At 38.0% G+C, this 70,354-nt stretch overlaps 7 protein-coding genes, 1 long non-coding RNA gene and 1 other non-coding gene across 14 annotated transcripts in view; 6 read left to right on the plus strand and 3 right to left on the minus strand.

Moving 5' to 3' along the window:
• The first annotated feature begins 205 nt into the window (after nt 1–205).
• LOC145485661 (transforming growth factor beta-2 proprotein-like) lies at nt 206–3,030 on the plus strand. Its single transcript, XM_081464298.1, has 2 exons — nt 206–524; nt 1,284–3,030. The coding sequence occupies exons 1-2, from the start codon at nt 206–208 to the stop codon at nt 2,117–2,119; spliced, it is 1,155 nt and encodes a 384-aa protein (XP_081320424.1). The 3' UTR covers nt 2,120–3,030.
• An 8,036-nt stretch (nt 3,031–11,066) lies between these two features.
• On the plus strand, nt 11,067–29,910 carry LOC145485123 (phospholipase B1, membrane-associated-like). Of its 3 annotated transcripts, none has more exons than XM_081463804.1 (17): nt 11,067–11,194; nt 13,369–13,740; nt 16,637–16,764; nt 17,055–17,115; nt 18,353–18,411; nt 18,560–18,627; nt 18,891–18,934; nt 19,667–19,778; nt 20,294–20,345; nt 20,605–20,685; nt 21,104–21,169; nt 21,747–21,838; nt 22,552–22,624; nt 23,734–23,832; nt 24,171–24,269; nt 27,132–27,197; nt 27,492–29,910. In XM_081463804.1, the coding sequence occupies exons 1-17, from the start codon at nt 11,134–11,136 to the stop codon at nt 27,735–27,737; spliced, it is 1,779 nt and encodes a 592-aa protein (XP_081319930.1). In that variant the 5' UTR covers nt 11,067–11,133; the 3' UTR covers nt 27,738–29,910. The 3 variants fall into 3 exon arrangements, 2 of the variants coding, with proteins under 2 accessions (XP_081319930.1, XP_081319931.1); XM_081463805.1 differs by having other exon boundaries at nt 11,068–11,194; nt 24,174–24,269; XR_014049147.1 differs by having other exon boundaries at nt 11,069–11,194; nt 24,171–26,647; nt 26,681–27,197; nt 27,492–27,524.
• Nucleotides 29,911–29,998: 88 nt separating this feature from the next.
• Nucleotides 29,999–35,454, minus strand: LOC145485244 (enhancer of rudimentary homolog). The gene is made up of 4 exons (XM_081463950.1): nt 35,346–35,454; nt 31,369–31,456; nt 30,996–31,116; nt 29,999–30,392 (listed from the first exon to the last, which is right to left on the minus strand). Exons 1-4 carry the CDS (start codon nt 35,346–35,348, stop codon nt 30,299–30,301), a joined length of 306 nt encoding a protein of 101 aa, XP_081320076.1. The 5' UTR covers nt 35,349–35,454; the 3' UTR covers nt 29,999–30,298.
• Nucleotides 35,455–35,475: 21 nt separating this feature from the next.
• Nucleotides 35,476–40,816, plus strand: LOC145485214 (cyclin-dependent kinase inhibitor 3-like). Its single transcript, XM_081463916.1, has 9 exons — nt 35,476–35,582; nt 35,674–35,762; nt 36,717–36,775; nt 37,013–37,057; nt 37,269–37,332; nt 38,303–38,461; nt 39,132–39,163; nt 39,536–39,639; nt 40,329–40,816. The coding sequence occupies exons 1-9, from the start codon at nt 35,571–35,573 to the stop codon at nt 40,425–40,427; spliced, it is 663 nt and encodes a 220-aa protein (XP_081320042.1). The 5' UTR covers nt 35,476–35,570; the 3' UTR covers nt 40,428–40,816.
• Nucleotides 40,817–49,892: 9,076 nt separating this feature from the next.
• LOC145485246 (uncharacterized) lies at nt 49,893–56,850 on the minus strand. 4 transcript variants are annotated; one of them, XR_014049160.1, is made up of 5 exons: nt 56,820–56,850; nt 55,422–55,583; nt 53,624–55,278; nt 51,915–51,999; nt 49,893–50,713 (listed from the first exon to the last, which is right to left on the minus strand). It is a non-coding gene; the product is annotated as an uncharacterized LOC145485246 (long non-coding RNA). The 4 variants fall into 4 exon arrangements; XR_014049161.1 differs by having other exon boundaries at nt 53,624–53,700; nt 54,969–55,583; XR_014049158.1 differs by adding an exon at nt 52,787–52,879 and having other exon boundaries at nt 53,624–55,583.
• LOC145485226 (heat shock protein beta-1-like) lies at nt 56,842–58,645 on the plus strand. Its single transcript, XM_081463928.1, has 2 exons — nt 56,842–57,546; nt 57,855–58,645. Exons 1-2 carry the CDS (start codon nt 57,494–57,496, stop codon nt 58,351–58,353), a joined length of 552 nt encoding a protein of 183 aa, XP_081320054.1. The 5' UTR covers nt 56,842–57,493; the 3' UTR covers nt 58,354–58,645.
• An 11-nt stretch (nt 58,646–58,656) lies between these two features.
• LOC145485193 (uncharacterized) lies at nt 58,657–64,654 on the minus strand. The gene is made up of 4 exons (XM_081463895.1): nt 63,825–64,654; nt 62,613–62,828; nt 61,580–61,786; nt 58,657–60,906 (listed from the first exon to the last, which is right to left on the minus strand). Exons 1-4 carry the CDS (start codon nt 64,071–64,073, stop codon nt 60,712–60,714), a joined length of 867 nt encoding a protein of 288 aa, XP_081320021.1. The 5' UTR covers nt 64,074–64,654; the 3' UTR covers nt 58,657–60,711.
• Trnaa-cgc (transfer RNA alanine (anticodon CGC)) lies at nt 64,562–64,648 on the plus strand. The gene is given in 2 exon segments: nt 64,562–64,597; nt 64,613–64,648. It is a non-coding gene; the product is annotated as a tRNA-Ala (tRNA).
• Nucleotides 64,655–64,738: 84 nt separating the features above from the next.
• The window catches only part of LOC145485257 (uncharacterized), an 8,919-nt gene continuing 3,303 nt past the window's right edge, over nt 64,739–70,354 (plus strand). The window contains exon 1 of the mRNA XM_081463960.1: nt 64,739–65,115. The gene's annotated coding sequence lies outside the window, so the exon portion shown is untranslated. The remainder of the gene's footprint in view (nt 65,116–70,354) is intronic.

A 70,354-nucleotide genomic window follows, 5' to 3' on the forward strand; every position in this document is an offset into this window, starting at 1 on the left:
GTAAACGAAGGATTTAATTGTCACTGGAGGCGTTAACAAAGGCCTGTCGATTCAAAGGATGTTAATTGTCTTTACACGTCCATGCACTTATCATCTCGTCCATCATTTCTTTCTATATGCCAGACTGAACAAAGTTGAAAAAATGTCGTTGTTGTCATCTCAAATGCTTGTAACCTTTCCGCTGTATGTTTGGTTTTTGATATGGATGAATGTTGTTGGCGTGGCTTTCATAACTGGATGCAAGACTTGCAACAGTAGACAAGCTCGCGAGAAGAGGTTGATCGCAGTTCAGGGACAGATTCTGGCCAAGCTTGGCTTAACGAAGCCTCCGAACGGAGAAGAGATTTTTATGAATGTTAGCCGTGAAGTGATGCAGACGTACAAAAGCGCGGTGCAGGAAAAAGACAAGTTATTACTGGAATCGAAGTTGTGTCGTTCTCAAGTGGACGCAGACGAAGAATACTTTGCTAAGAGAGTCGAACGACTGCTACTGGAAAAAGAGGTTGCTAGAACGGTCGTACCAAGTAAGTATGCAAAGCTTAGACTGTAAGGCTTTGCTTGATCATGTTCTTTGACATTTTTCTGGAATTTTCGTAAGTTTTTAAAAGTCTTCAGGTCTTAGGTGTTTGTTCCCGATCTATTATCGCTTAGACTTACAGTGGTACATGGTGTAACTCAAACGATTCGGAAGGATCGAGGCAATTTTATTACCAGAGCCACTTTGTTACGTTGAACAAGGCGCGCTTAATTTTCATGGGGCTTCTCTTCGCACGGGTTGTGTAAATGGTTGCAGAGGATTTGAAATGCTGGCGGCTCTGGGGGTTGAGCTGAGATCGATTAGCATCCCAGTCAGGGGAGAGAGGTAATGATACTCGTCTCTACATGCTATTGAAACCGGAGTCAAGCGCTGGCTTGACCATCAAGGCTTAAAAGAGGGCCGAATTGAGGTTAGGCTAGAAACTCAGTTGTAAGTTAAAATGTTAGCTCCATTCTCAGCAATCAGTATAAATTTGTAGTTCTCGTATCTCAGTTATCAGATAAAAAGCCCTTCATTTCTCAGCTGACCAATACTTAAATCCCATCCAGACTCGTCTCTACTGAGTGGAAAGACCACTTTTTTATTGGTATTACTATATGATTTGATTTCAATGATAGGTCGACGTGTAAGTTACATATAGAGTAGCATGCTGTTTTTTATTGCCATACCAGGAATTGAGATTATATAAAGCGTCAATTCAAAACATAAACAACAATTATATAACACGAATAATTAACTCTTGTAGGCCCCAAAGGAAAGAATGACAAGGATGTGTACTCACTGAGATTCAACCTCAGCAAGCTTGTAACAGAGAGCGCACTGGTGTCGCTAGCAGAGCTGCGGCTTTATCAGATGCCAAACCAGCGACAGCCTCTAAGCAATGTACGCATCGATGTTTGTGAAAACACTGGGGAACACGACGACAATGCTAAGAATGGCTGCATTACTGCGCTTGATTCTGCCTGGAGTTTATCTAGCGAAGAGAAGTGGATATCTTTTGATATCACTTCAGTGGTTCAGAAGTGGCTTGAGGATTCTAACACAAACTACGGTCTCACGGTTACCGTAACAAGCTCGGTACCTGCAGACAAAGATGAACGCGTTTCTCCGATTTATCTCGGTGGGCCAGCACCAAAACAGATGCACGACGAAGACGAAGAACCGTGGCCAAATATTCTTGTATGGTTCATCCCTCGTGAACGGGTCCACTCGACGAGACGAAGGAACAAGCGATCCTTGGATTCAAATTATTGCAAGAAACGGTCTACGGAAACACGATGCTGTCTTCGTTCGCTCTACATCGACTTCAAGAAAGATTTGCGTTGGAAGTGGCTGCACGCGCCGAAAGGCTTCTACGCAAACTACTGCGCCGGTCACTGTCCTTTGATGTGGGGAGTTGAGAAACAGAACCACCACACTACCATTATGTCTCTGTACAACAAAATCAACCCAGATGCCCCAGGGGACCCCTGCTGCGTGCCTAAGACTTACGAGCCACTGGTCGTGCTCTACTTCAAGGATGGTGAACCAAAAATTGATGAACTGTCAAACATGGCGGTCAGCGAGTGTACATGTCTGTGAACCAGCATTGCGGCCCTTAACATATTACTGGGCATCTTTGGTCAAAAGGCTTTATCGAATCCTCGATCTTTGATATCAAGTGCTCAATCCTTTTTTGACTTTCTCTGGAAATCTACAGTCCTCGATTTTGAATTCAATCCTCAAATATGATCGCCGAAATCTTTTTAACAGTATCAGCTCAGGTACCTATGTGCACTCAGTAGATTACAAGCAACGCGCGAAACATAACAAAGTACAAATGTCCCATGATATTTTTGCTCCAGGAAACCGGTTTAACAAGTTAGTCTGTTGTGGCTCGTGAACCAAAGCCAAAACACAAAACACAATAGCTGGTTTTCACATGACGTCACTAAAATTCGAACTACAAATCTATTGATCTTCCTGAGATTTTACTTAAATGATGTATGAGAGCAGCTGAAAACTAATATTCATACAAATTTTCGCTCCGAATGGGTTCTTGGTTTTGTGATAAACTACGCTTGAATTTCTAAGCTTTTGCGTAACACGGTATTTACATGACGGCCTAGAGAGCTGTCATGATGGTTAAAAGAGTGACTTATTTCAGAGAACTTGGCTATCTGAACAGTTCATGTCTTAGAAAAAGTATTATTTTAATGTTTTAGAGTTCTCGAGGGATAAATTCACGCTTTTGTAGCGAAACTCAGTGACAGATGTTTCTGTTAGTTTCCGGCCGCCATGTTGGTGCCCATACGGATGGGCACCAGCATGGCGTCTCCATACAAATCTCTATAAATTTGGGTAAAAAATTCCTCCGCATATCTCGCATAAGAAAAATTGCCGTGACCAGAATTTTGGCAAAAGTCTTTGCATATTTACCTTCTTTCATTTCCCAGATTCTGGACTTTATCTATTGACCAGTTTTGATTTTTATTTTGATCTATTTTGAATTGCGTGACGCTGAAAAAGGAAAACGTTGAATAAGACATTTATAATTAATTGATATTTATTTGATAATTAATTCATACACATTTTAGTTTGTACTAGCCCTGTACGTTTCTATCCGTCATTCGTATTTTTTCCCCGGTGCCTTACGGGCTCACCAAAGTACTGCAAGATTCGTAAACTGAGCTATACAGCGATACTACAAAATCATATGTCTGATAAGAGATATTCATGGAGTCTACAAACTGAAACTGTATTTCATGCTTTTGCTCTTTTTCAAAATGGTGTTCTTTTATCTTAACTTGAAAAAGTTAAAGTGCTAGAAACAGGATGCAAATCGTATAAAAAGTTAATCTTGTAAGCACGTAGAACTGTAAAATTTGTGGGATTAATTAACAGAATGAATTTTGCAGTATTTCGAGAGAGTACAGTGTGGGACCCAGTTCTCGGCCGGGCCCAGTTCTCGGCCACTTTTTGTTCAGCGTTTATTTTTCGCGTCACAAATGAATCTGAATAAAAAGCAATTGTTTCCAAAGGTAGCTTGATTCCTTGTCTTCCGTTCTGCCGAGTTTTGTTTCATCCTGCCGAGTTTTTCTGTGAGCACATCGAGGTGACGCGAAGGTAGGTGAATTTGGTTTCCCCGAAAACGTGTTTGTTTACGGCTACGCGAATTACATGGTTTAATTCAAGTTTATATTTTGTCCGTCTAGAAAGCCCAAATGAGCCAATTCTTGGCATAAAGAACGTAGAGTGATAAAGCTATCTGTTAAATATAAACTTTTCCTGGCGTGTTTAGTTCTTTGACCTAAATTCACTCCTCAATATTTCCTTAGTACTTTTGCGTATTTGCCTATTCTCGGCCACCCTGCTCGCCTTCAACACTAAAAGCGCTCATAGTTTTGTGTGGAGTATTCGTGTCAAGTCAGTTGCAAAAATAAAGCTGTAATGGGGTGGCATGCTGAAAACTATGAGCTCTGACTTAACCCCGTTTTAAATATCCAACTCTTTTTAGCTTCGCTTGACTGCACTTAAGAGAAAAACTAGGTGTGCAAAAAACTTCCTTTTCTAAAATGAAACAAAGCTCTTTAAGGATAATTTGTGATCGAAATATCAAAACACAAGCCTTATAATTGATTTAACAACAAAAAATGGCAATAAAGCGTTGTTCATTCTGAGGAATCGCATGTACTCTTTTGTGGCCGAGAACTGGGCCCGCTGGCCGATAACTGGGCCCAGGAACGAAGCCTCCATTTTCGTTATTACTCGGGAGAAAACAGCGTTGAGCAGTCGATAGCTCTACATGTGTAAACTGAATGCTGAAGCTAGTTATGCGTGAAATTTTAACTCCTTACGGCTATTCCAAGGTGAGAAATACAAGTTTACGTTTTTTGTGGCTGAGAACTGGGCCCCATACTGTATACCTAAAGTTAATTGTTGGGAAAGTTGTAGTTGTAGCAGCGACAAGCGACGTCATGTTTTAGCTATGTGTTTCGAAATTATTCTAAGGCTTAGAAAGTAGCAAAACATGTCCAGATATATGTCCATTCTTCAGCTGAAATTAGGAGTCTATAGACTTCTGTGGTGTTTCTGAAAATGTGTATACAATAAATAAAGTGTAAACTTACCTTGAATTAGATTTTCCTGCATCAACTCCTTTTATTTATTGTCGACAACTGCACTGAGCGAAGCTAAAACATGCTGCTATGGCTTGGAATATAATAATAACCTTTCTGAATCTTTCGGGCGAGCGCGTCATTCGTTTTCCCACGCTTTTTAATTTGAAGAGTGACACCCTCCCGAATGATGTGAGTCGGCTGCTTTACGTCAACAAAAATGGCGGGAACGGGATGCTTCGAACAACTATTGCCGCTTTTCATCTGACGTCATCATTTTCCAAAATAAGAAATTACCAATCCATCTGAAGTTTTAGTTTCATCGGATGTAAGACCCTTTAATAACTTGATGCTTTGCTGCGTTTAAGCTAGACAGGGTTCCTCATTTTGAAATAGGGCACGTTTGAATTTCCAAGTTTATGCGTCATGTGACATTAAAATGGCGGCCCGATAAGGCTCTCGAATGGTCAAAAAGATAAGTTTTTGCTCAAGTTTTTGCTAACTAAACAGTTGTTGCTCTAGAAAAAGTATTAATTTCAATGTGTCGGAGCTCTAGAGTAATAACTTTCCGTTTCAATGGCAAAACTCAATGACAGATGTTTCTGTTACTTTACGGCCGCCATGTTTGTGTCCCTCCGAGGGCACAAACATGGCGACTCCATACAGAACTCTATAAATTTGTTTGAAACACTTCTCCGAATAACGGGAATATGAAAAACTGCACAGCCCTAAATCTTGGCGAAGTTGTTTATATATCAATCATCTTTCATATCCCAGCTTCTTGACTTAATTTATTGAGTGGTTATGATTTTTATTTTGATTGCGTGACACTGCAAACCAGCCATTCAGTAAAGCACAAGCATTGCAGAAGAGGCAGTAAGGTGCTGTAACGCTTTTCAGTCAATGTTCCTTTCAAAGGGCGCTAACGCATCATCTTCAGTTCATCTTTACTGCATCGTGTCTGTGTACGTTGTTTATACCTGAATGCTTTTACTGATGTGCCAGTCATTTTGTGAGCCCGCGTTCCTTGCCTCGTTGGGAGGAGGATAAACAACCGGACTTCCAAAACGGCTGGAAATCGAGCCTAGTGAAAACTAGTCTCAGCCGTTACTAGGGTCGTCACGCAACGCTTCTCCGCTAGTGTGGGAGAAGCGTTGCGTGACGTCCCTAATAACGGCTGCGAAGGAGACTAAGTGAACTAGCGTTAATATAAATTGTAGCGCTTCGTAAAACTCTTCCTAAAGTATTAGATTGATGTTTTATTTAGCTAATAACGTCTGACTAATACGAACTTTAGCTGAGATGCTTTTATTGCAGGTGTAATTGGGTTTAATGGCAATAATATATCTGGCGCAAGTGCCTGGAAAATAAAATTCGACAACAAGAAATTTCCTTTTATTAAAACAATGTACGACTGCAAAGTTTGAAAAATTGCGCCTCGATTCGGAATTGTAATGTGAAGAATGACATCCTCTTGTATTTTTTCTTGATCTTACTTTACAAGTGATCAATTATGGAATATTTCGCCGCCACAATTTAGTTCTTAGTTTGAATCTGATGGATCGTGTTTGAATAAGAAATTATGGCGTTATGAAATTAGGAGAACTTCATAACGTCACCGAGGTCGGTTCTCAGTCCGATCCAGTCCTTTTCTGTATTCAGTAAATTAAAATAAACAGACAAGCGAACAGTCATCCAAAAAATAAACGAGCAAATGAATAGATAAATGACAAAAAATTAAAGGGACATCGCTATTGACTCCTTAATGAGAGGCTAGCTTGAGGTTTTGGCAAGTCAAACGTTAAAGTTCGGATAAGATCAACCCAGAGGGAGCCATCTAATCGTTTAAGTATACCCCACTGACCGATCTATCAAACAACAAAAACTATTTTTATTCCAGAAACTTCAGCAAAACAAGAAGTTGAAATGGTTTCGTCAAAGATTGAGCAGCTCCCGCTGTGATCTATCGATCAATAGACGGCCCCTTTGTAGCCAATCAGATCACAGATAGCTCGTTTACTGTATGGTTGGTCAGTAGGTTATGTTTAAGTGTAATTCTTGGACTAAATATTAGTTTCATCAGTTATACGTTAGAAACATTTACAACGTTTTATGACGTTGACGGTCTTTGGGGCTCCATTGTTGGCATACAAAACTTTCTTCTCAATGGACACGGGGCGACATTTACCTCCAGTCTCTCTGGGTGGAGATGACAGCATACACACTTTTGGCGGGACGTTAGAGCCTGGACGCCATAGAGGATTATCCACCCTGTAAAGAATAATAAGCTCACGATGAAAGTCACGTGACCTTGAGTGCATCATTCTTATAAAATCACATGTTTCTTTGTGTTGAGTATATTTTACGAGTCATTCGAATTGACAAATCTACCGTCATTTGCTTAATTTTTACCACATAGCAGGCATACGTTGTTAAGTTTTGAACCGGTATAGGAATGATCCCTTGTTTACATAGTATGGAAAAGATTCTCACCAATGAATACAACGTCCCTTCTTTCTTCCGGAACATTCTCCGACACAGCGCCCGACATCAATGACCTGCAGAAACGAGAACAGTGTTAATCTTCGAACCCTAGCTTCCCCTCTAGCCTCCAAATATGTTTGTATAACATAACCTGACGTATTGTTCTCATGACGTCGAACAAACCTGTTCCAGTGTTTCATTTCTACTAGTATTCTCGTCAAACACAGTGGCACTGTACAACTGATGGAATGACACACGGTGACAGCTTCGCGTACAGCTACACCTGAACACTTTCTCAACACAATGAGCGCCTGTGGAATCAGCCAGAAATAAAATAAAGTGACAGTTGAAAAAATCGAAAGAAAATCGAGTTACGTTAAACTGAAAAGAATGCCATATTCATGAAATAATTTATACGTTCCTTAGTCAAGGCGCAAACGCGCAGAGCTATTAAACTATCAGTGCGTCCGATTCCAAATTCAGAAAGCCCCGATCACTCCTTTCACATGGTCTTTCCTCCAAAAACACTTTTATTTCATGTTGGCTCTCTTTTCCAGAAAATCGGGGAAACATCGAATGCATTTTATTTCAACTCGAATTAACAGAGTGGCTCTATTGAGCTAATATCTTCGAGAAAGAAAAATTCATAAAACAATTTAAGTATAAAATACTTCATTTTCTTTTCTTCAGTTCTGAACCGCATCGAGACGGAGTTTTGATAATCATCTTGACACAGTGGTCCTTGGACTCATACGCCTGAGAGGCCTCACTTAACAATCATAAATGACTTGGCTTAATACAGAGAGCGCAAAAATGGTTACTAGAAACAAACTTACCGTTTGGACCCTTAACACTAACAATTTTACTGGCAATGAGATGACAAGTCTTCTTTCCTGTCACAAGAAAAATGATATTGCTTCTACTTAATGTCAATCATATTTTAAAATCCCCATGGCCACCCAGCCTTTAGTAAAAGCACTTATATTCCGGTAGTAAGTAGGAAAAAATAATATCGGTAACTCCCGGCGACATTTTATGATATCCTTGGCGATATTTTCTTCTGTGAAACATACACCACCAGATGCATAATTGATAGGTGACTACTGAAAGACCACGTTCGGGCGCAGTCCATGTAAAATACCTTTACTGCAGGAGCCAACGCACTGGCCAGTGTCTACGCTTCTCTCGTACGTTGTTCCCCAGTGGAATACCCGAATGTTGTTCTTTCTGAGGCAAGGAGGGCGTGGATCAAGGCAACTGCAGTTTAGAGCGCTCGTGACCTCCTTTAGACCGTCCGACAGAGCAAGTTGCTCAACTAAACTTTCATTGGCCACGCACATTCGAGGGGCTGTGCAAGGCTGAGGATGAAAGTTAATATCAGTTTTATGTTGAATAAACGCGAAATAAGACTGTCATTTAATGCAGGTGCCAATCCAAGCGTACTAAATTCTTCCTTTGCGAGATATTGACGAAATTTGATGTCCTTTCTTTCAAAACACGATCGAGCGTTCCTGCATGAAAATGTAACTGTTTTATCCGTGTGCTAAAAATCTAAAGCTGGCATACGGGGCTTTAAGCACTAACCGAGAAGAAGAGAATTTAAAAGCACTAGTGTTCTGAGACAATTGAGAAAACAAAGAACTTTTCAGTGTCCAATTTTAATGTATCGGCATATGATCATTTCTTTTTTGTTCGTGTAGACTCAATTGTTACCCTCAGCTAATCGATACCAGATGATGGCAAAGGAAACATAGAAGATTGCCACACAGAATAAATCATTTAATTTTTACCATTCTGTGGCTTGGTTCAGCCTTTTCTGCCGTTTGGGCTGAAGTGATACGGCAAAGATTGACATTTCTGTAAATGGGCTGCAAATCTATACCTAAAAAAAAAAAATAATAAGGATACGGCCAGTCAGTATACGTTAGACAATCGAAGTGCTATAAAATGGAAATGAAAAGGCTAAGTTAAACTTAGAAAAGATAGATAGGCTGCGATGGATTAAGTATGCAGAGTTTATAAACGCCAAACTAGCTCTTAGCAGCATAAATATCTTCACTAATCGGATAAGTTAATGCGATGTATCTTTCACCTGTTTCAAAGCTCATCCGCCGGTTCAGCAAGTGAGTTAGCTAGATTCGCCAAAAACGGACGAAGGATACTGATTTTAAGTCATGTGTGCAAAGTTTCAACGTCGATCAGGGTCGTAGCTAGTGAGAGGCAAACCGAGGCACTGGCCTCAGTCATTTTCATCGTTTCGTTGTTTATAGTTATCATAAGCAAGCAATCTGGGAAGCGAATTTAACAATGCACATTGCCTCACTCATAATGTTTTCTAGTTACCGCTCGTCAGTTTACTAGCAGTTATTTTTTTTTTTTTACATTTGGTCTCTGTTTTTGTTGCCGAATAATCCTGTTCAATTTATTCTTTCCCATACTTTCGGCCGGAGCGTAATTGGATATGTCACATTAACGGGAGGTCAATTGCTCCGTGTTAATAGTTAACGTAAGAAAATGTTCCTTTTTTCGAGAACTGACATTTGGCTGGTCTTGTTCAAGCGTACTTAGTTAAAATGAAAAACTCTTAAGCTAATTTATGGCAAATTATTTTGATACGATCAAGAGAAGAATAATAAAACAAACTGAAAGATAAATAAGAACCATGTACCTGTCTCCTTGCCTTTTCCCCTGGATTCTTCCTTCTGTTCGCTCATAGGAAAGTGTGACTTTAAACGTCCTTCAACTACTATAAGGAACAGACTTATAAGTATTAGCAGCGAGGTCTCACATGTCACAGTCATCTTATTTTCCATCTCTCAGGTCACAACTTGAAATTTATTTTTCCAGTTGGCGTTTATCAACCCCTCCTCACGGCCTCTCTCCTTCTGCCAAAGACGTCACTGTGGCCTATTTGCCAAGCTTAAGGACAAAGTAATGACGCAGTATTAGAATACAAAAGACTTTCTATTGCTGAAAACCTACTGGATTACAGGTGCGGGCCTTTGTTCTTTGATACCTCTTGTTCTGTATACATTACGGCACGTGCACTATTTTAGGTTTGATTAGCTTGCACTACAAGTACATTGCTTACTGCTTGCAACTACAGTATAATTTTTCGTGATTAGAAAACAGTTCCAAGAAGATACGCGCGCTGATTGGTTAAAAATCGTGTTTCTATTTAAGGTGGCCGAACACAAAAAACGAAAAAAGTCTAACGACTGGATTTTTTTTAAATAAACAAAAACCATTTTTTCAACCTTGTTTTTAAACAGCCCCGTTGCCATGGCAACAGCACACACCTTAGCCAAACTGCGAGAATAAACTTTTCTGTGGTTAACCTTGACTCTTGCAAAAAGCGGGCGCCAAAGCATAAATACTTAAAAGTAATGGTGAATTAGGCATAAGCTCTTGAAAACTGTATTTGGCCACCTTAACAATTAGATTATGAGCTCGAGATTTCTATGAGGTGATAGTTCATGAGGCCTTCGGCCTCATCAACTGTCGCCTCATAAAAATCGAGAGCGAATAATCTAATTGTTTGACATCTACAGCTAAGTGTGCGCGTTTATCAGTTTCTTTAAAAAATTTCGAGCTTTTTAATTCCAGAAACCGTTAACGCTCTCCTTTTAGTCTTCTTAGGAATTTTGTTTCAGTTGTTACTAAATGTTCTTTCGAAACTTCGGAGAAACGAGGAAACGTTGTAATTTTTTCAACCACACCAAGCCACTGCACACTAATGGCTGATAGTGTGCAATGGCTCAGCCAATCAGATTACAGCATTTGCATTAGTATACTAGTAGAATTCTACTAAAACTCGATAAAAACACGGTATATGTTTTCTATTTCTTAAATATCGCGCAAGTAATTTCAAAAGACGGGCGAGCGCCCCAAACGGAGAGCAGGAGACTGGGATTGAATATAAAAATTTCCGCTGGGATACGAGGGCTACAAAGAAGGCCATCGTCGCGGGCGCAGATTCCAGAAAAGTATCTGTAAACGACTGAAGACAAGACAATGGCGTTGTTAAAAAGTGTTTGGAAACTTGGAATTTTTTATGCATTTCTCGCCAGTAACGGTAAGTAATAAGCTTTTTGCCACTAATCAAACTTTTCTAACCCTTTTATGAACGCGCATATAGTCAATAAAGGCAAAGGTTTATGACACCTAGCTTGTTTTGGAGTAAACGTCTGCAGGCTCTTTGCGGCCGTATAGTGAAAACAATGACGCGACCTTTTATAGCTTTTTATATTGCCATTGTTGTTTCATAAAAACGAATAACTTGAACTAGAGAACCAATATTTCTTCATTTTACCTTTATCTGTAAATAAGTTACTGGAACGCAATGTCATTTATCTGTCTCTAACTGTAGCAAAACAAAAAAACATTAAAAACAACGGTAAACAAAAACATTTAAATCGAACAATGCAATTTTTTCTCTCGTTCGATCGAATGTTTTTATCGCATTGAATTCTTATCGAAGGTTGATCATTGTAGTTAAAGTGGTCTAAAGAGAGCGTCACTATTTGTTGATACCATGCGAGTTTACATTTTATATTAGTACATCTGAAGATAGAGATAACGAAGTTAAGGCCTGGTTCATACGTCGCTTTTCTGCCTTGTCGCATTCAATTCAATTAAGAGCGGCAGAAATGCGACTGTCGATTCATACGTCGCACTTGTGTTGAACTTAATTCAGAATTAATGCTGTCGGGTATGTCGGTCAACGGAAAATGTCTGAAACGTAGAGTATTCAATATGACCGTCCGAGATACTGAGGGACGAAGGACTTTAATTTTGCGAAAATTATCCACCAATGGAATGAGAAGGAGAAGGCTGACAATGCAGCAGTTTGTTTTGCAATAAGCTCAGACTGCATTGGGACGAGAATAGCCAAATTTCTTCCTTCTCTTTGGCGGGACCAAATTTATGCATACTCAATACATTAACATGATGTATGAATTAGATTCAACACGGCAGAAATTTGATGTTTGAATTGGTGTTACATTTCTAGATCTGTCGGATAGTGCGACAAGACCAGTCGAACATGTGGCAGAAATGCAGTGGCCGATTCAGACGTTGAATTTCTGTCGCATTTAATTCGTTGAATTGAATTCGACGTGGCAGAAATGCGACGTATGAACCGGGCCTAAGGTTGGGAGGTTACTCAGATCTTGAGGACATATGGAGTTTAATACAGCTCTGTTCCAGCTAACATAAAGTTAGCCCACTCATCATTTAGTTTTCAACTGAAGCCTACTAAAATACACATAGCTATATATATTTTGATTTCTAGCTAGTACTCGGCATTTTTAAAATTGAAAATGGTTATGGATTTTCCAGACAGTTTCAATTAATACGTACAATATTTTCATATAAGTAAGTAGGTTAAATGAAAATATTGTAAGTAATGGATAGAAATTGAATTTTAGTTTGTAGTAGTTCACATTGTAAGTAGTTTCAGCAGTATTTTGTTGTGTGTTAATTAAAATAAAATAATAGTAATAACAAGAAAACAGTTTCAATATGTAGTGCAAAAGTTAATTTCAGACGTAAAGTAGGTGCTTTTCAACTGAACTAAGATAGAGTGTCGTACAGTACCCAATAAATGTACCGTATTTTCTTGGAAAGAAAGGAGATTTTTCTCCTTATGTTAACTTGAGACCACAGTCTTATAAAGACTATTATGTCTGCATGGACAGTAAGGCTACCTTGTACACAAATGTGACCACATGTGTTGAAAACTTTATCAATTATTGGTTAAAAACATCTGGTTTGGTAGGAAAATATGCAAAATACCTCTGTATAGTCTGTTCCACTTTTCTTGTGTAATTTTAAGGGGTCTCCAAACTTACTTTCAATGAGCAAAGAAAGTACTGTCTCATAGCCCATTGGCTTGTGGATTTTGCAGTTGGGCTACTTGCCTGACAGGCATGTGAGGTTGTTTGGGAACTTTTTGAGTAAATTCAAATTATGGAAGTATTGCAAGAGGATAAATTTTCTATGGCTAGTGAGAATGACTTCAGGCCAGTATGTAATGTTATAGTTACAGCAGAGCTGGCTGTCAAAAGAACATTCATTTAGTTCCTTGAATGATGTTTCAGGCAGTGACCCAACCTTCATTAGTGCAAGGCAATTGTTAATAAATAAATGAATAATGTTGATAAGTATGATATTTTGAGCCATCCTTGTTGTTGAAAGCCGCATATTAACCGTTACTGCTAATGATTTAACTCTTATTTTTCTGAACAGGCTTGGTTTATGGTTTATCATCTCTGATAATAAATGCTACGTCTGTGAAAGTTGGCTATTTATGGGATAATCCAAGACAGGAAAATGTAGACACTTCAGAGGTAGTAATAGACAGTAAACACTCATCAAGCATACTTAGATTGATTTGTGATGTTTTACCACCATTACCAAATGATGGAGAACTTTGGGAGAAAAAAGATGAACTTGTGAAGTGGTATAAAGTGGGTCCCAAGACAGAGGAAGTGAAGAGAATGCGTTATTGGTCCAGTGATATGACAAAGACTGCCATTTCATTCTCAAATGTAACACTTGCTATTCTTGGAACTTATTCATGTAGCTATGGTGATATTTCAGCCACCATTGATGTTTTAGGTGAGAAAAGTATATTAACAGTATAAGTATATGTATAAACTAACATGTAAATAACGTACATCACAACCGTACTATTGCAGAACTAAAATTATAGGTAGGGGTGTTAGTTTGAAATACTCTCTGTTTTCAATGTTAGTGAGTTTATGCAGGTTAACATTTACATTCACTTAATCAAGAAATGTATGTACATGTACAGAATCTTTTTCAAGAATCCACCTTTCAAATATTTGGATTTCCTTCCAAAAACTTTTCCCCAAAATTTGAGTTGCCAGACTCTGGGTGCAGCTTCTCCGTGAGTGCGGCTTATGTGCTGGTGTTTACAGTACAATTTGTTCAAAGAGTTCATAGAGGTAAAGTCTAGATCAAAGATGTTTGGAGGGAGATATCAATTGTGTTGGCATGAGAATCTTACACTGTCTACTCTTGCAATGATATCAATTCCACCCTGAGATGTCTTAGAATTCAATGGTCAAATTAAAATGAACCCATCCCATCAGAAAGTTGCTGAGCACTGTGAAGAATAATTATTATGTACGTGTACATAGCAATTTTTTGGTGCCATCAATGAAAATGTTTGTTCCATTTTTCTGTAACATGCAAAAAGTCTTTAACCTCTGTCCAAACAGTAAATGTTTGGCAATCAAACACCTTCAAACATTGTTTGGTGAACAAACATTGTTTTGGACTGAACATTTTCCCATTTGAACACCACGTTTGAACGTGTTGAATTGTGTTCGATAAAATTTGAATGAAGTCAGGCATTTGATCAAACACAGTGAAACATTTTCCCATTTGGATGGCTTTGTCAAACATGTTTTGTGTGTGCATGCATTCTGAGCTCACTCATGAGCTTATTGTGTGCCTATAGCTTGTTGTTTACCTTCAATTAGGTACAGTGTAGCTGTATAAATAATCATTAGAGAATTTAAGCAAATCACTACGGCTGGTACTACTATGGCTGCCATGACTGAAAAGGTCTGGGGAGAGTACGTCTCGGTGGTCTGCCAAATTTTAAGTTTAGCAAAGCAAAATTCAAAGATGAGAGAAATATCGGCTCAGGAGTTTAAAATCTCTTTTTTTTAGTTTCTCACAGCGAAATTAAATAGCTTCGCTCAAAGGATGCTGGCCGTTATTTGCCTTCCTAGGACGAAGAGATTATTTCTGAGTGAAAGTGAATGCCATACAGTTTGTACCATAACAATTTGATGGATGAAAATTAATATATAGTTTCAGAGACAATATCTCAAAGAATATTGAGTGAAGAACAGAAATATATCGATACTCAAAGAAGCAAAATAGCATCGTAAGACTTATAGTTATCCAGATATAAAACATCTTCACTAAACCCTCAAAGCAAACTTATCCAAAGAAAGACAACCTCATGCTCAACACGAATATTTCAGTTTAAAACTCACTTCACCTTTCCAACACCTTTGCCAAAACTTATCGTGAATTCAGGATACGGATTTGCAAGCTTATGAGAGGCAACCTTGACACAATCTTTGACTTAAATTGACTTTAAAGGAAATAGTATCCAATGGAATTCTTAAAATGCCAAGATGTACATTGAAAAGGGCCAGAGAAGTGAAATAAACCTGACATGAATGAATGAATGAATGCTTTATTTAACGAGGATATACGCTTAGCTTGAGAGCTAGTTTACAGGTATTCCACCTAATAACTAACAAGAACCTAACAACTAAACAACGCTAATATCACAATTCATGAGGTAAAAGTCACAAATTAAATACTGATTAAAACTATTCAAAACTATTATTACAATATTACCGCCGCAGTCAAAATACTATTAAAACTAAGTTAATAAAGATGATGAATTTTAAGCTCGGTAATGAAATGTGAAGGTGAATTAATCAACATGACATGAGCATGGGACAAAGAAAAATTCTGAGTCCCCGACAGGAATCGAAACCCATGACCTCCCAAACACTGGGCTTAAAATTCACCATCTTTATTAACTTATCACTACTCATGATGACTTCGATAGCATTGATCCTAGCAGTATGCAGGACACCTGTCATATATGAACTCAGTTAAATGACCTCGCTCTCCATGAGTTCTTGTAGCTCAGTGGATAGAGCGTCCGCGCGGTGTTCAGGAGGTCATGGGTTCGATTCCAGTCGGGGACTCAGAATTTTTCTTTGTCCCAGACTCGTGTCATGTTGATTAATTCACCTTCACATATTGAAACTAATGTCACAAATTTACTAATCCCCGAAATTTAGTGATCTAATTCTGTTTACTATTTCATTGGTGCCTACTTTTATTCCAATGTCATTTGATAGTTCATTCCATTTCTTGGCTGCAAAATATCTCCATGACTTGAGTCCATATTTGGTAGTGTTAACTTTGGGTAAAGATAAAACATATTCTTGGCACCTGAGATTGTACTTATTTTAAATGAGCATAAATTAATAAGATTCCTAATTGCCCATGGTGCTTTGTTCGATATGCTGTTATGTATAGTAGTAATGACATGGTAGCCACTATGGCAAAACAATCCGACTCACCTAGTCAGATTTCACACTGCAGTTGGATGCAGCCGATGTACATGCGCAGTGTCTCATTTTGGGGGAAATTTACTTCCGGCAGCCATATCAGCGCCAGCTGTAGCAATTTGCTTTAAGTCCCTATTGTCTTGTTGTGGCACAATACTCTTAAAACTAACACAGGAAGAAGTGTATATTAAAAAAAAAAAAAACACTTGACTATGTATGACATTTGCATGCACTGCAACAATGTGCACAAAATAAATTTCATTCAGGAAAATAAAATGTACTGCGTATGCCTGTATGGTCAGCCTCTAAGAAACCAGAACACACAAGCAAACAAACTAATGAATATTGGTTAATTTGGGTTAAAAATTTTTATCTTCCAGTGGCTGATGTGAAGGCAGCTAAAGCCCTTAAGGCACCAGGTAATTTGACGGAACTTCACACTTATGTCTCTTATATGAAAGATAAATCAGGGATACATGGATGGACAGAGCAACAACATCTCTTACAGGTGAGACTTTTCATTTGCCTTTCTCTTGTTACCACAAATGCATCATACAATAATTTATCTTTTTGCAGTATTGCTGTAATTATTGCAATTTAAGTAGAACTTCATCATTCTTGATACATGTAGTATTATTGCTGCAACAAAAACTTTACTAACAACGGTAGACATGTAACAGTGCCCTTAGGAATTTCAGTCTGTTCTAACTTTTAATAAATGAATAAATATATTCTATTTGCTTAATATGTTTTCCCCCATACAATACCTTTTTTAAGTGTTAAATTGTTTTTATACAGTCCATTGGAACAAAAGACTATTGTCCTGTAGTACAGAGTCCTCGTCAACCTGCAAGAACAGGTTAGTTGCTTTTTTGGATAAAATATTAAAGAATAGGTATTAGCGTATTTCTAAGCCTTGTTATGTATAAATAAACAATTGCCTACATTTGGCATGCAAATATGGATGGATATTAATTTTGTCCATGGACATTACTTGTTCCGAGAAGTGAACAGTTTTCCAAGAATGAAAAAGTGTGAGCTTTGAGAAACAGATAATGTTGGCGATCAAATATCTGAACATATTTTCGCGACAAATGGAGACTATTGTGTTTATTATCCTTCAAGTATTTTTCACAGCATGTGCAGTTTCCAAAATTAGGGAATATCATTTGGATATTCCCCAGTTTGAGCTGGGGAATATTTAGTCCTGTGATTCGTTTAGACCAGTTGTGCACAAGTGAAAATATTTGATAGATTAGAGCACTAGACATTGTTTGGTCTTTGCTTGAAATTGAAAAGTTGTGGTTCACTGTAAGTGAATAACTTTTATGATAATTTGTTTTTGGTTCAATTATTCTCAAAACAGACAAATCTTTACTTTCCTTTATTTCAAAAAATGATCAAATTGGATTTGAAACAAGGGAAAATAAAATCAAACTGGTTTTAGTCAGAAATTTAAAGCTTCAAAAACCGAATTTAGATCATAACACAAGAAGTGAGGGAATATCAACGATCAGAATGCCGGCTGTAACAGAGTGAACTGTGTGATCAGACAAGATTTCTGTGTTATGTGCAGAGCTGCCTGTTGAGCAAGGGTCATCCATGGTTATAATACTAATGCCTAAGAAATCTACTTAGCGAGATCTTTTGCTCATATAAATCCAGATTACGGCTGTCAGTAAGGGCTATAACCAGTAACACCTGTTATGGCTGAGTATGTTTGATGGGCTCTTGATGTTATGGGTGAATTGCCTGTATTTTGTACAATTCACCCAAAAAGTAACAAGTTTTTTTTGGGGTATAAAGATCAGGGCTACAGGTGACTCAAAACCTTGTAACAACCCTGCAAGTGTTAAATTTCCTGACAAGATCAGACCAAAACCAAACAACTTATTACCATTGTTTGCATGGACAATGTATCTTGACCACCAATCAACAGGTACTTTTGATAGTAAAATTTTGCCATGTTCTGATATGCAATATGATCTGTATGACTTGTCGGCCAAGTTTTACTGTCTGGACCTAAACTGTGATAAAAAGGACTAGTGAATTGAATTGGTGAGGTATAAATTATATGATGATGTTTTATCCCACAGTTCATCAATTGCACCCATCTGACATCAAAATTGTTGCTGCCATGGGCGATGCATTTACAGTAAGTTATACAAGATTTGCTATAATTTTAATGATAGTGAAGTAAAACAGGTTGCTGAAGTGTATTTTTTCCTTCACAGTCCATCACAGCTCTGCTAATTATTATTATTATTATTATTTACATTTGAGTTTTACCTTTTTATTTTGAGGTGGGACTTGGAGCAAGAGCCTCGTCAGTAAATGGATATTTCACTGAATACAAAGACATCTCATGGAGGTACATACTGTTATTTTATGTCAATGACCAGTTTATATAATTTTTTAATGTCTTATGTTCATTGTCACAGTCTGAAAATCAAAATGGTTTGAAAAATTTGTTAATCCAAAATAAACTTAAACAACAATACAAAGCAAATTATGAATTTGGCAGTAGGCACTGGAAGGTCCAACATTCCTGCTCAGGTTATATTATCAATACAGTGTACTTAGGATTAATAATGATGTTCAAAAAATCAAAATGACAGTTTGGTTTCATTATAGCATTGGAGGAGGAAACTGTTTGAACCAAACAACAACTATACCAAGTGAGTGATATTTTAAGTATTGATACTGAACGGTGAATAAATGCTAGGAAAGTACAGTACTTGCAGAGTTGTGGTAATCCAGGATTTGAAATGAGGCTTATCCAGAGTCCAAAGAAAATCAGTTTTCCAGTCATTTTCACTAACCTGACAAAAGATTCCCACTACTACTAATAATAATTAAATCAAAATTTAAAATTATAGCGAAAACAATAATTTGAACTTTTACAGCACTTCTGTAAAATCTTGAATTTTTTTTCACATTTTACCTAAAACATTAGTCTGCCAGCCAGCCCTGTCAAATGGTGGATAACATTATCCACCAGGTAAATTACTATCCACTGGATAAGCGTATTGTGATTTGTCTGGTGGATAGTGCTACCCATTCTTTGAACAACTGCATGTACAGTAGGGCAAGAGATGCGTTTCAGTCAGGTTTAGTGAACTCTATTGTGAAGTAGGCGGCAAAATTGCTTCCTTCCAGGGCTTGGCTCACCTGTCATTATTTTAAAGACCTGCTCAGACTAGTGTCCAAGATCTGTGAATTCTTAAATAAATGAAATCACTTAAGCTTGTCAATTCAAGTATGACTGGTAAAATGTAGCAAGTAATATATGTTCCCATTGCAAGTTATTACATCATTCAGTTACAGCTTTTAACATAGCTTACAGACAAAACTACAAAATGAAATCCTCTTTTGACAACTAATGTACATGTGAATTTTGCAATTTACAGATATTATTAGACAATTTAGTCCGTCATTAAAGGGTGCATCAACTAAGACCTCAGAGAGGGAAGATAGCTTTGATGCTGATCTTAATGTTGCCTTCCTTGGTGCCTCTGCAAGGTTTGTGATTAAAAATAAGTAACATTATATATTTTAAATTTAAATTCACCTCAACTTGTTTTCATTCAAGTAGTTTTTTGTACTATGCCTTGAGAGAATTTGATGTTTAATCAACAAATTTTTCTGAACTGAAGATGATGAGTGATGTCATTCTCATAACCTGTATGCTTGAATTTGGTATGAAACAGTGATGAGAAATTAGTAGTTAACCAGTGTTGGGCAATTAAAGTAGGATGAGCAAGAGTAAAACTGCATAATCAAGCCTCAGGTGACCCATCAGGCCCATATCCATTTAATTTACTCGTGAATGGACAGATGCATTCATGGATGAGTGCTTGGTATAAAGGAGATGTCTTAAGTTATCGTCACTTACTAAAGGACAAAAAATTGTTGCTGCAGTGAATTGTTTATTACAAGTATTGCATATTGTATTCAGTTGAAATGTTACATGTATTTAATTCATTGCCCTACACGAAAAAATGTTCTAATTTGAAGCTTTGTATTTGTTCTAAAAGGGATCTTGAAGGTCAAGCGAAAGACCTGGTTTTAAAACTGAAAGCTATGAAGGTAACTATAAGTCCATATCTTGTAGCCGAACATTAAAATTATTAGATTTATTACATTTGATAATTAAGAGACAAGCCTGTTTTTGTGATTTTGTTTGTTTGTTTATAAAATTATGGTTTATTAACAGTTGGTTTTGCATCTTAATCTCATTTGGCCAGGCTTGTAGACACACATGCCAAAAATGGTGATACCAGTCAAAATTAATATTTGTTTAATTATTAATTAAATTAATTAATTGTGATCTGTATCGTTATAACAGGATATTGACTTTGAGAGTGATTGGAAGCTTCTAACCATTTGGATTGGAACAGAAGATCTTTGTCAAGTGTGTAACAGTGAGGTAGGCAATGGTAACTACAGTATATATGATTGTATAGTACAGTGACAGACATAGCTAAGTGTAAGCTGCATAGTCTTCTGAGGTGAAGCTCTTGGCTAGATCTTGCCTCATGAAACCCTTGAGGAAGAGTGTTGTGAGCTGTGAGACATTACTCTTAACTAAGCAAAGAGTTTCATCTCATCTCCAAAGGAAGAATAATGTTGTTAATGACTCTTGAATCTTCTCTGGAGTTAAGACTTAACCAGTAATTGTATCTCTCTCAACTTCAATTAATTATAAGAGGTTATTAGATTAATACAGATTGTTTACCCTTAATACCAAGATTTCTCTTTACATATTGAAATTAATAGTGAAGAAAATACACTTAGAGTTGAGTATTTATTGATTATTGTTAAAAAGTTTTATTGTTCATTTTTAGGACGAATATGGTGCTGGCTCTTTCATAAAAAATGTGATGCACACACTAAAGTATCTTCAAAATGAGGTAAAAACTTCTTTGTGTCATAAAGAAACATCACATGCAAGACAGTACAGTGGCACGGCTGATCAGTCATCATGAACTGATCAAATTCTGATGTGTTGCATGTGAAGGTGAATTATCACTACTAACCATGGTGAATTTTTTTAGAATGTTATGCTTGCTTTGCATGTTCAATTTGCAGTTCCAGAAAATTCATGTATCCATAACCACCCCACCCCCCCCCCCTAACAGAAGGGATTGGAATTTCCTGGTGGTGGGAGGGGGGTACGGGCCAGTTGTGTAAGACCAAAGCATTTGAAGAAATGTATGAAGCTTTATTGGAATTTCCATAGGGGTGAAAAGGGGGTGGGGGGGGGGGGGGGGTGTCATAGAAAAAATCTCTTGTGTGGGGGAAGTATGGATATTTTCTGGAACTGCACAATGTGTCCCTGCATGTGTCACTTTCAAACTCCCTAAATTGAAATTAGGTACATTGTGAATGAAGTGCTGCTGTAGTTTGCTTAATAGTACAATGAAATCTACTCACAGAATCATTGCCTTTAATTTATGTTTATTAATATGTTGTTGTTATCACTTGTAGGTTCCCATGATGTTTGTGAATATTGTTCCACCCATGGATGTCTCTTCTCTCTACCAGTTACATGAACAAGAGTCATGCCAAATTCTGGGATGGTACGTTTTTAAAACTGTTGACCACTGTACTAAATTGACCCACATCGACCCAAACAAAACAAAGCAAACAAACAAACAAACATTATTGAAAGCACCTGAATGTGATTGTCTATAGTGTGCCTCAGTAACACGATTAGTTAAGTCTCCTTTTTAAACATCTAGTACATAGTAAATAATAATGTCTCACATTGGTTTAACATTAGAGACAGACTATTACTGTAACATTAGGGATTGGGGTTGGGTAATTCTCAAGCTATACCCAATTATTTTTTTCTGGTCGTTTTCCATTCAAGAATTTTTTTGTGGTTAGATCTCATGAATGAATCATTTTTTCATCTTGAGGGTTAAAAAGAAAATGTTATTGTGCCACTTAAATGAAGCATTTCTTTGGGGGAGTTGCTTGCTATAGATGAATTTTTTTTCATGCAATTTTTCTACATTTTTTGGGGGAATTTTTCCCAAGCCCATAGCTTCACATCATTTTTGTTTTTTCTTCAATCCTCCTCCATAACTTTGCTAATGGTGCATTCCATAGTAAGAATGATATGACAACCAATCAGAGATGCCAGGCAGTTCTGACTGGAGGGGATTGTCACTAGGATGGATTTATTTCAGACATCTGTCCTTGGAGCAAGTGATTCAAAGTTTCTGAAGAATACATGTATGTAGGCCAGTTGGTGTGTTGTACTGAGTGATGCTCTGTTTTTGTGCAGGGATTCTTGTGAGTGTTTGAAGAAAGGTGATGCTGAGAGGTTGAAAGTAGCCAAAGAAGCTAAACAATGCAAGGTACCTGCATGACATTTCTTTACCCTGCAAATGTTATGTCTGCGGTAACTACTGTAGTTAGATCACATCCTTTCACATTGAAAATGACTGAAGCCTTCTGCTTAAAAAAATGATGGTAATTATAATAATTACATTAGATGTATAATTGTATTTCAAGAGTTGTGTCTGACTCAGTAATAAATTTTTAAATGCAGTCAAACATTCTCTAATGGCCAGCAGTCTACATGGGCTTTACTGAAAGCCTCATGCAGTCTTGCTCACAGTAGTTCAACCCAAGGGACAAGGGTGGCGACTGTAGAGAATTTGAACAGAACTGTAAATATTTGAAAAATAATTATGATCATCTCTTATGCATAGTTGTTAACATAAACCTACTCTATTAAAAGTGTATTCTAGGCAATTTGTCTCGCTGCTTCTCGCACAATGACATTTTAATTTTTGTGCTACTGTGAGACAAATTACATGACAAATTAGGGAGTCTGAAAAACTACAATGCGACATCAAGGACAACATAGATTAAAAAATGAATTTACATTATACCTACAAATCTTGCGATACCATAAAGTCATTTAGTTTGTTTCTCTTTGTCAAAACTATCTTGAAACTGAATATGGAACACAGCATAAAATTTGAAGTATCAATTATAAAAATTATCTGTCTTGATGCAAGTTCTCCAGACAATGCAGAATTTGGTCGTTTCATGTTGTTGTTTTGCAGAGAACAGTAGAGAAGTGTACCAAGAATTATAATACACCATCACAGCCATTGTTCTGCTCATTATTAAAACCTTTTGTTTAGTGGCCTTCCCCTTGCCATTGTTGTTGTGGTTTTCTTAAACTCCCTATTGCCTAGTAGAACACCCTCGGATATAAACATGTCTAGGAAAGTTTTTATTGCAGTAACTGGTGTGAAAAGTCAGGTGTGTTTCTACTTTGTGCAATGCTTGTTGCAACAAAAGCATTGCAATTGAGCAATCATTTCAGGGGATGTTGCACAAGGCAATTTTTCATGGAGCATTTGAGGTAGTAAAATCGCAAGACATGTTGCAAGAAAAGTTGCCCCGTGTTAAAATGCCTCAATAATGCTTATGAATTGTCTTTCAACAAAAGTATCTTCTAGAAGAACTTGTGAACAGTGGTTTGTATGGAACAAAGGATAGCTTTGCTGTGGTTATTCAACCCGCCCTTCAAGTGCCACCGAAAGCTAAGGTAAGGCTGTATGTACTGCGTGTGTACAGTGTTTTCATTAGTTTTATCTTCCCTGCAAAATGTGCTACCTGTGTTTCGTAACTGTACAGTACTTTGCATTTAACATACAGTACTGTTGTTTCAGTAGTGTTACAAAAGGAAGCAGACTTTTTCAACATTTATAACATTCATTTTCAGGAGGCAATGCATTAAATTGGGTTTAATCGAGTGTTTGTTATGTGATGTGTCTGTTCAGAAATGGAATGTGTAGGTTTTTTACCCAAGTATTATATTTTAATGACAAAACATTTCAGTTGACACAAATTGGGGGCATTTCCATGTTGGTTCTTTTTTCCCAGCAGAGTGGTGATTTAGAGAAATCCTATTTTGGTGTGGACTGCCTTCATTTCTCAGTACATGGCCATGCAGCAGCCGCTTTGGCTTTGTGGAAGAATATGGTTTGATTAAACAATGAAAACATATCAATCCTAAAACCTCATGATAAGTAATAGTAATTGGACCAAGTGGAGTACAATTCAGGGAGTAATCGCGTGAGCAATCTCAAAATTAGACGAACGTGAAGTGCAAGGCTGATTTGAAATTGTGAGCATGATTACCCCCTGAATTGAATGACACGAGGTCCAATTACTAATTAATTGTATCTGTAACAAATTTTGGAATTAAAAATGTCTTTTGAGAACTTCTTTTGAGCGAAAACATCTGTAACTCTTTTCATAAGTTTTGAAAACTGTAGGAAACAGTGCGAAAGTAGCCATTAAAATGCGCGTAATTGACATGTGAATCACGTGGGTATCCAATTACAGGTAATTAATTAAGGTAACAATTACACAGGTCTGTAATTGGACACCCATGTGATCACACGCCGATTACGTGAGAAATAGGCATGTAGAGAACCAATCATGATCGAGAATTTTGTTATAGATACGATTAAAGTCTTAATCTTATCTGTAACAAAATTCTTGATCGTGATTGGTTCTCTGGGTGCCTATTTGCCATGTAATCAGTGCCCGATCATGTGGGTGTCCAATTACGGGTATCCCATTTCAACTTTTTGTAACTGCGTATATAACTGCGTACCTACACCATGCGCACATCAGATACATGAACTTTAATGTGGTCCTTCCTAATGGTCCCTACAGTTTTTAGTGCAGAGTGCACTATTGGGATGGTTTAGGGGGCTGCTATTCGCTAAGACACTAACGTCCTAACGCCATAAGGTGTAAACTTTAATGTTTGTTTAATTGATTAATTTCAATTAAGCAATTAGCCTTGCGGGAAGGGGGGCTGGGTGCAGCAGGTACCCGCGTGCACTATGCAAAACGTGTTATATTTACGTTGCCTTCTTTGATAACATGGCAAAAATGTACATATGGTTTTGCAAATCTCATGCTATCCTTGTGGTGCTATTCTCTCAAGAACAGAAGCAATTTGCTCTAAACGCACACACATTAGTAAGCGTCAAAGTCGACCACATGTTAGGTGAAAGATACATTTCATAGCATATAAGACGCATGCGTTCTAGCATTGCTAGTGTGATAAACTCCGTTCTTGAGTTCAGATGCATGTTTTTTTTTTTAATTTTTTGTAATGAGTGATATCACACTCTCGTTTTGACTGGTGATAGCAGTTATATTTCAGGTAACATCAGTTCTCCTTTTTTAGTCCAAAGAACGTTACTGTGACTGCATATCCTCTGGAATCTTCCCTAGCTCTATTCAAGAAATGTCGTCTGCTGTTTTATAACTATTGTGTGTTTGCCAGGGTTGAAATAGAGAATCGCAACATATTGCTTCTCCCTAGCAGCTTGTTTATTTCCTCGTCTATGAAAGAGAACCCAAAGATCATATTCAGCTGAAACTTTCCCGGGTTAGTTACATGTAAAACTAGTAAATTTGTGACAAAAGAAACTTCATTATTATTGCCGCAGACTCTGTAGCACTTACTGAAACCTCCAATTAATTTCATCAGTCAATGAGGTGACTCACTCACCGATGTGGGATATAATTTCGGTCAAGTAAAGATCTTGACCTTCAATACTTTTCGTTGAAACGCTCCTCAGTTGTATTACTCAGTAGCATTGTGTATTAGTTTGATGTGGTTTTATTGTTTACACCAACTCAGCTGGCAACAGAATTAGAACGCGCTATTCCGTGATTCGATGTGACTATTTGATAAGTAGATTAATTCTTGTTTATCGATGAAATGAAAATTTACGTTTTGAATAAAACAAAATCGTTCCTCTTCAACTTTTCAGCAGATATTTAACTTATATATTCCATTTATCTCCAGCAGTAAGTTAAAAAAATACACATCTTTCTTATATTTTTGTGGAAACAAAGGTATCTTGTTGCATACATTGGCGAGGAAAACAAAAGTATCAAATTACAAATGTTGACGTGAAAAGTAATGCTACAAAATGAACAAAACTCAAGATAAAACACCACGATAAATTTAAAACCGTCTTGACAAACGGTAATTGTAAGTTATTTTTGGGCAAAACACAAACATGAAACATACACACGGCACAAGATTGTCTTATCAAGTTTTTGTCTGCTCATATTCTGCAAAGGGGAAAAGGCCTAGGTTACTACCAAGGGAGAGAACAGCAGGGGTGAGGACCTGTGTGACTACTGCATCAGAGATGTAAATTATCGGTACACTCTGCACTATCTGAGATTTTCTTGCTAATTACAATGTGTGGAAAACACTTCCGACTTTTTCATTCAGAGGTTGTCAAAAAGACTTATTTTTAATCTCGAAATTTGTTATTGATACAATTAAAATAGTAATTGAACTGCAAGTAATTTCAAAATCAGTGCACAGCACAAGGCTGATTTGAAATTACGAGCAGAAATTCTCCTCGTAATTTCAAATCAGCCTTGTGCTGTGCACTGATTTTGAAATTACTTGCCTGATTATGCCCTGAATTGCACTCCACTTGGTGCGACCAACTACTATAATAAGTACTTATGGAACCATTAATTAAGATATCTACTGTGTACTGTGGTTAACTTGAGCATTAAATTGAACTTGTAAGGGTTGCCAGTAGTACCTAGAGAATCTTGGGTCTGGAATCCCTTGATCTGATTTCTAAGTCTTGGCATTCTTAGTGAGGCATATGTGTGTTTCTTTCTGTTTAGTCTCAGTTTTCCAATCTTATCAAGGGTCTTGGATTTTACCATTTGCCAACCTGACTTGTTTAAACTCATTAGAACATCAGGGGAACCTGTTGCAAGAGTATATGAATCATGTACCAGTTCTAGCCTAGTTATGTTTTTATCTCAAATGCTGATTTTCAGTTGGAGCCGCTTGGTTCTAAGACAAAGCAGTGGGGAGATCAGGAGACACTCAAATGCCCTTCAAAGGTACAATGCATGCAATCATCATGTACATCTGTGTACACTCCTATTCAATGATATATTAATTATTACCAGCCCCAAATGACCAAGTAAACATCAAAAGGTAATGAGTAATGTATACATTTTCCAACCTGTGGATGATGCTGACTTCATTGGCTTGTACATATTCAGACATGACGAGCAATTTGAAAACTGTCTGCGTTAGTTCAGAGACTGCAAAGTTTAAAACAGTGAAGGTATTTTAAACAATGACCTCATTAACATTAATCAAATTACACATTTTTTTGTTTACTTATTCAGGATAAGCCATATCTTTTCACCAAAACAAACAGCAAACTCATGATGAGTGATTTCACTGATGATGATGATGAGAATGGTTCATCATCTGGCGACTTTCCTCCCGTTGCTGCTGTGGCCCTGGCTGTGTCCTTAACAGCTGTGTTGGTTATTGTTTTTGTGATTGTATGGAGGGGCCGAAAATCACGACGGAGACCCGAGGCATTTCGACTGCTCTATGCCCCAGGACCTCAAAAACCAAGGATATGAGACAGACTTAGTGTAGTCAGTTGAAATTATGAAGCAGATACATTAGTGATTTTCATAAGCAGCTGGCTGGCTACTTTGATAACCCTGTGCTCATCATTTTTGGAAGGTGCAAATGTACATTTGCAGTTCCAGTTTTAAGGCCAGATGAAAGTCAGTGAGTGTCAAAGCTGACCAGAGTTTTGAAATAAGAGCTGGAGAATCCCTCTGTTTAAATTCTGTCCACACTGTCATTATTAGCTGGTCATACAGGTTTACATAAGAATATCATCCACCTTTCAAGAGGGGAAAAACCTGCTGACAGGTCAATAATTAAAAAGTTGATCAAGTTCAAATTAGATCAGATTAGAGAGTGCAAGAGAACACGAGACTTGGTGACAGGCAAACAAGAGGAAACAGAACTTAAAAGTATTTATTTACTGCATGTACTGTAAGTGACAATCTAGTTACAACAAGTCCATCACTTTGTTTTGTTCAGATATGCATAGAGTTAAATGAAATTCCAAGGGAATGGTAGTTTCTAAAGTCAAAATGTTTAAAGAAATGTGTGGAGCTTAATTGGAATTTCAGGAGGATCAGGTGGATGGGGGTTTAAACCAAAAAAGCCCTTTGTTAGGGGGCGAGGGGATATTTTCTGGAACAACATGAAACCAGAAAGGTTCCATACAGCTTGAACCGTTTTAGTAGTTCTGAATGAAGGAACTTATTCACAAATACTACTCAAAAGTACAGGTCAAAAGGAAGTCATCAGCCTGTTCTATGATTCACCCCAAGGCAAGAAATTTAATCTACAAAGATGTATGAACCAAATATTTGTATGTAAATTAATGATGAGATTTGAATTAATTATGCAAGGTATACAGAAGTTGTAAATAGCTTACATGTATATTAATATTTTCCTGGACTTGTACTCAGTTAATCCATCTCTCTTGGACACTATTTATACGAACATTTTTTGTTTGTTTGTGTAAATATTGTCTAACAAGCGTTGGATACTATTTGTGATCTCTTGTGACCAAAAATATTGTCATGTAGCAATTAAATGCGAGTTAAAGTAAACAAATTTTGAATAGCTAAAACCTTCCACTTGTCTCACTGCTTTTGCTATGATTTGCCACTTTCATTGCTAGTTCCTTTTCTTCAGAAATGGTGATCTTTAGCAGGGAAGCTAAACCACTGGCACAATCATGGATACTACCCATCAAGTTTGATACTCTTGTGATATCCGTTTATTGTTTACCAAAAGTCTGAAGGCTTGTTGAAAAACATCAAAGCTTTAATATGTACTCGACACCAAACTGTGCTAGTATGGAGAAAATGTTGCCTTTACCTTACCATGCACTGTTCCTTACATGTGTTGCTGTGATACTTTCCCCCAACATAAATGGAGAATGGTTTGCTTAAAAGTCAAAACATGGCAGATGTCATAATTATTTTGAGAAGTCAGGAAAAGCAGAATGTACCATTTGAAGGTCAAAAGGAATGTCTGGCTTGAAAGGCAGGAAATGAGTGACATTTAACTTCACAAGTAAGAAAATGTGGAATTTTGACCCTGAAAATGTGTGATACAGCCAAATTTGTTCAAAGCAAACACCTGGGGGATGCTCTATTCCTGTAAATAACGACAAGGAAATGTTTAACGTTTGCACAAAAATCCTGTTATGTACATTTTTCCTTTTTTTTTTTTGGTGCAGTCAGATGAACTATGCAAAAAATAATGCCACAGTTGAACGTCTAAATAGATCCTCACCACTGAAACAAATCCCTTCAACTTCAACTTCAGTGTGCAGCAAAGCCCAAGAGTGAAACTGAAGGAGCAAAATTTTCCTGTGAAACCTACAACTTGAAAAATGCTATTTTCTGAGTTAAAAATGAATGAATAATTGGGTAAAACAATATTAAACTAAAACCCTAAAGAGTTTTACTCCATGTTTTGGGCAATGGTGGGATAGAGCAGTTTTCATTTGAGTGTCAAAAAGTAATTGGTTTTGCATCGACTATGTTATTTAAAAAACTTCCACCACTTTTGTTATCCTATGAGAAGCGATACCAAACCCAACACCACTCGTTCATACATGTTTTCCCGTGCTTTGCATCAGCTACATGTAATTACTTTGAGTTTTAATTGGTTCACTGGATTCTCTTTGTTCTAGTGATTACTTTGGTTTTGGTTTTACAACACTCAGATGAAAACTGCTCCAAAAGCACATGTAAACAAATTGAAATTAAAATTTATGAAATTCAAGTGAAACAACCATGCCAACTTGAAAACTTGACTCATTTTAATCACAATGACCTTTACTATTACAGGATGAGCTGGGAAAAGGTGAATAACAAAATGGAAACAATAATTGAAAAAAATTATTGTGTAAACTATTCAAGCTGGATATGTTGTGAGAAATGTTCTTGGGAGAAAAATCTTTGAATGTGAGATGTTTTGAAAATGAGTCAACTTAAAGAACTCTGTCTTCAAGAACTACATGTAATCAGTTTTTGCGGGGTTCTGCTTGCTGTCGTGAAGGCAACAACTTGTGCACTGTACATATATCTGCTCATCTGCTGTACTATTTCCCAGCTTGCTTTCTCAACATAATGTAGATGTTCTCCTTTATCCAGTCTTTGCTGTGCGGCTCGTAATATGGCTCCTTTTGGCATTGCCTGTCGAACAAACAAACAAACAAACAAACAAACAAACAAACCCAAAACACACAGTCATCAAAATCTCTTTTGAAGATAATAAAACTTGATAAAAACATGATCAATAACATACTGTGTCACCAAAACTGGACTGGCATTCCAGGTCTGCAGTGTTAAGTCTTAACCACTGCACGCCTATGAGACTAGATAAACAACAAGGACGCTGCTATGAAAAAACTACACTTTGATTAACAGGCTCAGCTGGCTTTTCTGGCCCGTACACTTTCAAAATTACACCAAGTCTTGGTTTTGTAATGAAATTGCTCTCTGTTTCTCTCTTGACTGGTGAAAAGCTGATTGACGACCCTTTAGCTACGTCTCTGTAACAAGCTGACAGCTCAATATAGCATGCTTTTTAACTTGTTGACATGCCTGGTGCCTAGTTTACAATACACTTAAGGTTTTTTTCCATGTGCCAGCATTTTTGTCTGGTTACCCAAACAATTTGCCAGTATCAGTTACAAAAGGATTGCCTGAAGAGTAGTATCCTGCCCACGAACACGAGACAACTCACACACATTGATAGTCTAAACAAACAGAGAGGACTTGGTTTAAGAATGGTACACCATGCAAGACAGATCAGTCAAGTTATCAATGTAGTCAAACAGTTGACTAATGTCGTATGTTATGGATGGCGTGCTTGGGTTGGACTTCTTAAGGTATTCTTCAAATATTTTGCAGACACCTGAAAAGTCCAAAGAATATAGCACCTTTTTAGTTAAAATGGTAAAAAAGAACTTTTATTCTGTACGTCAATTCATGTTTGGTCATTATCCCACAGTAAAATAGAGTAACAATGATTCATGCATTCACTTGCATACTTCAGTGTTACTGTAAAAGTTGTGCTAAAACAGTCACCACATAGACAAAATAATTTAACTGACTGATTGGAATCAAATAACAATGAGAAAACTTGATAGTCGAGGGCTTTGTCTACCTTCCATACATTCATCCTTTGTTTCATAATCTGAGTAAGTTCTTGATTCAGGCTTCGCAGTTGGCTGAATTAATAGGATTGTGTGTGACTATAAAGAGAAAAAACATATTGATTAAAAAAACAGACATATACATGTAATATATACAACAGGCTATATTTGTATTCTCAGTATTGGATTGGAACTAGCTTGCAATGGAGGCTTGGGCAGGAGAAAATCGTTAAAAAGATAGGGATGTAGTCTGCATTTGAAAAGACTCTCCACATTAGCTTCAGTTCCAAGCTAATTTCAGACTGTCCAATATTTAGAATACGAATAGCCTGTTTCACTGAGATAGCATGATAAGGTTGTCAGGTGAAGACTTGCCATTATGTGCAGTGCACCACAATAATAATTATTGCTAAAAAAGTGGAGAGAAGAGAGCCTTAGATCGAACTACAGCTGTAAAGCATGACAAAGAAGTTTTTTTGCATGGTAGGCATACTAAAAAATGGCACTGGTAAATTCTGTTGTGTAAACACTTTTTCTCACCTGAGCCAAAGTTTTACCAGTGCTCAAACCTACTGGATAGATAGACGGAGCATGGGTGAAATTTTGGCTCGGAGCAGATGAGAAAATAATGTTTACACAACAGAATTGATCCACGCAGTACATAAGCTTACATGTAAAGCACTTCATGATCAGTGAACAAGGAGAATAGCTGTGATCACTGCTAAAGGGTGACAAACTGACTACTCTCCTTATCTAAAGATTATAGGTAAATCCTCAACATTTAAATTTTGTTGGGTACAGTATTTATTTTTAGAAACAGTCCTACGAAAATACGTGCGGTGATTGGTTAAAAATTGTGTTTCTATAACTCGATAGAAACACACAACAAGCACGAGCTGTTGAGGTAATGATGGCACAAGCAAAGAGAATAAATTTATACTTTGATAGTCAAAGTTTACAATTTGTTTTCCTTTTTTCGACGCGGTGTTTTCTAAAAATTAATAGAAAACATGTTCTACAGGTTTTGATCGAGTTTCAGTATAAATCTACTCGTGTTCTATCATGAATGCCATTCTCTGATTGGCTGCTATCTATTCTGTGATAGATAGTAGCGTAGCAGAGTGCACTTGCTAACAAAATGACGGCCGCTTCTTGCCATTTTCAAAGTGTTTGAGAAGAGGATTTAGATAACATTTTGACTGACTAGTAGATTTATACTAAACCAATTAGATTACCGGTATTCGCTCTTGGTTTCCATGGCTGGTATGCACCCTCATCAACTATCATCCAATAGAAATCTCAAGCTCATAAACTAATTGTTTAATAAACACTGGTGAAAGTTTGGGAGAACTCGAAAAAGCTGTGGAAACACGTGCCTGCAGCTTGTGTTCCTATAGCATTTCTTGTTCTTCCAAACTTCCACTTGTGTTTCTATTGAATAATTAGATTACGAGCTCAAGATTTCTATCGCGCGATAGAAATGGAGAGCAAATAATCTAATTGTTTTACAAGTAGTATAAATCTACTAGTCGTTCAAAACTTAATCTAAATCCTCTTCACAGACACTTCGGAAACGCCAAGAAGCGGCCTTCATTTTGTTAGCAAGGGCACACTGCTACGCTACTCACTATTATACATAACAGCACACAAAATCAATCACAAGAGGTGAGATAGTCCTTTACAACAGATTTAAAAGACTCCACAGAAGGCTGATGTAGCAAAGAGGAAAGAAGAGCGTTCCATTCCTTCACAGTTCTCGTAAAAAAAATTATACTTGTAAGTATTATTACTGCAATCACTTCTTGAACTTAAGACAAAAAATCCGTCCAAAACAGAAACGTGATATTCTTTGAAGGATAAATGTGTAGTATGCATGTCATCCCCTGTTGCCATTACTGAGTTTTCAATTTCACATTGGTTTACGGTCATTTCGCCCCATGGTCATTTCGCCCCCAGTCACTTCGCCCCAACCAAAAGTCATTTTGCCCCATAATCGACGTCACTTTGCCCCATACAAAAGTCACTTCGCCCCATACAGAAGTTCCTTTGCTCCATGTAAGAGATTAGTGAAATTTGTCGTGAACTTTTCGTTTTGATGTTGGAGTTGGACTGATTTTGAACTTAAGACTTATGTCAGTTCAGACAATTAACTACTGCAGCTTCCAGTCGTGTTCGCTTAAATACGCTTGGTAACACTAAATGTCATTTTATTTGATTACTTTCCTCATCACGAATTCTTATACGTGGTAATCCCTCAAAATACACTAAATATCACTTCGTTCAATTACTTTCCTCAACATGCATTCTTATCCGTTGTAATGCCTCAAAACCCCGTTAATACACAGGAACTTGAACTGTTCTTGTTAATTCTTATCGTTATTGGCCTCATAGTTTTGCTTACTCGAGAGAAACAACATTTGGTAAATGTCGTCTCACTTTTACCATGCGTAATAGCTGGTTTTCATATGACGTCACCACAATGCAAACCACAAAACTGTTGGTCTTCCTGAGGTTTTACTTAAATGATGTATAAGAGCAGCTGAAAACTAATACTCATACAAATTTTCGCTCCGAATGGGTTCTTGGTTTTGTGATACACTCTGCTTGAATTTCTAAGCTTTTGCGTGATGCAGCATTTACATGACGGCCTAGAGAGCTGTCATGATGGTTAAAAAAGTGACTTATTTCGGGGAACTTGGCTATCTGAACAGTTCATGTCTTAGAAAAAGTATTATTTTAATGTTTTAGAGTTCCTCGAAAGAAATAACTTCACGGCAAAAAGAATAACCTCACAGCAAAAGTAAAAGACTCACGGCAAAAGAAATAACCACATGGCAACCTCACCGTGAGTCTCTTTGTCCTTTTTCTTTTGTCGGGAGGTTTATCTATTTGCCGTGAGTCTTTTACTTTTACCGTGAAGTTATTTCTTTTGCCGTGAGGTTATTCTTTTTGCTCTGAGGTTATTCTTTTCACCGTGAGGTTATTTCTTTTTGCTGTGAGGTTATTCTTTTCACCGGGAGGTGATTTCTTTTGCTGTGAGTCTTTAACTTTTGCCTTGAGGTTATTCTTTTTGCCGTGAAGTTATTTCTTTTGCTGTGAGGTTATTCTTTTTGACCAAACAGAAGTAAAGCGAATTTCTGCGAAATCACACAGCGTAACAAAAATGGGTTATGACTGAAACTATCAATTTGGTGGACACTTAGAATACAAAATGGCGGCTTGACTACACAGCACGACACAGAGAAATGTCGCAAGTCTTTCTTAATTTGGCTCATTTTTTACTGCAATTTTAACCTTCAAATGGGTAAAAATTTCAATTTCATTTCATTTTATGTTTTTTTTCATGATCCGAGACGATCCGAGTCGATCCGAGTTGATCCGACCCGGATTGACGGTCCTAGTTGATCCGGTCCAACTTTTGTACCTGCCTGAGTGATACTAACAACTACAAACATGTCATGAAGATCGTATTTATAAATGGGACGATTGTAACATCAGCTAGGCAAATACAGATAATCTTGTAAGCATATATACACTTTAATTATATCATGGAGCGAAGTAATTTCTGTATGGAGCGAAGTGACTTTTGGTTGGGGCGAAATGACTGGGGGCGAAATGACAATGGGGCGAAATGACCGGATACCTTCACATTACTGCTATGCATTCATTGTTTACACCGCCATGTTTAGCTTGCGGCAATGGACGAACAAAATCGTAGATTTTAGATAAAAACAGGAATAGCATTTGATTTCTGATAAAAACCTTCACACAAAGATCCTCTCTCAAGCGGAGGTGTGATAGGATACGAGTAACTTTTAGTAAATAATAGAAAATAAAGCTGGAGATTGTTCCACAACAAAGAAAAGATTGAATACAATCCCTAGCTATTTTCTTGCACAACTGCGCTGTCGCGACCACTACACTCTAAACACTGATACAAGATGAATTCGTCTACAACAAAGAACATATTTAACCACTTCTTACTTACCATATCGATTAGAATACTCCAAAAATTGGACGGAAGAGTCTTCTCGCTAACATGTGAAAATGAAACTGCAGTGTTGGCTCTTCGTCCGAGTTCTTGTTTCCATATAAGGACAATCCCTCGGAGACGAAAAGGAAGCTGGGTCTAGTAAAATTCAACCAATCAAACGCGTCGTAAGAAAAAAGGCGAAGTTTTGAAATTTGAAGTCACGATCAAGTGTTCGTGAAGATGGTGTTTGAGGTAGTTTATTCGATTTTTTTCCTTTGGTTTGCCTTTATTTAGCTAAAAATGGTAGCATTCAATAATTCACTCAATTATTTCATTACTTCAGCGTTCCCCAGTGCGAAGAAACGATTTTGACAGCTCAGATGATGAAGAAACTGATGTTGTTGAAAATCTAACACCTTTCCAAGTAGACTGGTAATAGAAATTTTTAAACATGTTTATATGTTACCTTTGCTCAGCCACAATTAATTTGCTTTCCCCAGAATATTTACATGTTATAAGTTGACAATATAACAGGGGTAAAAGTTTATATCAAAATAATCTTTTATGCATTATTTTAAGGTAATCTAATATATATTAAGTAATCTGATAATAATTGATCCGCTAAGATTAGCCCAATGCTGGCAGCGGATCAGTTTTACACTTGTATTATATGTAATTTCTAAATGTAATACGTGTGTATTTCTAGTTTGGTAGAATGGATTTAGGGATAAATTTGGTAAACAAGTTAATTCTCAGTAATAGCAAAGATATCAATGACGTCACCTGTTACTAACTATTGACTGGTGAAACAAATAATTCTTTTGTTTAGCAATTTGAACATTTAAATAACAAAAACAATGTTTGTAAACAAATATCTTCCCTATATTCCCAATAAGCGCACAATTTATGGTGCGCAGGAGTTTTTTAAAATCAGCCAATATTTTGGCCCAGTTTTAAATAAGTTTATGTGGTGTTTCTGAAAAGCTGAAGATGCCTATCTCAGGAATTTCAATATTATAAGTTGTTTTTCCTGACCTTGATCCATGGGACATTTGAAAACAATTTTAAGCATGTAATAAATCTCTTATTAGAAATTAAACAGGCTTTAGCTTGCGTGAGCCCATGCTAGGAGAACGTCAGCCCTTAGACTTTTTTGTATGAACCTGCAGCTTATATCTTGTCAGTATTGCCCTTGTGTTTGCTCAAGAAAAAGGTATATTTATCTTCACTTAGAAGAACCCAAACCATTTGTCCCTGAGTGAGGAACTGCCTAGAATCTCTCTCCTGCTTCTGGATTAATATGCCTCCCAGAAAATTCCATACCGTAATATTTTTACTGTGAAACAGCATGGATCACTAATTAAATCTTAATTCATGCAATTTAAGGGTTGACCTTTCATTCACTGGATGCTGTGCAGAGGTTGTTTGCATCAGTGGGTTACCAGGTAAAGTAAATACTTTTTTATGGAAATTTTACCTAGTTTTAAATTATTATGAGAGTTTATTGTAGATGATAAATTCTTCAGACGAACTTGTAAAATGTACAAATATTTATTATTATTATTATTATTATTATTGTGCAGACCGAGGGGACATTGATTGAGGTTTGCAAGAAAACCAAGCCATTTACCATTTGCTTTGATTTTGGCTTAATCACTGTTGAATATTTTGTTGGCCTTTAGGATGCAAATATAAAGATACCAACAGGAATTTAAGTGTAGACATAGGTAAGATTATCATTTTTACATGTCAGAAGATTAATAGAATTATGTTTGCTTGATAAAAAAACCTGGCCTTATACACAATGGGGATAGTATGTGGTAGCTTTATGTAAGTAAGAATAAAAGCAGTGATGACATGTCAAATGCCAGTCTGGTTAGACAGTTTGTGAGTAACATGATCAAAATGCATCTTGCTTTTATTGTTTGTTCTTTGCAGCTCACCTCAAGGCCATCAACATTACAGATGTGTTTGTGTTCTGTTCTAATCGTGAGATGGTCAGGTAATTTGATCATATCTATGTAATAATTTTATTTGTGGACTGAAATGGATGTTACGCGTATTGGAAATATAGGCCTTTTGCATTAGTTGCTTACATGACTGATAATTTCTTAAGTTTTAGCTACAGCTAAATGAATTTCAGAACTGGAACAAGCGTGTTTTAAATGGCTAGTGAGAGCAAGGAATCTTTTTCTTCTACAAATCCTTCTAATCCTTCCATAGAAAATCCCTCTTTTTGCATGTAAGTTTGTTTATAAATCTTCTTTTCATTTCTGATAACATTTTTGGGGCATTACCAATGACTAGATCAGTGTGTTCTTGAAAAGCGCATCACATGACCAAAAAGGCCTATTTCTGAGAAAGTTGTTATTCAGACACTTACATGTAGTCACAATGAGACTGTCTCAAGCTACTCTAAAGATAGTTTCTAAGTTCTCTCAATAGGAGTCAAAGTTATGACTCTCATAGGCCAGGGTGATGGTCACTCACCTCTTGGCTCCAGCTAAGTATCTGTCTTCAACTGGTGTGCATGTTAAGCCACACATGTAGGCCTAATACTTTTTCAGGAGGATTCAGAGAAGAGTGGTTAAACAACATAAAACTTCAACATGAATTGGATAGTCTAATGTTCAATTCTTCCTTCATGAGAAAGATGCCAAAATTCTTTTGGAAAAACTTTGTATTAATGATCCAGTTGAACAGAGGTTGGTTTGTAGTGTTTTGGAATGCTTGTCACTTGCATGCAAAATTTCAAAGCTATAATGATTGACGAACGCTAAACGATGGATCTTGGAAAAGCTAACAATGTCATCAGTATGGGATTTTTTTGGGTTGATTCTAAGACAACTCGTGTGGGAGAAGAATCGAATACACGGGCTTATTGTCATCTGCCAGTGATAGAACATCTGTTCAACACACTTGCAATAATTATTGATTTGTGTGGTGTATGTGTACCTCAATTGTCTTTCCAGGTGTAGAGTCCCTTATCTTGTTGACGAGTACAGCTGTGCTGGATTTAAAGTTCATCATTTCCCAGTTGAAGAAGGAAATGTTCCTACCATGGCTGATTGCAGTGATATGATTGAACAGTTGAGACAATGTATCAGCTTTGGACACAGGACACTTTTACAGTAAGTATGGCCATAAATACTTATTTGTGCCAGAGAGCCGATCTCATCGGCCCATTGATTTAACAAGTAATTTGAATGGATACGATCATCCCAAAAGCTTCAAGATGAATTCGCTCAAAAAAAGCTAGTCAGATGAATGTGGAGCAGAGAGCAGTGATATTATTTCAGAAGCAGATATTTTAAGTGAAGATGAAAGTGTAGAACCTGTTGATTCACATGGGTTGTCAGATGAAGAAATCAGCGCACTTTGGACAAGAATTTGCCCTCCATAACCAGATGGTCAAGTGGAAAACAACTTCAGCGTTTGAAATCCTGATGTCCAGAACATGTTTTCGCAAATGAAGAGATTTAGGTGCATACAAGTAATTAGTGTATCATGAAACTCCCTAAATCGACCCTAAACGTACAGCTATACAGTAGAACAAAACAAGTGGTGCACTGAATCGCTAGGTACATCAGAAGTCTCGACAGTCTCTGAGCTCATACCATGTAAAATAGAAAACATGTTCTGTAATTATATCTTTTGTTAGACTAAATCTGAATATGAGCACCAAACCAGGGCTTATTTTCAGACGGAATTTTGCATCTGAGATTTTGGGGGTGGAGTGTTACTTTGAGGAGGGCTTATAGTAATATTTTAAATTCTAATGATAGTTAGTTTTTGTTTCAGTTGTGTTTCTGGCTTAGGAAGTTCTTGTGTAGGTGAGTGTTTCAGATATCGTTGAATACCGTAAGTACTAGAAGAATCTAATTCCACACATGTAAAGACTAGAAATGCCAACACGTTCCATAGTATACCGCGCAATGCCCAATGCTATGCAATGCAATTATTTTTTTTCCGCCACAACGCGCCTCCGGTTTCTTTTTCGCGTCTGACAAAACGCCCAGTTTTTTCCCGCCAAAATATTAGCGCGTCCGTCACTACTTCGATTTTTTTCCGCCGAGAAACCATTAATATGCAATAAAATAGTTTTGTCATCAAAGTAGTTTCTGATAAATTCCAAACAAGCTATTATCAATTTAAGTACATGTTCTCTGCTCTTTTATATGATAAGACTTTATCTTTTTTATCAGCTGCAGCAATCCTACTGCTAACCCTGGATGAACTTGTGATTCCCGATCACGTCATTTCCAAGCTGCGCCAAATCAGAGGTCAGCGGGCATTCCAGACAGTGAAGGTACGTGCTGTTTCTCAATTTCATCCATTCAATGTGCGATCTCGTTCCCAGAGCCCACGTGTCTTTTGATCAGCGCCTGACCAAAAGACACGTGGGCTCTGGGAACGAGATTGCCATGTTTTAAACCAAGGCACGCATGCGCCGTGAAACCGGAACTCCTAAAATCTTGGAGTCTGGAAATTGATTATTCGAGAGCTCCGTGTCTTAGCGCTGAACAAAAGACACGTGGGCTCTGGGAACGAGATTGTTCAAGGTGGAGCAAGTGTCCGTCTTAACCAATCAGATAAAAGCGGAAGCCGGTCGTGGTTTGTGTCTCGTAGTCTGTCTCGTAATGTTCCCGGCGCCATTGAGGGTTATATGATTCGACTGTACTGCGGTCATCTAAATTTCGTCACCTGTTAACTGAGAAAATTTTAAACTGCTGTCAATCAAAGCAATGATCGTCGTGGGGTTTAAATTCTCGGGAATTTCCCGTGTGATGACCAAAATCCACGACGTCATTCGGCAATGCTATCCGCAAACTTAATGGTTTACGCAATTTTAAAATCGCATTAAGTTCAAGTTACAGAGGAAGGTGGAGGGCTTTGAGCTACACACTAGTGAGTTAAATTCTAACTAGAGTCTAGTTTTGCAAGTAAAATCTCAGAGAACCGCGATCACTGTTCATTTTTTTTCATTTTTTTTCCCAGCAATATAACTTTATTTACGAGTTCCGTGACTTATACAAAGCTCACCTGGAAAATCAACGAAATTCTGTGGAAGCTGCGCCAAGATCGCTTTCAAGATGAAGTACAGAAAAATAATTATTTGTACAGACTCATTTGATATGTTGTGTTAATAGGAATTGTTTAAATTATTACTCTTGAATGTTAATATTGATTGTATAACAAATATCACTAGACTAGGATATGAAATGTTTGTAACTAACCACTGAAAAGGAATAATTTTTACAGTTCGTTATCATTAATTATAACCCACATAATTGTTAATTATCCATGTAATGTTCGTTAGTTAGGGAGTACCATGAGTTTGTCATGTTACAAATGTTTGACATTATGAATTACCGCAGCCATATTTTTCGTGTTTCCAACACAAACCCCTCGATTTATTGGATATGATCGCAAGATTGAAGAGAACGAGAGAAATAAACAGGAAACTCAGCGTTGTGTGAAAACAATATCGGTGAAATGTTATAACTTAACATGCGTTTGGGTCAAATGGGGATCACATCGTTACCCGATATAAATTATCCATGAAGTTCCATGCTGGTGAAAAAAAAAATGTCAGTAAATTTGTCTCTGTGCTTTTTAACTCGTGGATTACGTAAGCAAGCTTACGGGTTGTAGTGGGGGATCAGACTGTCAGTGAGGGGTTCGTCCATCATCTGTTAACTTTTCGCAATTCTGCTGTTTTGAGGGCGCATATATAGTTTGACATCTCGAGGACAACGTGTTTCGTTCGGCCGTGTGTCACGCAACGGTGAATTAGATGCTGCGAAGGAGACTAGGAAAGGGTCAAGGTAAGTCACCAAAAAGTTGGCTTATGTATCTGTCAATATTGTCTTACATCGCTGGCAAGCAGTTTTTAAATAACCTTTCTTCTGTGGGTATGAAGTCCAGAGAAATGATCTTTGAGAAAGTTTACTGTCAGAATAATTCTTTTCGGTTAAAAAGCTTTGATTAATGCTTATTATAAACTTTGCTCTAAACCACTGGTTTTCTTTAGGAAAAGAGTAATTCCATTTTACGCAAAGGTTAACCCGGATCAATTATTATTCATTACAGAATTCACGTGTTTGCTCATAGAACACTTTGATTACATCTTATTGCTGCCCAGGCAACCTCCTATTTTCGTCCTGATATCTAGACTTCGGGTTATCTGTTTGTTAGCAGTTCCCAGGCCCCACTGCGTAGAAAGTCTGCGATTGGTGAATTTATGATGGACAGACTTGAATCTGCGACCTCGTGCTTTGACCGTTCGTTGAGTACATTCGTTGACGGCAAGGGAAGCGTTCGAAGGGAGTATATTCGTTGATGCAAAGGGAAGCGTTCGAAGAGTTTGATTATTTTGAAGTAGTTTTTCTCCTAAAACAGCGACGATAACCCGCCATTTCGTTCGTGGCGAATTTTTGACGTGCAGGCGATCCAACCTACTATAGGCGAAGAGCCTGCAAACTACTTCATCGTTGATGTTGCGGATGTCCCACAAGAAGGCAGCGACGAATTATACACACAAGATTCTACGGAAAACCCTTGTTAAATGAAGAACTAATACCTGTCAACAAATAATAGAAACAGATCAGGCATATGTGACAGTTGGCGGGCATAATGATTTTAAAATAAGTTTAATCTATTAAAGAGTTTAAACTGCGGGTGAGACTTTGAAGTGCTTTTCGTTTCACTGTTGTTCGTACACTGGAAAGGCTGTATTAATTTGTTAGTTTTTCTGCATCCTGTCAGATGGCATGTATTTTCCTCTTTCACTGTCTTGCTCATTCCTCTTGGTGGCATCTGAAGTATGCCAACTTTAGACGCCCCGGTGGAGCTAGGTGTAGTGGCTTCATGGTTAGAGCGCTTGTATCTCCCCCCCCCCCCCCCCCAGACCCCTACCATCTTTCTACATGGGCAGGAGCTCATGACATGGTGCAGCACGTCACTTCCAACATGGAACCCCTAGTTTTCTTAGTTTTGCTTCCCTAGATTCTACCTCGTGCCCAGGCTGCAGCACCACGTTCGCTTTGGGAGGGCAAGGGACTAAGGAGGGCGTCTCTGGGTCGTTACGCATTCCACGAAGCCTCGCCGTCATCCTCGTATTCACACTCAGGCCGAAAATCCTCAGAAGCATCCAGATCGTCCAGTCACGGGACGGCTTCGGAATTTTATGCTTTGTCTTCACCACGCACAATCTCCAGTTTGAAGAAAGGAAAATGCAATAGACAGAGAGTTAAGTTTCTTTGCCTCTACAGCTATGCCGATATCTTTTTGCGTGATTTCTGGATTGTTTTTCGGTTATCTTTCACCATTTCTTCAGCTTTCCCTCTCAACTTGCCGGCACTGTTGAATGCGTCAGAAACTTCTCATCGTTGCCAATTACATCATAACACAGTCAATAAACGAGAAAAGAAACGATTGCGACAGAGTTTCCATTCAGTTTGCCTCACTAGCTACAGGGAGGCTGGTTAAGTTTCTGAAATGGGATCATTTAGCTCGAAGGTACGCACACCACACGATGGTAAAGAACATTGCAAGGCCGCCGAAGTTGAAGTGGATGCGACTGGAATGGCAGAAAGCTCGGTTGCTCGGCCCAACGAAACATCGAATGAAGACAGTTCAGAGGTGGCGTCCACAAGTGAAGAACAGCACTCTCCGCCGAAATTCCGCCAGTCATTTTCTTGGCTGGTGGACACGCCAGTCGTTCTGACCACCGGCACTGGAAAAGAACAGAAATCAAAAGGGAAAAGATGCGGCGATGGAAAAGAAAAGACGAGCAGCAACATGCTGAAATACACCAATGGAAAATATCTAAAATCCTGCCAGCACCTCACGGAAATGCCGCCATCAGACCTGAAACGACCGATCACAGACGCTGCACAGAGTTCGTCGTCAGCGTCGTGCAGTAAACACGTCAGGTATTCTAGGTGTGATGCTAAGCATGAAGCAAGCAAGAGTGGGGTGAAATTAAACCAGAATAGCCTTGGTAAAAGAGATGTCATTCAATCGGCGAGTGGTTTTCGTGTTGGCTTTGGTGCGGACGGAACTGAGCAGATTTGTCAAAGCCAGACTCGGCAAACATCATACAAAGGGAATATTTAAACTCATGACATGGGACTCAGTGGAAACAAAAAGACATTAATAACCCATTTGGGACATGACTTTCAGTGTAGTTTATTTCGCGTGTAAGGTAATTTGTTTCGATGGCTGCAAATATTCACAGGCTAGCACTATTGATTTTTAACGAGATTTCTCACGAAGTGAAATTGAGTGGTTTATAATTCTCCTGGTACGACCATGAAAAAGATTTTTTTCCATGTAGTGATAATCAATTCATCATTGCCCTGTTTCGTTCAAATTTGTTTTTAACATTGTCGTGTTTCGCTAATAAATTTGTTAAGACCTTGATATAATTCAGTGTAATTCTTATAGTTAGCCCAGCTCTGTTGTTTTGGTTAATTAAATATCTCCAGGTGCAGGTTCCAGTGTACAAAACGAAGTAGATAAATAGCGCATCAAAACCACACACACAGAAAAACCAGCGTTAGTCCTACATTTATAGGTTTGCGAGTGCATCCGGTTATGCAGTCCGCGGCACGAGGTGTAATCTTTGGAAAAACGGTGAGCAGAATGAATTGTAAATGTTTTAACGAACTTGAAAAAGAAAATTACGTACGTCGATTTAGTGCAAATGGAGCGATGTTCATAAAAGCGAATCAAGAGCGTCGGCTGGGATTTTAGTAAGACGAACAGCGTTTTCTTTGATGGTGTCGGGAAGTTTTAAGATTACCCAAAACAGCACATTTTCATTAATTCCGTAGCGAAAAAAAACCCACCACATTTCTGCTACTGAAAGCGAAAAGTCTATTATTTTACATCTACTCCGATATATCTCAATTTTGAAAAAAAAAAATTAACCCGTGATCCTGATTAGCTCGAGTTGAAATTAATAGGAATCAAATAATCTGTTTATTTGAAAACGATAAATTTCTTGAAATCGAGTCGAATCGAAGATTTCAGAAACGGAAGGAATGCAAATTGAAAGTTGTGGTAATTTTCCGTTAAATCAATTACGCGGTCATTAACTCGATGACGTCAAACGACAGCAAGTAAAATACTGAATATTGTGGCACACTTGATATGATAAGCACTGGGATATGAGGTTGGTTTTGGTACAGGAAGAGTGATTTTCAGAGGTGCAGCCACGATTTTTCCTAGGGGTCAGCCCAAATACGAATTCGGTAAATGTTGCGCAACACATTGATTTGTACCAGAGAGGCAAAGGAGAGAGAGAGCCTGGGATCGAGGTTGGATTTATACGTGTCTTGATATTGTTCTTGTTTCTCCCTTTGCTGTTATTCGTTTCAAATTTATTAATGGCGGATGAAAGTTCCTGTTACAACTACAACAGTTCGTTTCTCTTATCATTCAAAATCTCTACAAGTAACAAGCGGCGTGGTTGCTGTGTAGCAAAGACATCAGTGATAGCATTCTCTTTCGTTATTCATTGTATTGCGCAAGTATGTTTTCAGTCGCTTCACAGAGCTGAAGGACCGCTCGCTTTCAACTGAGCCTGCTGGTAATGTGCAAAGGATTGCCAACAGCATGTTTATGTTAGGGAATTACACGGCATCACAGCTTCCTTGAGCTCCCAATACGTTTGTAGGGAGGAAGGTTTTTTCAACTTTCACCCGCATATTGCGCATCAATTGCCTCGGGCGAAACTTTGTCGCTCTCACAGAACTTAACTGCTTCAGCGATGTCGCTGTGATCTGTGACAAGCAAATGAACTTGCATAGAGGGATCACGCACCGGGGAGGTGCTTACGTTTACGTGAGCTCTTCCGCTACTCCGGTTCAATAGATTTCAGTATATCTCTTCTGGTTAATGCTAATGCTGAGGGGGGTGGGGGGGGGGGGGCGCAATCACGGAACAAACGATGTTTACGTGTCGCACCAGGAAAAGGTTAGGAGAACCCACTGGGAAACCAAGAAAGAACGCACGTGTTACATATGTTACAACGCACCGGGAAGGGTCAGGAAAAACATAAAACGGGAGAAAATGTACGTGGCATGAACAGGAAACTTGCTGAGTAATGTACAATTAAATTTACCATTGGCCGCTTAGGAAAAGCACGGTGTCATATACAAGGAAGGCACGGCGAGTATTGCAGGGACTTATCAGGGAACCATTAAGGAATTGATTGGACAAGAGAAGGAAACATGAACTGAAAACATGAGGGAAAGCCTGCAAAACGTACGGGGAACGGATTGGAAACCGATATGAATTGCGCTATTCCCACAATGAATGCACGGAGTATCGGACGGGAAAAGGCATTGGGGAACCTACATTAAATGAACGGGAAATGTAAGGGGTATCCCACAGGGAATCCACGGTGAATGTACAGGGAACGCAGAAGAGACCCCACTAGGAAACTTACCGAGGAGGGGGAGGGGGGGGGGACGCAAGGGGTTACGTATGGGGGAACAACGTGTAGGGGAGCGCACGGGAAATAGAAACCTACGGTGTAACAAATAGGCAAGGGCATTGGGAAACTCACAGCTAAAGTATGGGTGACTTGCAGGTAACGCACGTGCTCAAAGCACAAGCAAAGCCGTAGTAAAACGCAGGAAAACCCACGACAATGCACGCGAAACGTGTAACGCAGGGAGGTCACGGCGTAACGGAAGAGAAAACACGAGGAAACCCAGTACGAATTCACGGATGTCGGTGAGGGAGACCCACAGATGAATGAACGACTTAGCGTGTGGCGAAAAGCGCAGGGATTAGAAGGAGAACCAGATCGAGAAAGACAAGAGGAAACGCACGAGGGAATGCACAGTGAAAAGGAGGATTAATTATTAATTAAAAGCCCGCGGGATTGCGAATGCAAGCCGGAAAAGAGGTGGGAAGCCACACGGGAACCCATGATTTCCAACGGTAATACCTCGATTTTGTGTTAGTGCCCTTGATTTCAACGATAACATACAATATCAAATTTTAGAAACGGTTTAATTATAGTATTTTTTTTTTTCTTTTTTAATTGTTTCTAACTTCCACCTAATTATAAGTTTTGATTCGTAGGCCATCAGGTCTTTGCACGGGGATGTTAAAAACATTTCAAAATCGACCATTACGATTATCACAAAAGGTTTATTTAACGAAATATGACGACCGCGTGATTCAGTCTTGACAAATGTTATGCTGTCTAAATAAAGCCTAAAAATGCAAAGATATGGAGAAAAATTGATATTTTTGAAGTGATACAATAGTATCCAACCCGTGAAAATGCGGGACATTTTGATCAGCGATTGGTACTGGTTTGTAATCAATATTCATGACTACTTGTGGAATTGCGTCCAACCAAACACTTGTTTATGGTGCGCGCAGACGTGGATTTATGTGCTCCTGGTGATGTCGTACCTGGCTATGTTCTTCCTTCGAAGCACAACGAGAGAGAAGTATTAAAATATTGATGGTGAGTGCACGTTTGAACCTTTCTGCTCTTCACCAAACGGAACAATTTCTACCTTCGTAAAGTTAAGTTCCACCTTTCGCTCGTAATTTTGTCTGCTGAGCTGCACACAACTTCGCTCATAAACCAGATATTAATTCGTAGTTTTGCAATCACTGAGATGAAACGTTTCAGTGAAGGGTTAAGAAATAATTTTTGCAGAAGTTTGTAAGATACTTGAGGTGAATTTGTTTAATATTTCCTGTTCTTCTCGTTGCGTGTTGCTCCCGGGAAGTCGAAAACCGTTGCCACGTGCAGCCGGCTCATACGAAATTTGGTGACTGCTTGCCTTTGTGGTAATAGTGTATGTAGGAAATACATTTGTCCTGAGAAAAAAACTTATGTTTCTCTTTATTGTCTTCTTTAAGGAGAGGAAATGGCCTAACGACGAAGACGGAATTCATTGGTATCACCCGTGGAACGAAAGAAGAGATTGAAATTCATAAGGAGTTCAAATGGTTATTCAACAGTGGAGATGACAAAGAGATGAGAATTTTAATTTCATAACTTTCGATTAAAATGGTGGCGATATATTTGAAGCTTGCGTTGTAAGGATTAGTTGCCGAAGTTTTTTGTAGTAGAAAAACTCATGGTATTTATTTGTTTCGAATGACTGATATATATATATTCAATATTTTTTCAATAACTAAACTTCGACCGTACTTCAAACCTGAGATCTCGATTCTGGTAGCCACCATTTTGGTCCGGACAATTTTTGGAAATATTTTTCTGGAAAAATTTTAAGTGGATAAACAACGTTGAGTTTTTACGGTGGCACTATTCAAATAGTGGGTGTTTTTTTAGGAAAAAGGAGACTAAATTGGCCTGTGCGACAACGAAAACATATGTTTGACAACAACGAAATTCACTCTACAACAATAAATTGTCTTGCTACAATTAAAATGATGTCGCAACAGTCTACTCTTCGGATCGAGTAAAACCTCGAAGTTATATTCAGTGTTTTCCCATGTACGAGGAGATTAAAATAGGACCGCATGCCTGTAGCGTGAAACAGAGAAAATATATTTTGGAACAAACGAAATTATTGCGTAACAAATTTAAATTGTCTTCCTGTTATTGCAATTGTCTTCAAACATTAAATTCTCATCGCATAAAGCCTCGAAATCATAATGTTATAAGCATAAAAATTCCAGGATAAAAAAAACTACTCTTGAAGTCATCTGAATTGATCACATGAACACAGAATTGAATAATGAAATTATTTACAAACATGTTCAGCAATCTTGAAACATACTTCAAAACAAATATCGACTCTGGCCAAAAACGGCGACTGCAAATTACGAAGATTTCTGAAGAAATACGAAGATTCCGAACGGCTGCCGACAGCCATCCGAGGTATTCCGAAGATTGCCGACGATAGAATTCCGGAGATCACTCGAAGATTTCCCAAGGGTAACGAACGTTTGGGAATACTTTAAGGAATTCGGAAGGCTAAACTGCAAATCGAAGCTTTTCTTGCTTATCGTTGTGCCACAATTACTTAAAAATAAATTGAAAATATCTTCAGGTTATTGGACGTACTAAACAGCTCTCAATTTTTGAAAGTGCCACCTTAACGACAGATCAACGTTTGTTTTAACCTCTAGATATTGAATGTTTAAGCTTCTAAAATCAATATCTGGTTTATAAAAGGTGTTGTGAAAAGGAAAAAGCAGAGAAGTATAGCGAGAGTGATAAACAAAATGATCGAATATAGGTGATATTGCCTTGATGTCCTACTGAATTCTCAGAACGACAGATAACACCAAGATAAGCAATTGTTAAGGAAAATTGATACTTTCAGCGTTAAAGTACGAACGAGTTTTGCATCGCGAACAACTTAAAATATAAAACCTGTTTCTGTACATGCTTTAACATTTGCAAATCAAATTCGATTCTGCTATCTTTTGTTTTTCAACAATTGCCTTGCAATGACTTCCAAAAGAGAACATGTCGCATGCAATAAACAAAAAATATTTAAAATTAGCTATTGCACTGATTGTTTTTTAAGATCAAAAAGGCTGCCGACAATTTTGTAACAATCGCAACCAAAACTAGAAAAAAACCAGCAACTGTATTTGTTAACAAGGATGATGCTGAATATTTGCATATGAATTGGTATTAAAATGTGCCTTGTCATATAAAGTTCTCGTTGCGCCTTTGCAAAACATGTTAGTTTTCTTCTGTTATTTCTAACGATTAGATTTCTGGACGTCCAAAAGAAGTACCTCAGCATTTTTCTTTGATAACCTTTGTTCCAAACAGAGTAAAACATTTTTGAAAATATTTCAACAAGAGCACTTGACGAGTTTATAAAATATACTGAAGCGGCCGGAGAAATTTGGCGTTATTCTAGGAAACATCTTTGTTACCAGATATTGATTATTTTGTGGTGTTAAAACTTTGGTCGTTGCGCGGGAAAAGAGAACGGATTGAACAGTCTCATCGGAAGAGAAAATTAACTTGTTTCGAAACTTAGATGGGTTTATAACCCATCGAAATTTTACAAGAAACAAGAAATTATTAATTGATGAGAGAGTTCTTGCTCATGCGTAACTGATCCGAAGAGTACAATCTATATCATCGTCTGACAGAGAGAGACATGAATGAAGAGTTACAAACAGTTGCAGATCATACTCGATTGGATATAAACTGATTCAACTCAGTCAGTTGAAACGGTACTTCACGGTCATTTTGCGAGGTTTAAAAAATCTATTTCGGAATTAAATTTTATTTGGTCGCCTATTTGATCAGTTTGTATTTCACGTCTCGAGGAATTCTTGCACCGCTGTGCAAATTTCTCAGATTTTCCGCCAAAAGTCTTAGTTTTTAAATGCGAACTTTTTCCTTCACACGTTTTAATTTAATTTTACTGATTTTCATTTAATTAATTAGTTACTCATTGCAAAACAAAAAAAAGAAATGAAATGAAAACAGCTAGTGATGACTTCTGTGTACATTATTTTAGCATTGTTTAAAGATATTACAGACAATAAAAATGCAACAGCAAATAGAACTCAATCACACAGGCGAATACAATATAACTTTTATTGACTCTTAAATAATTCAATTAAAATTCATTACAAACAAGTGAGGAAAATAAAAAAAATGCACTTTTAAAAGGGCCTGGTAACTAGTCAAAATGTAGGCTATCTCTTTTACTATTTTTTGACTATGTAGGGTTGCCAAAAAGAAAAAAATTCTGCGTATTTGAACAGAGTCTAGCCAGAAATCAAGTATATACCGTGAGTTTTAATGGGAAAAACCCTACATAGTGCAAGATTTTTTCAACCAAAAGACTCCGTATATGTTTGACTCTAAACCAGACACCATTTAAGATTGCAGACTTTTTTTCTAAGGACAATTTTTCCACTTTTCAATTTTTTCCTTGGCCCTTTTAAAAGCGCAACCTTTTTTGTCAATTCAATGCGTCTTTGAAAACTAGAAAGATTTCAGTAAATTTGTGAAATATATACAAGACAATTTGACAGTAATTACTAACAACAAGTTTACTAACGGGACTTCGTGACTTCGTGTTGCAAAAACAAATCCAGGTAGAACTAATGTTCTACCTAAATTTTACAGCTACAAACTTGGAATACACTTCACGGCTTCCTCAAAAAACTAGCAAGATACGAGACAATTTGACAGCAACTCTTGTGTTGTGAAATCACTAATACGAGCTCCGCCCTAACAATCTCTCGCATGAAAACTCAATCGAGATAAACTTTGCCTTGTAATCTACCTTACTTTTAAAACGTGATCCATCTACAGTGTAAACGAAGTACTTTGCCTTCCTTTGCTTCCTTCTCCATGGTAATGTAGCTGCATGTACACTTCAGATGGCAGCCTGAAAGAAAGAAAAATAAAACGTCCAATTAACCATGGGCATTCTGAAACCCCCAAAACAAAATATACATACAGTGCATTCTCGACTATAGTTTACAAGTTAATTCTCTCATCGGGAATGCGCTTGTCGTTTGGTTAAATCATCATCACAGAAATACACGGAGTTAACATAATGAAATTAAGAACAACCTAAAACGGGGACAAGCAGCAACACGAAATAAATAACCCCAGCAAAAATATAGCACTCTATATTTTTAAAAAGTGTATATGGCACAATTTTTTTCCCCACTGATTCTGGTCGTTAATAATGTTAGAAAAACAGTTATAAAGTTTTTAGATCGTGAGAATATTTTTATTTTCTCAGAAGAGTGTTTTACTGGGAACTAAACCACTCGTAGATTCCATACGCCACTTCATCCGGGACCCGAGTGGCGTATTTTCCGTATGTCACCTTTGTGAGTGTCGTATCGTTCAATGAAGTCACGATTTCCGCCTTTTGCTTTTGTTGAATTGGTTTCTCCATATAATAAAAAGAACATTACACGTTGGCTCGAAGATATGAATTTTATGTTCTCGTGGCAAGAACAATATCTCACTCGTTCGCTTTGCTCACTCGTGAGATATTGTTCTTGCCACTCCAACATAAAATTCATATCTTCTCGCCACCGTGTAATATCCTCTATATACGTGCTATTTTCATGTTGAAATTGTCCCAGGGATCGCACGGCCAAAATGTCACATGATTTACGTCTGTGACGTCACTGTGTTTGATAAACAAACCAATATGGTTGAAAGCGAAGGGAAATGGAGCGGGTTGAAAATTAGCGTTGCTAGCTAGCTAATCACTTGCACATTTGAAGCCATGTGCAAGAGAAATGACAAGGTGGCTTTGCGCCACTGCAATGTTATCAAACACTGTGACATAACAAACACAATTCTCATCCCCAGTTTCCCGCGACACTTTTATAGGGAAACTGACTGTATTTTGGCCACGAAAAATCATCCACATTTTTTTTTTTGCATTTTCAAAACAGTATTTGTCTATTAGATATATTCAGGAAGGAAAATATTTAAAAAAAAAAATTGTGTCATATACACTTAAAATTCTTTGTCTGCATTGTGTACAATTACATGTACTCCTAGTACTTGCACCATCTAGTGATGAAAAACTCTTCGTTTTAAAATAAATTATTGGCACTCACCTAATGAGGGATCCAATGCCTCAATTTAATTCTTTTTCCTCTAAAGTCTCAGCACAGCCTTTCTTGTTTCTTCTCTGTTTTGTATCTAGTAAGAATCAGGAAATGTTTTAACCTTTATGACATCCTTCATCTCTTAATTTCAAAAACTACGCAACTAAAACGAAACCATAAGAATTTTCCATTTCAACCCTACAGGGAAAAGTTTCCACAATGAAGGTACGGTTAAGTCTGCATCAGGCCAAGGGATCCAAACCCCCACAGCTTATCCAGGTCTATAAGGTGTATTTCTATTCTGCCAGTATGGGATGCTAGTCTGTCATAGGACTAGCACCAAGTATTAAATTCACCCAGCACCCATTTGTACACCTGGGTGGAGAGAGGTAGTGTGAGAGTAGAGTGTCTTGCTCAAGAACACAACAAAGAGACCCTAAGCATTGGCTCAAACCCAGACTGCTTGATGTTCAGTCCAGTACACTGACCATTATACCACTGTGTCCTTCCCCCACAAAACAACACTCCTCAACAACAGTACCACTGGCATTGTAGTCTTGAGGAATTTTTGTACACCCTACCCCCAAAGAGCTAAGGTATATGGTCACATAACAATGGTTTGTTGGGATAACCTAACAGTAATGAAACAATAAAATCTTTATGCATTTTAATTTTTAGCCTCCCCCTACTAAGGGGTGTTTAGATGATTAAGGTAAGGTAAAGTCTTCATCAGGCTAAGTGATCCAAACTTCCACACCTTATCCTAGTTCCTGTAGCATCAATTGACGATGCGTCTTTCTACTCTGTGCTCTCCAACCCACCCCCGACCAAATGGGATGCCAGTCTGTGGCAGGTTTAGTCCCAGTATGAAATTCACCCACCATGCATTTGTATATTTGGGTGAAAGGAAGCTGTGTGAGAGTAACATGTATCTTCTCAATATAAATCTCGGCATACATCTTTCTGGTTTGAATCTAGTAAGAAATGGGAACTGTTTTAACCTTTATGACAGCCTTGATCTCTTAAGTTCTGCAAACTACTCAATTAAATATAAGTCATCAGATTTTTAAGGTTTTAATTAGGGTAAATTTGGAGTCTGAAGGTAAGGTAAAGTCTGTATCAGGCCAAGTGATCTAAACCACCATCTCCAGTCTCTGTCACATCAAGTGAAATTGAGTAGTTCTACTCCCCTGTGTATTGGATGCGAGTCTGTTTGTTTCACAGAAAATTAGGAAATCATCACATTTGTACGAAGGGACAATTTTGAAAATGGGATGGGATAGGATAAAAGCCTGTTGCAGGGTACAACTAAATTTACCCAGTAACCGTCTGTACATTTAGTACACCAAGGTGGAAAGAGGTAGTGTGAGAGTTAAGTGTCTTGCCCAAGAACACAATGCGAAGACCCTGACTGTTGGGTCAAACCCTGACTTCTTGATCTACAGTCTAGTGTGCTTAATTAACATTAGATTACTGTGTCCCTCCTCCCACAAAAGAATACTAATCTTGTCAACAAGTTTCCCAGGCATTGCAGTTTTAAGGAATTTTTGTATACCCCAACCCTGAAGGGCTAAGCTGTAGTATTGCCACATAACAACAGTTTCTTGAAATAGCTGAAAAATAAAACAGTAGCCTTTCTATTTTTTATAAAAATTTCCACCTGAAAATGTCATGCCTAATGCATGAAACCAAACACAAAGAAATTGTGGCTCACTTACTAAGAATATGGAATCCAATGTTTCAACATGATTCTTTCTCCTCATGACTCTTGGCACATACTTTCATTGTTGCTTCTCTGTTTGGCATGTAGTAAGAGAAGAAAATGTTTCAACCTTTACCAAATTCCTTGATCTCTTATGCTTTACAAAATACACAATTCAAAATAATCCATCAGATTTTTAAAGTTCACTAAGGCCCAGTTGAGACGCTGAACTTTTCATGAGCTGAACTCAATTATTTGAATTTAGACTGGCCCAAATTATCAAAAGTATGCCTGTTGATTCAGATGTTGAACTTAATTCAGCAAACTTTAGTTAGTTTGAACCAAACCACATCGAAATGTCGGCGATTTTCAGGCAAAGTGTAAACTGCTCGTAAAATATGTTATAATAATTTATGCATTAGGCTCGGCATGTGAAAAGTTTGACGTCTGAAACAAAGCCATTCCAAAGCCAAAATGCCTGGCTTAGCTAGGCGGGAAGAATGACTGAGCCATTCTAAATTCAAATAGCCGTTCTGAACTGTTTCAGGCGCCAAACTTTTCATGTACTTAATTCAACGTATTACGTTCGGCTCATGAAATGTCTGGCGTCTGAATTGGACCTAAGTACCAATTGTACAGCTGGGCGGTGAGAGGTACTGAGAGAGTAAAGAGTCTTGCCCAAGAACAAAAACGGCTTGATGTACAGTCCAGTCCACAAACCATTAGATGATCAACACTGTCTCCAATTTCCACAATAACAAATTATAACTAAATAGCATGAAGCTAAATGGTTAAGGAAGTACTGACGCATACAGTGGAAAGAAATTCAATTTTTTTCCACTGTATGCAGCAGTACTTCCCTAACCATTATGGTCCCTCCCTCCCTCATCAACAACGGTACCCCAGGCACGGCTAGGTTATCTTGTTACATACATCTTCAAGTAACAAGCAATTCTTGAGGTAATATATCAAACACGAAAGACTGTGTTTGACCACATTTCCAAACACCACGAAGAGAGTTGAAAATATGACGTGCAGCTGAGTATTATTGATGAACTTCAAGGTGTTTGGAATTGTGGTCAAACATTGTCTTGAGTGTTTGATATATGTTCTCAATCGAATCCAAAACTATGGCGAAAACAGAGAAATAAAATCATAAAAATCTATGCTAATTAAGATCAGATATCCAAACACTGCCACGGTCATGATTTCCCTTGTTTAACTTGATGAATTATTAATGAGTTTGAGAAATAGCTGAACAACATTGAAACAACCACTTCCCTGTTCATTTAATTTAGCAAGTAAGCAATAAAGGAATATTAATAATCACTCCAACCAAACACAGACAAATCATGATCCACCTTCTCTGGGATCTAATGTCTCAAAGTGAATCGTTTTCATGTAAGTCTCGGCACATAGAGTTATTGTTGCTTCTCTGTTTTCTATCTGGTAAATATACGAAAGGTTTTAAATACATTCAAGCTTTGTAAGCACTAGAAAAACTGCAAATATGAAACAAGAGGCCACAGTCGTAAGATGAACAGAAGAACAATACGACAGGGAAAACTTTGCTTTCAACATGCAGATAGCAACAGCTACCCAAAAGGTTCCTGACCCATTAATTTGCTTTTATTACCAAAAACCTTCTCTTCTGAATGCAGCTGGATGTGTCTGCTGGGGAGATAACCAAAGTGTAAATAACAGCCATGCACCTATAATTTGCCTGTCATACAAACTGCCGAGAACCTGTTTTCTCTTAAAGTAATATGCTGAACAGCTGTTGAACCACTAATGAATCTGGTAAATGCTTTAACCTGTAAGTGTTAAGACTGTCTCATCCAGCCATCAGCGTGATAGTGTTAAGGCCTTTGACAGTGCAACATGGACACCTTGATTTGAGTTAGGTCAGTTGTCCACTTGGCAAACATCAGAACCTGTTGCCTGCTGGCTTTAAATAAAAGTTCTTCTGGATATTCCTAATAAGAAAATACAAAATTGTATTGAAAAAAATATATAGACCATTAAGAGGTAACAAGTAAACTAAAGAGACAAAAAAACACCATTAAGAAAGGCATTATTATATGGGATAAAGAACAAATTTTTCTGGTGAGACACTGCATGTAGCCTGGAGTGGCAAGATAGTGCCATCTATTAGTCCCTGCTGGGGTAGCCAATCACAGTGCAGGATTTGGTTAATCTTGCCTGCTCAGGGAGCTAGGCATGTAGGACCATATAGTAGTATTATTAATACTAAACTACACCTCCATTCAGAGATTTGTAATAATTTGATTAATAATGGTAATAGGACTGGCTGGAGTCCAATTCAGTCTGTAATCATACGAGTGATTAACAAAATTGGACGACCGCAAAGCGGGAGTTTGATTTGTTAATCACGAATATGATTACAGACTGAATTGGACAACACGATGTCCTGTTACCAATTAATCATAACAGTTACAATTTCCCACAAAAGTAATAGTTTCATTTGATAAGGAGCTTTTTATTGTCATTTTAAATATCATAATTATAAAATATGGAGAACAGCTCGCAAAATGGCTGTCAAGTCTCTTTCAAAACAGTCACCAGAGACTAAACCTCCACAATTTTACAAAGTCAGTCTCAGTCAGTGTTTACTATAGTGATTGTCATCAATGTTGTGATTTAGTGGAGAGGACTTAAAATGATTGGCTCATGTAACTGTCCGATTACAGGTGTCCGATTACAGCCAACTGTCCGATTACAACTTTGCAGATTAATTATAGCAAAATACAGCAGTTTATGCACCAATCACATTTGAGGAAATTGTAATTGTTGTGATTAGAAGGATAACATCAACAATTCACAGGGAGGCTAGTTTCATTAAGGGCCAGGCACCAGGCAAATTGACTAGTTGTGAGGATGATTTGGCCTGCCTGGTTTGACCATCTAGAGGAAAGTTTCTTTTATCAAGAAGTTGTTATGAAAATCAACCAAAGGATTTAGTAGCTTAGACTATGTACTGACTGTGGTATTGAAGCCCTAATGAAGTGATACAAATTGCAGTGAAATTGCCATGTGCTAAAATTCACCAGAGGCTCCTGAAACGCTTCTTTGCGCTTGCATTAACTTCTGCAAGTTACTTTTCAAGTTGACGGAATAAACCTTACTTATGATAATATAAGACCAAGCCACATAAGGGCAAATAAAAACAGAAAAACGCTAAAATGCCTTACCTTCACACCTTGCAAGAAACAAACCCCCGCCATATTTTTCGTAGGCATCATGCTTCCGGACACGTGATATTGAATTGTGCTTTTGGTGTATGATGGGATATTCAACCGGATGTGACATCATGTCATTGCGATGCTACACCTCTGAATCAAGACCGAACACTGTAAACTGTAAACTCGAGTAAGTATTCCTTTTTCTCTCTAGGTCGTTAAGATTTTCCTCTTTCTTTATTGAACATTTACAGCTGTTTTCTTTGCTCGTGTCACGAAACGCTGACGCTCCACATCAGCGTTGCGTGACCATCCCAACTAAAGCTTGGCGACCTGAAAAGAAATTTCCTTGCCCAGAGAAAACACGAAGTTTATGACAAAGTCAACAAAGTTCAAGCAAAGGAACAAGATGGGACTGGGGATTTAATTAAATGTTGCGGAATTTTCTAGGATCGTAAGAACCGTGCCGCGTTTCATCATCATCAGCATGACCGAGCATTACTGGGTTTTGTAGTTTGCTGATGACACTTCCGGTGAAACTTCCAAATTTGGCAAATTTCATTATGCCGCGAAGTTTGTTTATCTCGTGAGGGTATAAAAATCTGACAGCGTGCTGTAAGAAAATCGGTCTTGATTGTGTTGCATCAGACTTCGCAGAGAGGATATTGTTCACCAAAAGCTTCAAAATGTCCTTGCTTCCAAAGTTTCGTCTGCTTTGGCCAGCTATGCACCGAATTAGGTGAGTTTCTCACTTAAAAAGCGTGACGAAATCAGTACTAGCATTTTTAATATTCACCTCTACACAAAATTTTTAATTCAGTCGATACTGTGCCTGATACTGTGGAACAAACCTGCTCGAAATGTGGAGAACTGCTCCCATATTTAAATGTGTACGACCTCCTATACAAGGAGCAATGTTTTTTTAAAAAAAAAACAAAAAAAGAAAAAAAGCTTAGCTTTTCTGTCCAATTTTGCAACAAATTGAGAAACGTTTTGATTTTTCCCTGAATTTCTTTCAGTAATTTTCTGTCAAATGTCCATCTACAGGCATAATCCTGAATTTTGGTCAGGCCATGATCGATTCTTTCCATCATTATGGGATTCGTTCCACTCTCCTTGGTATCGGACGCCCGCACTTGGTACAAGTTACACTTACATTGAATTCACAGAAACTGGAGAGGGTACGGCGAAAAAAGACAGCAAAGATGGAGTGAAGGGGACACAGAAATTTCCCGAGAACCTTGTGGAAGATCGTGACAGCCTCAAGGTTTCGTTTGATGTGTCCAAATTCAAGCCAGAGGAAATCACTATTCGCTCAGAAGATGGAGAATTAGTGGTGGAAGGAAAGCAAGAAGTAAGGAACGAAGAAGGCTTTTCCACTCGCCACTTTGTTCGTGCGTTTTCTTTACCCAGGAATATCGATCGCGACTCCTTCAAGTCCCGTCTGTCCAAGGATGGAATACTGAGCATCGAAGCGAAAAAGCTGCAGCAGGCAGAAGCGAAGGATAACTATATCAAGATCGAGAAAGAAGAAGAGGTGGACTAAAGTTTCAAAGGTGATACTTTCAACCGGAACTGTTGATCAAGATAGAGCAAGAAATGTTTACGTAGAATTGACAGCATGACTCGCAAGGCAGTTAAAATCAGTGATAAAGGTATTAAACTGTTGTTGTTTACTAGCTACAGACTTCAGCTAATGTTGTATCTGTAACCATTCATGTTAAAGTGGTGTAGAATAAAGCAAATGCTTTATGCCGTAGAAACTGCTGACTCATCTTATTTACAGTTAGGGCAGGTGGGGGAAAGATGTGGTGCCCGTGTGGTGTGTGTGTGGGGGGGGGGGGGGGGAGGGAGAGGTAGCTTCTTCAGATCCTGTGGGAGCACATGCAGGACTATCAACCCCGGGGAGACTCTCATATAAAGAGGACGGGGGGGAGGGGGGTGCTAGCCAAAAGTTTTGAAAAGAACCTCTAAGAGGTACCAAGATCTTGTTTTGTGGGTGTGGCTTGAATTTTTTTTTACCCCTAAGAGATACCAATTCTAAAACAACACATCTCCTGTCATATTATTTCAGCCTAATACCCTTAGGGGTACTGTAAAAGCTCCTGCTGTGGACCTTTTGAGGCTTGACACTCTAAGAGGTACCAAAACCGCTTTTTTAACCCCTAAAAGGTTCAACAAGCACCCACGTCCTTTTTATATGGGAGTCCGCAATGGGCTATCAACCATGCCAAATCTACTGCTTGATTGACTTCCCATCGCTATTGTCCTACTCTAAGTGGAATCTCCATATGCTGACCACAATATACTGGCCTGTCTTCATTGTCTTAATTCCTTAGACATGTAGGTAGCCAGACTCAAACTGTGCCACGAGTAAAATCTCGTCGAAAAAACTTGTTCTTTAAAAACGCACATCACATGATATTCTGTAAATCATGGAACAAAACTTGATGATAGGTACTTAGCTGCACCTATATTGCAGCAGTTACAAGACCTTCCTTCTAATTATTGTGCCCCCATGTGTTTCCAGGCATAATGATACTTTACAAAGTACTTCTTTCCACCCAGCAGTACAATTAATGCTTCCTTAACTGAGTGACCTTTTCCTTCAAACCTAGAAAACACTGAGGACTAGTTTTGGCTGAAAACTGTCAAATAGAGGTAACAATAGTGTTGAACAACATTGAATGATCCAATAGAAACTAAAATGTGCAGTGATGAAACCAGTTTAAAATGTTCATTGAAATATAGGCTGTAATTAAACCTGAAAATGACTCAACTACCATCAGTATACCATTTTATTCTGTTTGGTACAGCTTTGCAATCAACAGTTAAAAATTTATACATAACACAATAACATACCATTCCCTTTTTGACTGCACTGTCTGTACACACCATAAAGATAACATCTCCATATGTAGATACTTAGGGCACGTTCCTTTGGGGTGATCTGGATCAGGATCAGTGATCAGATCACTTGGATCATGGTGCATCAGAGAAGCTGATGAATCCGTGACCATTGTGATTAATCGGTTCCTTTGATGTACCATGATCTGGGTGATCTTGAATCACTGATCTGGATCCAGATCACTCCAAAGAAACGCACCCTTAACAAGGTCCCAGCCACATTAAAACACAAGATTCTTAACCTTCCACAAGTGGATACCTCTCCTGTGGATCCTTTTTCTGCCCCTAGCTACGACGTCCGCTTACAGGAGGTTCCAGTTTGTAATATTAAGCCTGGGTAGGAATTATTCCTGTACAAACAGTTTTTTGTTCTTGCCCCAATTTTGGCAGGACTAAGACGTAAGAAACTCCGGAATCGAAAGTACGGAAATGATTGCTACACAGGCTATAAATTTAATATTATCATCAACTTGACAATTTAAGTGCCAATTTTAGTCATATTTTGCATTTTATCATTTATCACTAATGTATCACACACACACAAAAAAACAACTTGGCATACAAATCAAACCTCATTCAAAACACACTAAATATAACTTAACAAATGCATGAAGGACTTTGAACTTGCACAGTTCTAAAATGAGTCATACTGTCGAGTTGACTGTCAAAAGGAAAATTAGCTTAGTGTCTAATTTTTTTGCCAAAGCTTTGTCAATAAAATGAAAATGAATGCCACCTTTAATTTGAAACTCTTGCCATCCTACTAAAATGTGACAAATCTTGTGTGTAATGACAGTAAGTGAAGGGTACATGATAGAGAAGGTGAAACAAGTTTTCATGCAAAACCCTTCACATGAAAATGAGTTTGATTTGCATGAAATGAACCTGAAGGGGAAACACATTTTCATAGGAATGGTTTTGCATGAGGACTCATTTTCACACGGCAGCAAAAGGCAACACAACAACATAAAGGCAACAAAAATTTCCAGGTATGGAGTTAAGATGACTTCCGTCTTTTCCAAATTGTTGTGTGTGCCACACTCCACTGATTTTTATGTGCAGTTTCCCTGATAAAGAAAGACATGGGTTTATCTTCTATCAACTCAAAGTTTGGTCCAAGGTAACTCTTGAGCTTGTCAAATCCTGTAACAACTTTCCCTTCAGTATCCTTGTAGCCTCCAAGCCAAAGATTCTGTGAACAACAAATGAAGATACTGGTACTGTACTGTTAAAGTTCTGTATGGAATTATTTATGATATGCAAATTTATTAATTTAAGAATTCCTTTATGTCAACCACCCTGGCCTTGAATATAATCACAACTTTATGGGCCAAAGCTAAGGTGATGATTGCATCAACGGTGTGCCACTGCATCTAAGTGAACAGAAGGAGTGAGTGATTTATTATTTTGGGTGTACAAAATGATTGATAAAATAAAGAATAATAAAAATAAAAATCAAATTAAAAAGTCAAACAGAAAACAAAAATTATGATACAAAAAAGAAAAACAATAAATAACAATAATTATACTTATATTTACATAATGTCTTCATGTGTCAAGCTTCTGGGATACCAAGAGACATACAGCACATTGAATTGAAATAGCCGTGTTATTGCAGTTGAGTCTGTGGTCAAACGATTCTTTTGTTGACAAAGGCATACAAATTACTGAATGAGATGAAAGGGTCGATAGCAAGCAGAACCGACCTCTTTTGGCTCATTTGTATATCAGACTGCTGCAAACTGTGATGCTGAGTTTTGGTTCTTTTTGGGTGGTAAATTTTTGTGGGTGAATCATGTTCCTGAAGACTGAAATTTGATTTATATTATGAGAGTTTTACTTGTCTTATGATCACTAAAACACACCTTGGGTGTGAACTCCTCCAACCAAGAATAGGGTGAGGTGATGACCAAAATACCACTGGGTGCGACCAGAGAAGGGAGCCTGTCCAAGAACTGATATGGATTTGGAAGACGGCAAACCAAATTTGCAGCTAGAACACATCCAAACTGCCCAAGATCACTGGGTAAGTTACAAGCATCTCCTTGGAAAAAGGATACATGACTCCTATCCTAAAGAAGAAGGCAAAAAAATTGTACATTTAAATTTTGATAGTACAGATGCCTTAAGTTCCCTTCACAATGAAAAGAAACAAGAAAAAAGAAAACACCTTGCAAAATATTGTGACTTGCCACAGCTTTATGAAAAAATCAAGACTGTAAGACACACATAACCTGTGGCCACTGTTTAATACTGTGAATATAGCCTGTATTTTTTAAACTTAAATTGTTGGGCTACAACATTTGATTATGGAACCCTCACCTTTGATACAGAGGTCGGGCCCTGAGTAGTTTTGTCCTCTCCTTAGGCCCTGTCAACACTTCACTGAAGTAATTTGAAACACAGCTTTATTTCTATGGCTAGGCCTCCCACCAACACTAATCCATCACAAAAACAGAGCTTTTTGAAAACGTTCTTCAGACCAGAGGAATTTGAAAACACCAGCTTTGCATTTTATTGTGGATAGAAAACATTTTGAAAACAAAGCTTTTGAAAACGATGATGTCGCGATAGTCATGTGATTTCCCTACCGGAGTTTTCCTCAAGGACAATATCCAAAATAACCAGCGATTGTTTTGTTTTCAAATTTCTCTGGTGTAGTGTGGATGGAAAGCATTAGATGCGTTAATGCTGCTTTCAAATTTCTTCAGCAGAGTTTGGATGGGGCCTTCTTTTAGGTTCCTCTCTTCAATTTCAAGCTGATCAGGTTTCAAGATCAAACATAACAAATTGTTGACTGCCGGGCTACTCTTCAGATAGCATGGTACACAGTATTATAAACACGAGCATTTTAGTACACAGGCACGGGCAGAATACCAAACACACAGGTTTACTTACAATCTCAGGATCTACTTCTGCTACATGTTCCGATACAAGACTTCCTTCTGTCTGTACAGTGAAGGGTAATTTTCCATATGTCTTAAGCTTATTGCAGGCATCAATAAAACCATGCGAGAAATCGATCCCCACAACTTGATTAAATCTCTTGGCAAGTTCAAAAGTAGAACGACCTACAGCACAGCCAATGTCAAGTGCTATACTTGGTACATTATCCTATAATGAAATTAAAATATTAGGTCATCGATATCATCACAGTGCTTATTATTGTAATTATATATCATTGTGTTCAATTATGACTTTTCTCAGGGATGGTATTTTATGAAAATTAATAAAAAGGGTAGGGGATAATAATTATTGAACCTTGAGGCAGACAGACGTACTCCTCTTTTTTCTGTGTGGAATGTAATGGAAGAAATTTCTTTGCCATTTTCTCAATTAAAAAAAAAGAAACTAGTGAAGCATTAAACAACATTAAACAGTCCTGGTGACAGCATAATTGTCAAGTTCAAACATCAGTGTCTTGTGCGATAAAGTATTTATAACACTCAAATATACTTCATCGCACTTCACACTGATGTCTGAACTTGACGAACTATGCTGTCATGATCAGGACAGCAAAACGTTGTTGGCTACTGATTTCACTAGTCACTTCATTTTAAGATGTATCTCCACAACATCTCTAATTTACTCAACTCCCCAGGAAACGATATACAGCAAACCAAACTGTAAACAGGTATATAAGCGTCATCTTGTTCGGTTGTTTTGCTGATTTTGAAAAAACCCTTACTATTATTTTGACAGCCATCCCAACCAGTCCCTTCAGATTAATGGTAGGCACCCAGAGCCTTTGATGAGTACCCCCTCCCCCACCCCGCTCTCGACAAATAGCTTTGAAATACCTCGCTGGTTTATCTAAACTACATTACACAATATCTAGAGCTAAAATTTGAAATGCGCTTGCAGTAAAGTCCCTTGCAGTAAAGTCCCTGTAAGGTAAGGAATTTAAAGCTGATGTGAACTGAAGTTATTAAAGTAAGCTTACATTTGGTCACTGATCTCGCTAAGCGTAGGTCTGTCCTGAGCTTGTATGTTTCAAGCATGCCTAATATATATTGCTTCATGTGATGCCGGCATTTACATTTCATCTCTTCCAATGCACTAAATTAAAGTAAACAAAAGGATTGAAGGTCATTGAACGCACGAACTTACCTCGGTATGTTTTATGCATTCTAAAGCGCACCGTTTTGGAAAATCGAGGGACTCTGTTGGACCAAATCCATACGGTAACAACTCATCAGGTTTACCAAAATGGAATATAAGGTATTCGCCGATCAACTTCTCTGTTTCGTATACGTTTTCCTTCGTTTCACGACGTTTAGAAAGGTAACGGCAAGCTATGAATGTCAAAGCTGAAGCACTTAGCGCACTAGCAGAAGCAATCATAAGCTGTTTCTCCATGATTTTGAGATCTTTTGATGTTGAGTAACACCACGTGGGAAAGTTGGGCTGCGGTTTGAGATTCAAGGGTAGGGTGGGTGGTGGATGGGTGTCACAAGTGTTCTATTGGAAGAGAGGAGCTGTTTTCTCTTACCGGAAGTAATTTTGTGCAGTTGATCCCTGAGTCGATCATCGGACAATTATTGAGCAGGATTTTATTTTAGAAATCTATGCCAAAAAATCTTTTCGGAGATCTAATCGTTTGGGGGTCCTTATCGGGCTTGCTTGTCTGAAAGCCAGGTTAAATTGTGTTTGCCTTTAGACGAGATAAAATGAAATGAAATTTCCCCATAGAAATAATACTCCCTTTTCTAGCCAGGTGGAGATATTTACGTTTGGTTCATTTTTGTTGGTCTGGATAAATTATTTAGCAAATTAATGGGTTACATTTGTAGCATTTGTTGAACTGTTATTCAAATATTTTAATTTCCATCTCACAGACATCCGTTGGGGATGTAGCTCAGTGGTAGAGCGCTCGCTTCGCATTCTAGATTTGGGTCTGCGAGAGGCCCGGGGTTCGACTCCCCGTATCTCCACCTTTTTTTTTTCCTGTCTTTTCATTTTCAACATGCAGAATACTTTTTCAACGTTTTTAAGATTTTAGAAAAGGAAATAACAGCGTGAATGATCAAAAATTCCGGCGCAGCAAATGCATGGCGAAAACGACTTTGGGGTTTAGTCACCGTCAGATCAATTTTAAAGAATGTTCTGAAAAATTGTTTATTCTAGAGCAGAAATGCAAAAAAAAAAAAAAAAACACACAAAAAAGCAAAAAAACAAAAACAAAAACAAATGAAAATCCATCGAAAGCGACCTGTAAAGGGTTTCCAACAAGGCACTAGCACTTTGTTGGTGTCTCTGCGCAGGGTCTGGCACTATATGGGGGGAGTTCGACTTCTTGTCCAGTCCCTTTACAACACTTGCCCGACTCCGAGTAACTGACGGATAAACATCGTCGCCATGTGTGCCTGTTCCAGTTGGAGCAAGAGGCTATTACAGGAAGGTATGTTACAAAAATTATTTAGAGAATTTCATGGAATCTTCCTCCATGGGGGTTGCAAATGTATTTCGATTTCAACAGTTCCCGGTCAACAGTTGCACCTATAGATCGTTCCACTAGGCATTTACTAGGAAAATGAAACGCGGTATCCAGTATGCCTACTGCAGGTTGATCGAAAGGGTTACCATTTTCCATGGCTGGTACAACTACATTGTAAGTACTGCAGTACCTTTTCGGTCACCAAAGGTTTATAAAGGGTAACTGCTAAAAAGAACTTTTGGGTATGATCTCAAAATCATATACGCCTGCGCGCCTAATTTCTCTACTGCAAGACCGTAGAGTTCTTTTTCAAACATAAATAAGAAATCAGAGAAGGCGAAACGTATTTTGAATTGGAGGGCTGGGGCTTACAAGCGAGCGCCTTGTAGGGGGTCTGGAGCTATTTGTAAAATTATTATTTTATGTATTTTCTTTTGCTTGAAATTGGGCGCGGGGGGGGGGGGGGGAGGGCTAAAGCCTCCTCACGTTTTTTTTAAAGTCATTATGAGATCTAATTTTGTAATTTGCGAGGAAATTCTATTGCTGGTAAATGTACAGCCAAAAACAAGGATGATTTCTTTTTCAAGATTATATGTCAGAAAATTCAATATTCCCCTGCGGCAGCCCCCTGAGGCATTAGACATATTTTTGAATTTTCAGTTGGTCAACTTCCCATGTCCATCCACTGGGCCAAAAACGGTGTCCAAATGGCCCAGCTCAGGGTCATACTATTAATTTGAACTCTAGGTGATTAAACATAATTTTTTACAAAGATAAGTGAATTTGGAAAACAAAGAAATTCTCTCTTAAAACACCTGTTTTCAACTTCCACTGTGTACATAATTTATTGTTTAGATATTAAGATATGAAAGTGATTAAATTTTTACCTTCAAACACAAAACCAAGCTTTCCAAGGTCTTTTTTCAAGCCACAGTGCTACCAAGAATAGTGTTATCTCTTGATGTTTTCTAGGTTCCCAGCACCCCTCACTCCCTGGCACATGAACAAGTCAAATGCCAAGGGTACGCCTGGGGAGGGGTGATTTAATGTTCTTATTTGATTGCTACATAACACGAAACATTGAATTCAGACAAATTACAGTAAGCTTGAAAAACAAGTCAGGCCAACATTTTCCAAGTACACAGGCCTGAATACAATCCCTAATTATCTTTTTGAGTTCTTCATTTCACTCAGAGAGTAATTGCACCATGATTGGTCAGTTTAATGTGCCCTATTCAACCTCAAGGCCTGCTCCCCGTGGGAATGACTTGAAGTGTTTTCTTTCTCCGACATGATAATTTTGCTGCATTTTTTCTCAACAATATGCGATCTTATTGCCTGTCCGAGGCTCACATGACATCTACTACCTAGTCTCAGAGCAGGAAAAATTGTAAAATCTGACATCAGAGGGTAGCAGTAACAGTGCAATGTAACCGATCAATGTTGACCATCAACAGCTATGAAATATGTCATATTTTGTTGCATTATGCAACAAATTACTGGATAACTGGTCTATTAGGAAATGAAAGTTAGTTTCCCTGGAATTTCACATTATTCTTTCTGCTCTGCCTTGGAAACATTCCGCAGTTCCAGAAAATATTCATACTTCCCCCACAAAAGGGATTGGAATTTCCTGGGGAGTGGGGGGTTCTGTAAGACGTAAAAATTTAAAGAAATATATGAAGCTTCCAGAGGGGTAGGGGAGGAGGGGGTCTTAGAAAAATCCCTTCCAAGGGAGAGGTTTGGATATTTTCTGGACCTACACATGGAGATTCTAAAAAGAAACAAAATTCTCTATTTTCCTAGGGACCAGTCAATAAGAGTTCATTTTTCATACTGTGCATTAATGAAGCCCAACAAACATCAAATGAGCAGACAAAGATGCCAGTTAGATTTATGTTGGAAGGTCTACAACCGTGCACAATCTTTTGTTTTGCAGTCATACACTATGCATGAGTTATGCAATCAAAACATTTCATTGGTTAGTTCCCCGGTCAGTAGTAAACAACTATTGTGTTTTGTGCAGTCGTTCAAGGCCAAAAAAGAAAACAAAAACATATAACAAAGAACTTTGTCAAGTTTCATAACAGTTCCCCTCTATTAACTATGGTGAGAAGTTACAAATATCTCGCCTTTTCTGCTCTTGTGGGACCAAAGTTTTCTTTGAATGTTGATCTTTGCCTTGTTTTAAAAAAATCTAAATGTGGGAACATTTCGGGCATGCATGTCCTCAAGTACCATAAATCCTCGAATTAGCGCCCAGGGCTCATTTCAAATTTAGAAGACATGGGGCACTTATTCAAGGGAGGTGCTTAATCTAGAGGTGCTTAATATTCAATTTTTCCCAAATCGTGGTAAGGTACGATCAGGTTTTTTTTTGTAACATGTGTCAGTCTCTTAGAAGTGTCCTGTCACTCTTGAAGAACTACATGATAATTAACCCCTTTAGGTGAACAGGACCAAAACTGTACATCCTCTGTTGTCTCAGCACTCTTCCATAAACCAGCGGGAGGGAAGGGGGCACTTATTCGAGAGGAGGCGCTTATTTTAAATTTTGGCTGATAGGAGGGGTGTTTATTTGAGGGGAAGCACTAAAAGGGTATTTGAATTCAATATCCTCTAATCAGAGGCCCAGGGGCAAATGTTTTAACTTTAATGAAGCTATGAAACGGATGATTATTCTTTTTCCCACAAGTCTGAAACTTCACTCTTCCAGCTGCCAACCATATTATATTTCAGTCGTTTTAGTCTCCAAGGAAGGAGTTAGTCAGAGTCCAACAGAGAACAAGTCAAGTTCAATTTTTTTTCTACTGTCAGTTTTTTATTATATATTATAATAAAGTTTCCATATAACGCGCGCTCTGATTGGCTGAAAGAGCGTGCTTTATCAGAGAACAGAGCACGGGTTGATAACGGTAAGTTGGCTTTCAAATTTTTGCTTCGGAATTTTGACAAATTTGACCCAAATGAAACGTCCCCTGTGATTCAGACAAACGCAATGGAAACGAGCTATTTGTCTGTAGTAAATATGGCTCACAGAGACCATTGTTAGCAACAGTAGTGTTAAAACTGTACTAAAATAACAAGTTTTGCTAGATTCCCGCCGACAAAACACGTAGCGAAATAAACAAATTCTCAACCTAAACAGTGCTTCGATAAAAGACATATTTGTTACGAGGGCAGAAATTATACTTAAGAAGTAAAACGACAGAAAACAACAACTGAACTGTCTCTGTTCACGATGAGAAGCTTTATTTTTGTAAAACTGCTCAATTGCTCAAACAACACTTACATGTAGTGTAGTAACGCTCGTTCTCCGGTCATCTCAGCGAAGAGAACCGACGAGTGGTCAGTGTAAAGCTTGCTCTGATATTCTCTTCTGTGTTCGGAGTAGAACCGGTGGGAGCCGCTTAGTCTTTCTAACTTTTACGCTAGTTCAGGCAATCTTGCTGCATGCGGCTACAAGCCGTAAATAACTGTAGCTCCGTTCAAATTCAACTCGGCATTTGCATTGTCATCCGCAAGCTTTGAGCTCCGCGTTTCGTAGTTTCCACTGGAAAAGTGCACGTTTTCATGGGCCACAATACGGCCGGATTCCTCTGGACTATAAACCTTCACCTGCCTTAAGATCCGTATTTAAAATTTAACTTAAAAGCGAACTTCGAAGGCATCGCTCTTCTTAGGGTTCTCTCGAAAGCCGCTCAAACTACTCGAAACTGAAAGCTTAGCTGAAGTCCAGTTTGTGATTGACAGCTGTCGCTTCGTTAGCCAATCAAACTACTTGAACAATTCTAACAAGGATTGTGATTGGCTTATTTTAGCGTGCTTTATCAGAGAACAGTTCACGGCTGACGCCACTTTTGCTCGTTTGGAAAATAAAGTTTGGTTTGAAAATTCAGCCAAATGCGTGGGGAAATTATCGGATTCTTTATCATAAAACAAATAAAGAAGCCTCGACTGTGCTCTGTTCTGTTGTGAAGCACTTAGGAAGCGGTAGAGCACTCAAGAAGTAGGGAAAAACACTCGACTACGTCTCGTGTTTTCCCCTACACTTCTTTCGTGCTCTACCGCTTCCTGCGTGCTTTACAACAGAACAGAGCACAGTCGAGGCTTCTTTATTTGTTAATCATAAATTGAAAAACATTGTACATTCAATAGTGTTCTTCTAATCATTAACTTTTCACTTCAAATAATCATGCAGTTGTTTCAAGTAGCAACTTGTATCTAAATAATTGTAACAATTAAATATTATTTTTATTATGGATTATTCTCTGTTAAAATTATGAACATTAATATTGCATGTATGTGAATAAATAAATACTATAATCAGGGTTCGTACCCTTTTCCAGAAACAAATTTCCAGGACTTTTCCAGGACTCAGATTGATTTTTCCGGGACTCTAAAATTCACATCAACCCTTTCACTCCCAAGATCTCAATTTTAATTCTCCTTGCTGTCTGCCATATATTTCATATTTTTTACTTGAGTTTGACAGATTTCCAGGACCAGTAGCCCTTTTCCAGGGCTTTCCAGTCCTGGAAAATGCCACAGTAAAATTCCAGGACTTTCCAGGTTTTCCAGGACCCGTACGAAGCCTGTATAATCTATCAAATATTTTTGTTCACATGAGATTGGTCTAGACGCATCATGTGACTGAATATGTCCCAGGTAAAAGTGGGGAATATCCGGGTGATAATCCTCAATTTTCAAATCCTGCATGTTGTGAAAAATATTTAAAGGATAATAAACATGGTAGCCCAGTATTTGACTTAAAAAATATGCTTGGATACTTGTCCTTGGATATTATCTGTTCCTCAAAGCTCACAGTTTCCTTGAGCTTTGCTCACAGAAGACTGTTCAGTTCTTGGAACAGATAATGTCTGCGGTCAAATATCTGAGCATGTTTCCCGCCAGATGGAGGCTATTGCCGATTTATTCTCTACGAATTGATAACTTCATTTAGTGCAGTTATTGCAGTATATAATAAGTAACACTTGAAGTATGACTTTGCCAAAATGTTTGGACTGCAGATTCTAATATCCAGTTCACAAAGCCCCTTTAGCCTTAACTGAGACTTTTAACGCAGGTAATTGAGTGATTGCAACTTGTAGAATATCTCGTTTCCTGAAATTTACAGAACCTTTGCAACTGCATAACATCCAATTGCATCCTAAGACTTTCTTTGAGCTTGTTATACAATCTG

This window comes from Orbicella franksi, chromosome 4 (genome assembly GCF_964199315.1).
Source record: "Orbicella franksi chromosome 4, jaOrbFran1.1, whole genome shotgun sequence".
Taxonomy (NCBI): Eukaryota; Metazoa; Cnidaria; class Anthozoa; order Scleractinia; family Merulinidae; genus Orbicella; species Orbicella franksi.

Coding starts and splice junctions, on each gene's coding strand:
- LOC145485661 (XM_081464298.1), top strand. CDS start 206: ATGAATGTTGTTGGCGTGGCTTTCATAACTGGATGCAAGACTTGCAAC. Junction 525..1,283: donor TGCTAGAACGGTCGTACCAA/GTAAGTATGCAA, acceptor TAACTCTTGTAG/GCCCCAAAGGAAAGAATGAC.
- LOC145485226 (XM_081463928.1), top strand. CDS start 57,494: ATGTCCTTGCTTCCAAAGTTTCGTCTGCTTTGGCCAGCTATGCACCGA. Junction 57,547..57,854: donor CCAGCTATGCACCGAATTAG/GTGAGTTTCTCA, acceptor GTCCATCTACAG/GCATAATCCTGAATTTTGGT.
- LOC145485244 (XM_081463950.1), bottom strand. Junction 31,117..31,368: donor AAAGGATGAATGTATGGAAG/GTAGACAAAGCC, acceptor TGGACTTTTCAG/GTGTCTGCAAAATATTTGAA. Junction 30,393..30,995: donor ACTGATCTGTCTTGCATGGT/GTACCATTCTTA, acceptor TTTGTTCGACAG/GCAATGCCAAAAGGAGCCAT.
- LOC145485123 (XM_081463804.1), top strand. CDS start 11,134: ATGGCGTTGTTAAAAAGTGTTTGGAAACTTGGAATTTTTTATGCATTT. Junction 16,765..17,054: donor AGCAACAACATCTCTTACAG/GTGAGACTTTTC, acceptor GTTTTTATACAG/TCCATTGGAACAAAAGACTA. Junction 24,270..27,131: donor TGGCTTTGTGGAAGAATATG/GTTTGATTAAAC, acceptor GCTGATTTTCAG/TTGGAGCCGCTTGGTTCTAA.
- LOC145485214 (XM_081463916.1), top strand. Junction 36,776..37,012: donor TTGCATCAGTGGGTTACCAG/GTAAAGTAAATA, acceptor GTTGGCCTTTAG/GATGCAAATATAAAGATACC. Junction 37,333..38,302: donor TCTAATCGTGAGATGGTCAG/GTAATTTGATCA, acceptor TTGTCTTTCCAG/GTGTAGAGTCCCTTATCTTG.
- LOC145485193 (XM_081463895.1), bottom strand. CDS start 64,073: ATGGAGAAACAGCTTATGATTGCTTCTGCTAGTGCGCTAAGTGCTTCA. Junction 61,787..62,612: donor CAGAAGTAGATCCTGAGATT/GTAAGTAAACCT, acceptor CTTCTTCTTTAG/GATAGGAGTCATGTATCCTT. Junction 60,907..61,579: donor TGGAGGAGTTCACACCCAAG/GTGTGTTTTAGT, acceptor TGTTGTTCACAG/AATCTTTGGCTTGGAGGCTA.